This window comes from Ictalurus furcatus, chromosome 25, assembly GCF_023375685.1.
Source record: "Ictalurus furcatus strain D&B chromosome 25, Billie_1.0, whole genome shotgun sequence".
NCBI lineage: Eukaryota > Metazoa > Chordata > Actinopteri > Siluriformes > Ictaluridae > Ictalurus > Ictalurus furcatus.
In genome coordinates, this window is record NC_071279.1 from 1931448 (window position 1) to 2003155 (window position 71708).

Below are 71708 nucleotides of genomic sequence, written 5' to 3' on the forward strand. Positions count from 1 at the left end.
CAGAAGGTCGGGGGTTCACGCCCCAGCACTGCAAGGTTCTAGGTTACTGATCGGAATGTCGGAGGTTCACACCCCAACACTGCAAGGCTCTGGGTTACTGATCAGAAGGTCGGGGGTTCAAGTCCCAGCCTTGCAGTGCTCAAGGCTCTGGTTTACTGATCAGAAGGTTGGAGGTTCAAACCCTGCCAAGCTACCACTCTTGCGCCCTTGAGCCCTTAACCCTCTCTGCTCATGACTCTAACATGCTGTGATTTGCCAAGAAAAAAGAATTTCGCTGTTCTGAAAGGTACATGTGACCAATAAAGACTCATTACGACTGTACGTTGGTATTGAGGACACATCCTTCAAGCCTCTTCTCTATCCGCACTGTTTCCCACGGCACCGCTGACGTCACCGTCGCCATTGGCTGAACAACAACAAGCTCAAAGCCAGGAAGCTAACTCGAACGACCTCACAGCTCCTCCGGTCGCGGTTTCAAACGGCCGAAGATGGAGAGTAGAAAATAAACGAAACAGAAACACATACACACGGACACCAGGGAACGGATTCAACCCCGTGAACATTTCTCTGTTTAAGGTAAGGTTTTTAAAACAATAGCGCTGTCGGATACAGGCGTTTCCTGGCTGTTCCGGTGTTGTTGAGGCGACTTCATTTCACCGACACCGACATCACATCGCATCGCATCGCATCGAAAGCTAAAGGAATCGGGTTTTATCCGACTCGTAACCATTTTTTATCCCCCTTACCATATTGTTTCGCTATTAACGCGGTCGTCCTGAGGAAATGTGTAATCCAAAATGATGATAATAATAAAAAAAACAGAGTAATTTGAAGTAGCAGCCGGTGCAGTCGGTTAGCCAGTTAGCATCTTCCAGATAAATCACAGTGACAAGTCTGAGGAGGACGGGTTTATTTACAGAAGCAGATCATTTTGTGGCCGAACCTCGATAATGTTGACGTGGTGTCATATAACAGAATAATTTCACTATCTGTAATGATCAACTGACTCTATTTGTATACTATACATGTAAGGAAACCGTCCAAATGGCTTCATTAATAATCTCCTGCGTCTAAAACATTTCATATAACTAGGGTTAGTTATAGCTCTGTGACAGATATGTCAGACTTTTATTACATAGTATTTATCCGTAATATAATCATACATTCACTGAAATGCAGCAAAGAAACATGCCTCATTCACTTTTCTGTATAATCCTTAAGGTTAATCCTGGACTCTTTATATGCTGTGTGAAGCTATATCTATACCTAGGTGTTGTACACCATCCCTGGAGAGCTAGGACTGGAGAACAGATCCAACCTTTTAATCACTTAAAAGCAGATTCGTTCACAACCAGGACTCGGAACAATGGCTTCAGTATATCTTGACAGCAGCATCTCTGTCAACTGAGCATGTGCCGGAGAGATTGGCCAAGCCTAGTGGTCGTGAATAACACATGATGCCATTCGCACACACGACACACAGCCCCGGACCGCACGGGTGTTGAGAGAAAAGCGACAGTGTCCTAAATATACGCGAAGGACAGAGGATCGCACTGTGGGTAAGCACGGTGTCAGATTTTGGTCTCGTAAGGTTAAACGTGGTCTCATGTTCTCGGTGATAAGGGGGTATTGTTGCGTCCTTGTCATCATCAGCCGTCATTGTGTCTTTGTTGTTTCTTCCGTGTCTGTTACGTGTGAGTATCTTGTACGTGTGCGGCGCGCGACAAACTAATGATCGGGATAAGCTTAAAGGTGTGAAAAGATCCGTCCGAGTGATCCAAGTTGTTTTCGATTCACGGATGAGGCATTGTCTTGCACTTGCAGAATGCTCCCGTGTTGAACGAGGAAGGGTGGAGAAGGGTGTTTTTCTGTCTTATCTTCGCATCATGTGTGTAGTTTTGCGCTCGCGATTTAATCGCTGTTGATTTATTAGGTGTTATGGACAAATATGAGACTTGTACAACCGCCTTGGTGCGGATGTATTTATCCTGAAATATTCCCCTGTTAACTAGCGGTGTTATTAGGCGAAGCCCGGCTCTGTTCAAGTGGATAACGGGAGTGCTCTTAGGTATACCGTTTGCAATCCGTCGCTGTGAAATATTTGTACGTGTCATAATCTCTCGTTCCATTTCCAGATGAACGATGAATCAAGCGACCGGCTGGCTGTCGTCTGGAAATCGAGGCTGTTATTAAGGCTTGTTTGTCTGGTTTTCCTTGCATTTAATATCAGCTTCCTCGGTCCTACGTAAGGCACTGCGTCGGATGAGCTGTGTGTTTTCGAGTAAGAGACGTTGGGATATAACGTGTTCGAGCAGGAGACTGATGAGATGCAGAGGGAAGCAGACGTGCCGTTATCTTATCCAGGCACTGAGAGAACAGACCTGCTTGTTATAACAGTGTTATATTTATCCGCCGGCTATTAGGCCAGCCTGTATACTCCTGACGTTTCAGATGTAGGTCATGTATCATGCTGGGAAGGATACACGCTTCTGCTCTCATCGGTGGACCGTTCAAGGAGTTAAATCTCCATATTCTCCATATTAGTTAATGCCACATGCTTTGTCACCTTTAAAATTAGCCTGGACATAGTGTTCCTAAGCCGGATATTTCTCTGCCCCAGGGTGCCGCGGTGCTAAGCAGCCATCATGGACACCACTACGTCTATAAAGATGACCACTATAGCCATCCAGAACCTCTTCAGTTATGTGGAGGAGGAGAACCTGGCTGCCATAAAGGCCCACCTGGATAAGTTCAAAGAGGTGGACGGTCGCAGTGACGTAAGTGAACAAGGCCCTGAGTAGATTAAATCTCACTTTGGTGTATTTTTATTTTATTTTATTTATAATCATATTTAATTGTACCACAAGGCAGAATACGTCCTTAAATACGCCTCGGTTTGTGCAGCTCTGATGCGCTACATGCTGAGGTCACCATGCACGTTTGTAAAGTAATAACACAGTAAAGACTGTTTCACTGCTTCGGCCTGAGTGAACAGGATCGGTATAAGCTAATACAGGCTTTTCCTTTAATCCTCATCATTTTTAAATAATCACATTTATATTGTGTTAGAAACAACCCTACGTCTGATCTAACCTTCCACGTTTCTATTCAGAACGACTAAAATGTCATCACTCTCTTTAAAGGGTATCATTAACGGCTGACTCGATAACGAGAAAAACAAAACATAGCCTGGAGTAAACCAGTTTTTAAGGCATGTGTCTGAATGTCTTTCCCAGAATGGGCAGACTCCTTTAATGCTGGCTGCAGAGCAGGGCAGTTTGGAGATTGTCCAAGAGCTCATCAGGAGAGGTGCCAATGTCAACCTGGATGATGTGGTAAGCAAACGTTCACACAGCATCGTGTTAGAAACATTAGTCATGCACCACATGTAGGACTAGGTCACCGTTGTTCAATTTCTCTGTAAAAGGTATGTGGCATGTAAAAAAAAACACACATACACATGTACACACTCACCTTTAGAGCATTCCATGCACTGCCTGCTTTCCCCACTGTTTCCGTGGCAACAGTGGCCAACTTTGCAGTTTCCATGGTGACCGGCTGCTCTCCTTTTCTCCCATAGGACTGCTGGTCTGCCTTGATCTCCGCAGCCAAAGAGGGGCACGTGGATGTGGTGAAAGAGCTTCTGGAGAACAGCGCTTATATCGAGCACAGAGACATGGTGAGACACGCCCGTGAACATAAAGCACGAATATTCCGATTCATTCTCTCCGAAGCATTCCGTATTAGACATAGACACGGAATAAGCTGTTATGCTTCAGTCGATCAAGCTGTCGTGAAGACGGCGTTCGCACACCCGTCACGAGCAGGCGAACGGAGAGGACGAGCTTCCCCCGATTCGTTCAGCTGCAACGATCCGTGCTAAAGCAGACATCTAGTTCCCATTTCAACACGGTTAACTCGGACTTCCCTCTCACATGAAGAGTGGAATTACCTCACGGATCACAAAGACATTAGAAACCGATGTAATAACTGATGTCTCGAAAAACGCAAAAGGAAATACGGTCAGTTCGCCCACGGTGGCACTGGATGGACCACAAAAGGAGTGCGTAGCAAATACCGCCGATATCCGCAAACCGATTTTACAGTTAAATCACCGTGATTTTATCCATGACTTTCATTTGACGCGTTATCAATCAGCTCCGGGTGGTACGGGAGACAGCGCCTGCATCCTTTTGAAATCAGGGTCACAGCGTCGTTATAAATTTGAGGTATAATGTTAGTGTTGGGACTTCAATTTCTTCTTTAATATGATGTTATTACACAGATTAACCGCTGATAAATGCGCGTTATAAATGCCACAGTGTTACAGAGGTAATTATTGAAAGGAAATGAATCATGCTTCTTTGAATTGTTTTGATATCATTATGTGTTGGTATTGTTCAGGGAGGCTGGACTGCTCTGATGTGGGCTGCATATAAAGGTCGTGTGGAGGTTGCAGAGGTTCTCCTGGAGAATGGGGCCAATCCCAACACCACAGGACAGGTAAAGTAGTGAACGCTCTATGCTTTTCAAATATAAGCGGATAATTCTTTTCTAAAAACAAGTCATGAGCCCTGTGAGTCATGTGTTTTTTTTTTTTGTTTTTTTTAAATTGAATACCAACCATTCTGTGCTATTCTTTAGCAGTACAGTGTATATCCCATCATCTGGGCTGCCGGAAGAGGCCACGCTGAAATCGTCAAGATCTTGTTAAAGCAAGGAGCGAAAGTCAACTGTTCTGACAAGGTGAAGTCACCCTGTTTAAGCTAGGAGCACGGGACCTGTTTGGATGTTTTGTACTGTTAGCCTGTGCAGCTGATTTGGGTGTATATTTATTTGCCCTCAGTATGGCACCACTCCATTGATCTGGGCTGCCAGGAAGGGCCACTATGACTGTGTGATGCACCTGCTGGAGAACGGTGCTGATGTTGACCAGGAGGGGGCAGTAAGTGAACCGCTTCACTTCAGGCTTCATTGTCATGCTTGCAGTATTTTTTTTTGTTTGTTTGTTTGATTTGAAGCTTATCTAGCATCGCCTTAACACTGCTCTGTTGTGCTTAGAACTCAATGACGGCTCTGATCGTGGCCGTGAAAGGCGGCTACACTGAGGTCGTGAAGGAGCTGTTGAAGAGGAACCCGAATGTGAACATGACCGATAAAGATGGCAACACAGCCCTGATGATCGCAGCCAAGGAGGGCTACACCGAGATCGTCCAGGACCTGCTGGACGCAGGGACCTACGTCAACATCCCTGACAGGGTGAGTCCAACATCAGCTGTGAGCTCTGTGTACATGTGTTTAGAGCGGGGACATGTGGTGTCCAAAGTTTGCTTCTGTTGTTTTGCTTCGGGGCTTCATAGTTAATGCTGTTACAGTGTAACTGCCAGTTAATATCATGCAGTATTCATAAGTATCACATGCTCATCACATGCTTGCCTCCAGCTGCCTCTAGTTAAAATGCAACTTGTTTTTTTTTCTTCCAAATAATTTCAGAAATATTATCTGACAATAATGTTGTTTTAATTTTGTATTTAATCTAATACAAAATGACAATGATATAATTCTTGTGTTTAAGGGGAAAATTTGCATAAATATAATTTTGGGCTGTACTATTCCTTTAAAAGAAAAGCACTAAATGTAGTGTGACCTTGTCTGTATGTGGTTGTCTTTGTATTAAACATTTAGAGTGGTGACACCGTGCTGATTGGAGCTGTTAGGGGTGGCCATGTAGAAATTGTAAGAGCCCTGTTGCATAAGTATGCTGACATCGACATCAGAGGACAGGTAACACCTTTATTATTATTATTATTAGTAGTAGTAGTAGTAGCAGCAGTAACAGTAGTAGGAGTAGTAGTAGTAGAAGTGGCATTAGTAGTAGTAGTAGGAGTAGTAGTAGAAGTGGCATTAGTAGTAGTAGTAGTAGTAGTAGAAGTGGCATTAGTAGTAGTAGTAGTAGTAGTAGCAGTAGTAGTAGGAGTAGTAGTAGTTGGGGTATTAGTAGTAGGAGTAGTAGGAGTATTAGTAGTAGCAGTAACAGTAGCAGGAGTAGGAGTATTAGTAGTAGTAGTAGGAGTGGTAGTAGCAGTAGTAGTAACAGTAGGAGTAGTAGTAGCAGTAGTAGTAGGAGTAGTAGCAGGAGTAGTAGTAGCAGTAGTAGTAGGAGTATGTGTAGTAGTATTAGTAGGAGTAGTAGTAGTATTAGGAGTAGTAAGAGTAGTGGTAGTAGGAGTAGTAGAATTAGGAGTATTAGGAGGAGGAGGAGTAGTAGTATTAGTAGTAGGAGTAGCAGTATTATTAGTAGTAGGAGTAGTAGTATTAGTAGGAATAGTAGGAGGAGTGGGAGTATTAGTAGGAGGAGTAGTAGTAGCAGTAGTAGTAACAGTAGTAGTAGTAGCAGTAGTAGTAGGAGTATTAGTAACAGTAGCAGTAGTAGCAGAAGTAGTAACAGTAGTAGTAGGAGTATTAGTAACAGTAGCAGTAGTAGCAGAAGTAGGAGTAGGAATAGTAGGAGTATTAGTAGGAGGAGTAGTAGGAGTAGGAGTAGTAATATTAGTAGTAGGAGGAGTAGTAGTAGCAGTAGTAGTAACAGTAGTAGTAGGAGTAGTAACAGTAGTAGCAGAAGTAGTAGTAGGAGTAGTAGTAGGAGTATGTGTAGTAGTAGGAGTAGTAAGTATTAGGAGTAGGAGTAGTAGTATTAGTCGTAGTAGTATTAATAGGAGTAGTGGTAGTAGGAGTAGTAGTATTAGGAGGAGGAGGAGTAGTATTAGTAGTAGGAGTAGTAGTATTATTAGTAGTAGGAGTAGTAGTAGTAGTAGGAGTAGTAGTATTAGTCGTAGTAGTATTAATAGTAGTAGGAGTAGTGGTAGTAGGAGCAGTAGTATTAGGAGTAGGAGTATTAGGAGGAGGAGGAGTAGTATTAGTAGTAGTAGTAGTATTAGGAGTAGGAGCAGTAGTATTAGGAGTAGGAGTATTAGGAGGAGGAGGAGTAGTATTAGTAGTAGGAGTAGTAGTATTATTAGTAGTAGGAGTAGTAGTATTAGTAGGAGTAGGAATATTAGGAGTATTAGTAGGAGGATTAGTAGTAGGAGGAGGAGTAGTATTAGTAGTAGGAGTAGTAGTATTATTAGTAGTAGGAGTAGTATTAGGAGTAGGAGTAGTAGTATTAGTCGTAATAGTAGTAGGAGTAGTAGTATTAGGAGTAGGAGTATTAGGAGCAGGAGGAGGAGTATTAGTAGTAGGAGTAGTAGTATTATTAGTAGTAGGAGTAGTAGTATTATTAGTAGTAGGAGTAGTAGTATTAGTAGGAGTAGGAATAGTAGGAGTATTAGTAGGAGGATTAGTAGTAGGAGGAGGAGTATTGTTAGGAGTAGGAATAGTAGGAGTATTAGTAGGAGGATTAGTAGTAGGAGTAGGAGGAGGAGTAGTCTTAGAAGTAGGAGTAGTAGTAGGAGGAGTAGGAGTAGTAGTATTAGAAGTAGGAGTAGGAATAGTAGGAGTAGGAGTATTAGTATTAGTAGGAGTAGTAGCATTAGTAGTAGGAGTAGTAGTATTAGTAGTAGGAGTGGTAGTATTAGTAGTAGGAGTAGTTTGAGTAGGAGTATTAGTAGTAGGAGTAGTAGTATTATTAGTAGTAGGAGTAGTAGTATTAGTAGGAGTAGGAATAGTAGGAGTAGGAGTATTAGTAGGAGGATTAGTAGTATTAGTAGGAGGATTAGTAGTAGGAGTAGGAGGAGGAGTAGTCTTAGAAGTAGGAGTAGTAGTAGGAGGAGTAGGAGTAGTAGTATTAGTAGTAGGAATAGTAGGAGTAGGAGTATTAGTAGTAGGAGTAGTAGTATTAGAAGTAGGAGTAGGAGTATTAGTAGGAGTAGTAGCATTAGTAGTAGGAGTAGTAGTATTAGTAGTAGGAGTGGTAGTATTAGTAGTAGGAGTAGTTTGAGTAGGAGTATTAGTAGTAGGAGTAGTAGTATTATTAGTAGTAGGAGTAGTAGTATTAGTAGGAGTAGGAATAGTAGGAGTAGGAGTATTAGTAGGAGGATTAGTAGTATTAGTAGGAGGATTAGTAGTAGTAGGAGGAGTAGTCTTAGAAGTAGGAGTAGTAGTAGGAGGAGTAGGAGTAGTAGTATTAGTAGTAGGAGTAGGAATAGTAGGAGTAGGAGTATTAGTAGTAAGAGTAGGAGTAGTAGTATTAGAAGTAGGAGTAGGAGTATTAGTATTAGTAGGAGTAGTAGCATTAGTAGTAGGAGTGGTAGTATTAGTAGTAGGAGTAGTTTGAGTAGGAGTATTAGTAGTAGGAGTAGTAGTATTAGTAGTAGTAGGAGTAGTAGTAGGAGGAGTAGGAGTAGTAGTATTAGTAGTAAGAGTAGGAGGAGTAGGAGTAGTAGTATTAGAAGTAGGAGTAGTAGGAGTAGTTTGAGTAGGAGTATTAGTAGTAGGAGTAGTAGTATTATTAGTAGTAGGAGTAGTAGTATTAGTAGGAGTAGGAATAGTAGGAGTATTAGTAGGAGGATTAGTAGTATTAGTAGTAAGAGTAGGAGGAGTAGGAGTAGTAGCATTAGTAGTAGGAGTAGTAGTATTAGTAGTAGGAGTGGTAGTATTAGTAGTAGGAGTAGTTTGAGTAGGAGTATTAGTAGTAGGAGTAGTAGTATTAGTAGTAGTAGGAGTAGTAGTAGGAGGAGTAGGAGTAGTAGTATTAGTAGTAAGAGTAGGAGGAGTAGGAGTAGTAGTATTAGAAGTAGGAGTAGTAGGAGTAGGAGTATTAGTATTAGTAGGAGTAGTAGTATTAGTAGTAGGAGTGGTAGTATTAGTACTAGGATTAGTATTAGTAGTAGGAGTAGTAGTATTAGTACTAGTAGTAGGAGTAGTAGTAGTATTAGTAGTAGTAGGAGTAGTGATATTAGTACTAGGATTAGTATTAGTAGTAGGAGTAGTTTGAGTAGGAGTATTGGTAGGAGGAGTAGGAGTAGTAGTATTAGTAGTAGGAGTAGGAATAGTAGGAGTAGGAGTATTAGTAAGAGTAGGAGGAGTAGGAGTAGTAGTATTAGAAGTAGGAGGAGTAGTAGTAGGAGTATTAGTAGGAGTAGTAGCACTAGTAGTAGGAGTAGTAGTATTAGTACTAGGATTAGTATTAGTAGTAGGAGTAGTTTGAGTAGGAGTAGTAGGAGTAGTAGTATTAGTACTAGTAGTAGGAGTATTAGTAGTAGTAGGAGTAGTGATATTAGTAGGAGTGGTAGTATTAGTACTAGGATTAGTATTAGTAGTAGGAGTAGTAGTATTAGTACTAGTAGTAGGAGTATTAGTAGTAGTATTAGTAGTAGTAGGAGTAGTAATATTAGTAGTAGTAGGAGTAGTAGTATTAATAGTAGGAGTATTAGTAGTAGGAGTAGAAGTAGGAGGAGTAGTAGTAGGAGTAGAAGTAGGAGGAGTAGTAGTAGGAGGAGTAGGAGTATTAGTAGTAGGAGTAGTAGCATTAGTAGTAGGAGTATTAGTATTAGTAGTAGGAGTAGTAATAGTAGTAGGAGGAGTAGGAGTATTAGTAGTAGGAGTATTAGTACTAGTAGTAGGAGTATTATTAGTAGTAGTAGGAGTAATAGGATTAGGAGTAGGAGTATTAGTAGTAGGAGTAGTAGTATTAGTACTAGTAGTAGGAGTATTAGTAGTAGTAGGAGGAGTAGGAGTAGTAGGAGTAGTAGTAGGAGGAGGAGTAGTAGTATTAGTAGTAGGAGTAGTAGTATTAGTACTAGTAGTAGTAGGAGTATTAGTAGTATTAGTACTAGTAGTAGGAGTAGTAGTATTAGGAGTATTAGTAGTAGGAGTAGTGGTATTAGTACTAGTAGTAGGAGTATTAGTAGTAGGAGTAGGAGTATTAGTAGTAGGAGTAGTACTAGGAGTAGTAGGAGTAGTAGTATTAGTAGTTTGAGTAGGAGTATTAGTAGTAGGAGTAGTAGTATTAGTACTAGTAGTAGGAGTATTGTTATTATTAGTAGGAGTAGTAATATTGGTAGTAATAGTATTAGTAGTATTAGTAGGAGTATTATTAGTAGTAGTAGGAGTAGTAGGAGTATTAGTAGTAGGAGTAGTACTAGGAGTAGTAGGAGGAGTAGTAGTATTAGTAGTATTAGTACTAGTAGTAGGAGTAGTAGTATTAGGAGTATTAGTAGTAGGAGTAGTGGTATTAGTACTAGTAGTAGGAGTATTAGTAGTAGGAGTAGGAGTATTAGTAGTAGGAGTAGTACTAGGAGTAGTAGGAGTAGTAGTATTAGTAGTTTGAGTAGGAGTATTAGTAGTAGGAGTAGTAGTATTAGTACTAGTAGTAGGAGTATTGTTATTATTAGTAGGAGTAGTAATATTGGTAGTAATAGTATTAGTAGTATTAGTAGGAGTATTATTAGTAGTAGTAGGAGTAGTAGGAGTATTAGTAGTAGGAGTAGTACTAGGAGTAGTAGGAGGAGTAGTAGTATTAGTAGTTTGAGTAGGAGTATTAGTATTAGTAGTAGGAGTAGTAGTATTAGTACAAGTAGTAGGAGTATTATTAGGAGTAGTAATATTGGTAGTAATAGTATTAGTAGGAGTAGTAGTATTAGTACTAGTAGTAGGAGTAGTAATATTAGTACTAGGAGTAGTAGTAGTAGGAGGAGTAGTAGTAGTTTGAGTAGGAGTATTAGTATTAGTAGTAGAAGTATTAGTACTAGTAGTAGGAGTATTATTAGTAGTAGTAGGAGTAATAGGATTAGTAGTAGGAGTAGGAGTATTAGTAGTAGGAGTAGTAGTATTAGTACTAGTAGTAGGAGTAGTAGTATTAGTAGTTTTAGTAGGAGTATCAGTAGTAGAAGTAGTAGTAGTAGTACTAGTAGTAGGAGTAGTAATATTGGTAGTAATAGTATTAGTAGGAGTATTAGTAGGAGTAGTAGTATTAGTACTAGTAGTAAGAGTATTAGTAGTAGGAGTAGTAAGAGTATTAGTAGTAGGAGTAGTACTAGGAGTAGTAGTACTAGGAGTAGTAGTAGTAATAGGAGGAGTAGTAGTATTAGTAGTTTGAGTAGGAGTATTAGTATTAGTAGTAGGAGTATTAGTACTAGTAGTAGGAGTATTATTAGTAGTAGGAGTAATAGGATTAGTAGTAGGAGTAGGAGTATTAGTATTAGTAGTAGGAGTAGTAGTATTAGTACTAGTAGTAGGAGTAGTAGTAGGAGTAGTTTGAGTAGGAGTATTAGTAGTAGAAGTAGTAGTATTAGTACTAGTAGTAGGAGTAGTAGTATTAGTAGTAGGAGTAGTAATATTAGTAGTAATAGTATTAGTAGTAGGAGGAGTAGTAGTATTAGTAGTAGTAGTAGGAGGAGGAGTAGTAGGACGAGTATTAGTAGTAGTAGGGGTAGTAGGAGTAGTAGGGGTAGTAGTATTAGTAGGGGTAGTAGTAGGACTAGTAGTAGTATTAGTAGGAGTAGTAGTAGTATTATTAGTAGGAGGAGTATTAGTAGGAGTAGTAGTAGTAGTAGTAGTAGTAGTAGTAGAACACTTGGGGTATAAAACAACAGATATATCATAGATCCTCTATTCTAACTAGTTTTTGTAATAATACTTGTTTTTGTCTTCACCAGGACAATAAGACAGCTTTGTACTGGGCTGTGGAGAAGGGCAATGCCACCATGGTCAGAGACATCCTGCAGTGTAACCCTGACACAGAGACCACTACCAAGGTACAGTGGTATAAAGAGCAGTTGTGCCTTTAATTCATAAGCACTGTTATAAAAAAGAAAAGAAAGATCTGTACTAATGTGCCAGTGTGTTTCAGGATTCTGAGACTCCCTTGATCAAAGCTACCAAGATGAGAAACATTGAAATTGTGGAGCTACTCCTGGACAAAGGAGCAAAAGTGTCTGCCGTGGATAAGGTAAGAGCGAGCCGTACGTTGTCATGTATATAATATATGGAGGGCGTGGTTTTTGGCTTGTCAATCATCCCGAGTGTTCTCCCTTCTGCTAGAAAGGGGACACGCCTCTTCACATCGCCATCCGTGGGAGGAGCCGCAGGCTGGCCGAGCTACTCCTGCGCAACCCAAAAGATGGCCGCCTGCTCTACAAGCCCAATAAGGCAGGAGAGACACCATACAACATCGACTGCACTCACCAGAAAAGCATTCTTACTCAAATCTTCGGAGCCCGTGAGTCCTACTCAATTGTACATAATGCTATGAGACGAGCTTTTTTTTAACCCTCATAATAACCTGCTAAATATAATACAATCCATGTACATCTTTATTAGATTTCCTGAGACCTGAATTCAGTTGTATGCTATTATCATAAGCTGTTGTGATTGTGATTTTGTATTTGGCGTTATGTATTAAGTGTGTATTGTCCCCTCAGGACACCTGTCCCCCACCGAGACAGACGGAGATATGCTGGGCTATGACCTGTACAGCAGTGCTCTGGCTGACATCCTGAGTGAGCCCACCATGCAGCCCCCTATTTGTGTAGGCCTGTATGCTCAGTGGGGCAGCGGCAAGTCCTTCCTGCTCAAGAAACTAGAGGGTGAGTGCTGGGGTGGGCAACAGTTTTGTGTCGATATTTCAGGAGCTGATATTTTATATAATGCTTTGGAATTTCTCCCTCTGACAGACGAGATGAAGACGTTTGCAGGTCAGCAGATTGAGCCGCTGTTCCAGTTCTCTTGGCTGGTGGTGTTCCTGTCACTCTTGCTGTGCGGCTGTGTGGCTCTGCTCCTCGGTTTCACTGTGGACCCCAACCTGGCCATTGCTGTCTCCCTCAGCCTGCTGGCTCTGCTCTATTTGTTCTTTGGTACAAAAAAAACAAAACAAATCAACGAATAAATAAAATCGGATTCATCTTTTATGCTTTTGTTATCATTTCTTGCTTTTGAGAAGGATTTGCACATTTGTTACACAAGAGGGCAGTCTAGGCAGCGTCTGGCTTATGTCTCTTTGTCGTGTTAGTTCTTTTAGCGGTTTACATGGCGATCTAGCATTAATGCTTTCCTTTTCTTTCTGTCTGCCTCCTCCTCAGTGGTTGTGTACTTTGGGAGTAGGCGCGAGGGTGAAAGTTGGAACTGGGCTTGGGTTCTCAGCACTCGGCTCGCTCGCCACATCGGTTACTTGGAGCTACTGCTCAAACTCATGTTTGTTAACCCTCCAGAGCTGCCTGAACAGACCACACGGGCATTGCCTGTCAGGTAATTAAACTTTCATGCCTCTCAACTGATATCTTAATATCTTAGTCTTAACATTTTGTCACAATTTAACAAGTAATCGAACAATTTATCAAGATTTAAAATAGAATGAAAATGTGATAAATGGAAAATAATTACTTACCTGTTTACTAACATAAAGCGTGATTTTTTTCTTTTTGCTGTTTACATAAACGTCTTTAGTATTTGACTAAATGTTCGTTTCCAGGTTCCTGTTTACAGATTATAACAGGCTGTCCAGTGTTGGTGGAGAGACCTCCATGGCGGAAATGATCGCCACGCTCTCTGATGCCTGTGAGAGAGAGTTTGGTTTCATGGCCTCCAGACTCTTCCGCGTCTTTAGGACAGAGGACACTCAAGGTAAGGAAGGCCAGCCTGTTGCCCATCTCTAACATGACAAGTGTCTTCTTCTTTGAATCCCATTTTAAATGTTACCGGACATTCATACGGACTTTTGTGATGAACGCCAGGCAAAAAGAAATGGAAGAAGACATGCTGCATCCCATCCTTTGTGATCTTCATCTTCATCCTGGGTTGCCTCATCACGGGCATGGCCTTGCTGTCTGTCTTCAAGGTAGACAGCCAGAACCAGACCGTGAACGCGGTGCTGGTTGCCATGGCGAGCGTGGTGGGCCTGGCTCTTCTGTTGAACTGCAGGACATGGTGGCAGGTGACTGATTCGGTACTGAACTCGCAGAGGAAGAGGCTGCACAGTGCCGCTAATAAGATGCAAAAACTTAAGAGTGAAGGCTTCATGAAGGTGGGTCCACACAATCACACACACACACACACACACACACACACACATTGTGTATGGTAGTCTCTGTTCAGACTGTGCCTTTTCTAATTTGATCTTGTAACTCACGTACTCGTTGCACAGAATGCACTCCTGAACATGATTGGGAAATCTTTTTAATTTAATTTCCATTACAGATCAAAGCAGACGCTAGCTGTCAAAACAGACTGGCCTGTTATACGAATGTTATACAATAAAGTGAATTACACGTCCCAAATAATACATTCCAGCATCACATAACGCACATAATACCGCTCCTCGCTCGAGCCAATATCACACAAGAAGAGTTTTTTTTAAAAGTATTGGTCAACCTAAAGGGGGGGGGGAGAATGTTTAGTGAATTAAATAGCTTGCCAAAAATGCAGTGTGGCATTGGCCTAACGCTATCAGAACTAACATAGTGGTGAAGCAAACGACTTGATGGTATCTTGTGATCAGTTATTCTAGTGCTAATAAAAAAAAAAAGTCAGTCCAGTTTTGAGTAAGAGACATCAAGAAAAAAACATCAGTGAATGTTGTTCAGTACAGTTTTAGACATCTGACACGAACTGGACTGCAGACCCGACGTGTACTTGTGTTAATTCTGAATACTCGGTTGTATGATGTAAGCTTATACACTCAACTGATTGCTTATAAATCTGACCGTAGCCGAGTATGTCATCATACGGACGAACTGCTTAGTGTAAGAATGTGGTGCATAGTGCATCGGATATACACAGTGCTATGAAAAAGTATTTGCTGATTTCTTCTGTTTTTGTGTATATCTCGTACTAAGTAGTTTTAGCTCTTCAAATGAAATACAACATAAAACTAAGGCAACCTCCCAAAAGGTTTGAGGATCATCAAGGTGTGTCTTTCTGATAGTTGAGTCATGAACAGTGACCGTTATTGATGTAAGAGACGCCTGTAGGTCCTTTGATGTTGTCCTCGGCTCTTTTGTGACTCCCTGGATGACACGTTGCTGTGCTCTTGGAGGAATTTTGGAAGGTCGGACACTACTGGGAAAGTTCACTACCGTGCCGAGTTTTTCCATTTGGAGATCACGGCTCTCGCTGTGGTTCTTTGGAGTTCCAGAGCCTTTGAAATAGCTTTGTAACCCTTCCCAGACTGGTGTCTTTCAATCACCTTCTTCCTCATCATTTCTGGAATTTCTTTCAAGTTTGCCATAGTGTGTTACTGAGTAAGACCTTTTAATCAACTTCATGCTGATGAGAAAGTTCTATTTAAGTGTTGATGTGATTGAACAGGGTTTGCAGTAATCAGGTCTGGTTGTGTCTAGTCCAGCTGATCTCCATTATCAATGCAGACTCATAGATTAGGGGAATTAGTAACTATGGGGGCAAATACATTTTCACACAGGACCAGTTGGTATTGGATAACTTTTTTTCTTCAATAAATAACATTATCATTTAAAAACTGTATTGTGTGTTTACTCAGGTTGCCTTTGTTTTATCTTAGATTTTGGTTTTAATTTCTGAAACACTATAGTACGAGATAAACACAAAAACAGAAGAAATCAAGTACTTTTTCAGAACACTGTAGGTTTTGGTGTGAATTTATGGTTTCTTTATAATACAAGACTTGCTTGTTAAATGCATACTTATTCCACATATCGTTCTCTGACTTTACTTTTTGCAGGTGTTAAAAACCGAGGTGGAACTCATGGCTAAAATGGCGAAGACTATCGACAGCTTCACCCAGAATCAAACGCGTCTAGTTGTCATCATCGATGGTCTGGATTCCTGTGAGCAAGATAAAGTCTTGCAAATGTTGGATACGGTGAGGAACGGTAGCCTAGAACATTTATCAGCCAGCAGAGGTCTCTGCTGTATCACTTTTTTTTCCTCAAAAAGACAAATCTATTAGTATTTCTTTCCAAACTGGATGAAAGATTTATGAAATTGGTGCAAGAGTTCCTGACGCTCCAAAGCATTTGTGCATACTTACAAAGCCTAAATGAAATTTCTTTTATCACACATACTCATACGAAACAGAAACATGCTAAATTGTATGATTAGCTATACATACTGCAGAGAGAGCAACAATTTAGTGCACATGTATACAAACATATGTATACGGTTGCAATCAATATTATTCAACCCCCAGTGCAAATCAGGTTTATTGTCAAAATGTACAGACTTTCAGCTGTGTGCAATGAACAAATCAAACAAAAGCTATTGAAATAGTTCAACACGACGAATACTTCAAGTGGTTTCCCCCAATTCAACTGAAAATGCAACTTATCAACGGCTGCAAGCAGATTTCTGAGAAGGCAGGTTGTGAAAAACCCTCGAGTGACTGCAAAAGACCTGCAGCGAGACTTGGTGGCAGCATGCACTGAGGTTTCAGTGAGCACAGTAAGGCGTGTACTAAACGCAGAAGGTTTCCATGCCAGAACTCCAAGACGTTCACCACTACTGACCCAAAAGCACAAGAAGAGTCGCTCAAAATGATATAAATAATCCACAGAAGTTTTGGGATTCTGTTCTGTGGAGCGATGAAACAAAACTGGAATCAGCGGTATGTCTGGAGGAAGAAGAATAAAAAAGAAGAAAACTCTGTCCGCAGTCGAGCATGGTGGGGGCTCGGTGATGCTCTGGGGCTGCTTTGCATCCTCTGGCACTGGAAACCTGCAGCGTGTGGAAGGCGAGATGGATTCAGTGAAGTATCAGGAAATCATAGGAGAAAATATCATGCTGTCTGTGAGGAAGCTGAAGCTTGGGCGTCACCGGACCTTCCGACAGGACAATGATCCCAAGAATACCTCAAATTTCACCAAGGCTTGGTGCAGAAGAAGTCCTGGAAGATTCTACAGGGCCTTCACAGTCACCTGACTTGAACCCCATAGAAGATCTCAGGTGGGATTTGAAGAAGGCGGTTGCAGCACGCAAACCCAAGAATATTACTGAACTGGAGGACATTGCTCATGAGGAACGGGTTAAGATCCCTCAGGAACGCTGCCAGAAGCTCTGCACCTCATTTGCAGCAGGTCATAACAGCAAAAGCGTGCTCTACAAAGTACTAAACATGCTTACCATGATGGGGTTGAATAATTTTGAAACTGGTGAAGTCATTTTCAGTTGAATTGTGGGAAACCACGTGAAGCATTCGTTGTGTTGAACTATTTCAATTGCTTTTGTTTCTTTTGTTCATTGCAAACAGCTGAAAGTCTGTCCATTGTGACAATAAACCTGGTTCGCACTGGGGGTTGAATCATTTTGATTGAAACTGTATCATCCATCATCCAAGAGAAACGCATTGTGCTTCATTGCATAATGTTTATCACGTTATCTTCTTGTAATTCTTTTGATCTCCAGGTGAGGGTGCTTTTCTCCAAAGGTCCATTCATCTCTATCTTTGCCAGTGACCCTCACATTATCATTAAAGCCATCAACCAGAACCTGAACAGTGTATTGCGTGACTCCAACATCAACGGCCACGATTACATGCGCAACATCGTACACCTGCCCGTCTTCCTCAACAGCCGGGGCCTTAGCAGTGCTAAGAAGATGTGTGCCCCGGCCCCAGCCAACGGAGAAACGGGCAATTCGGAGGGTGAGTCAGATTTAGGGCTGCAACTAATGATTATGTTCATAATCGATTAATTGAGCGAAACTGAGTGTTACAAATACAAAAAAATGAACACAACTCTTTGTCCAATTGACATATTCTGTGAAATCCAAATTTCATTCTGATGGAAGTTTCACAAGAGCATGCTTAACACTTTTTAAACTGTGCACAGCTTGGTACCAAGTGTGAAAAAACAGAGTTATGGTAGGATGGCGTCAGATAGGTGTTTACCATTTAGTGCATAAAATGGAGCCACTTTAGCGTGCGCTGCTGCCGGAGAGCAGGAATCAAATTCATTCCCCCAAACTTGATCACAGAGCACAGCACTCGGCTCACACTTCATTTCCATAGTATCACTGCAAAGAGTTATGGCATATAGCATACTTCAAGTAAATACTTGTTCATGCTCTATTTCACCTCATGGAAAAAGAAACACGAACTGTGTGATGCAGCAGCTGTAACCATGCCGCCCTACAGTGGCCTCCTTGTTACATACAAATATATTTTTTTTTTTCACCATTTTAGGTGTTCTGTTTCTGAACTTCTTGTCTTTATGTGCTTTCCTGTTTGCAGGTTGGCATGAGGAGCTGGACAGGAAGCTATCCCAAAACAGTCTCGGTGAAATGGCTAAGCTGGGCAGCAAGACCACTTTAAATCGCAGGGTGAGTCCACCAGAATTGCCCTCCTGCACCATGTGAACCCCATTGTTGTGTCCTCTTCATGACAAATTAAAACTATAGTCTGTGACAGTACGCTGGCACAGAACCCACGTGGTCAGAGTACCATGACTGAAGCAGGTTTGATTGAATGAATCAAATTGAAAAAAGTAGTGTCAGCATTTAAAATGCTAAACAATAAAATATAGATAATGTTTAACGGGAGCTGGTCGGTTAAGTAATACACCTGGGGACTTTGGTCGGTTAATGAGTTCCTAACACACGTATCTGGACACGCAACATGTGAACGATCAAACGCAACTTGAACAGCCACAATCCCTACAACAAGCACTTATAATGAAGTTCAAAGCTGTTTGCATTAACGATGGTGTGTATGTATTAGGTATGAGCATGAAACTCTTTGTGTAACGACCATGCCTAGATCATGAAGACACTCATAAGTTCTACAGTCTTTGCTTAGAAATATATAGGAATCTTTATATGTTATTAGTAGAGGATAGTACTTTACACTGTGTGACATTTTAAAGCTTTAAAGTTTCTTTGGCATCATGTGCTTTCCTCTTTTAGGACACATACCGGCGGCGTCAGATGCATAGGTCAGTCACACGTCAGACGTCCTTCGACCTGTCCAAGTTGCTGGTGACTGAGGACTGGTTCAGTGACATCAACCCGCAGACCATGAGGAGACTGCTCAACATTGTGTCTGTCACAGGTAAGCTCTACAGGCCAGACTGTTTCTTGTGTGCTTTCTATCATATAAACCCCTACATGTGCCGTAGCTGGTACACCAAACTGTGTATCTTTTACACAGGTCGACTACTGAGGGCCAATCAGATCACGTTTAACTGGGACCGGCTGGCCTCCTGGATCAACCTGACTGAGCAGTGGCCCTACCGTACATCATGGCTTATCCTTTACCTGGAGGAGACTGACGGAATTCCCGAACAGGCCACACTCAAAACCATCTACGAAAGGTTTAACTTTGATTACTGTAGCATAACCTGCCCAACCCAATACTTTCCTAAATATATAAACGTATAATCCGTAAATATCTAGCTGACTGCCGATTAGTATTTAATACTATGTTAACAGACTTCCACTAAAATATACATATTTGGTGTTACTATCGGGTTCAGAAAGTATTCAGACCCCTTTAGTTTTTGCATGTTATTTGAGTTTATTGAGCTTTTTTTCCCCATCAATCTATACGCAATAACCCATAATGACATGGGTTAAAAAAAACATTGTTAGAAACATTTTCAAATCTATCAATTAGATAAGTATTCAGACTATTTATTCAGGGCTTTATAGAAGCACCTTTGTGGCACAAAGTTGTGTAAGTTTCTATACAAGCTCTGCACACCTGAATTTGGCCAGTCTCTCACATTCTTCCTAGCAGATCCTCTCAAACTCAATCAGGTTAGATATGGAGCTTCTGTGACCTGCCATCTTTAAGTCTCTCCACAGATCTGTGGAGCCTGGGCTTTGGCTGGGTCACTCAAGGACATTCAGGGACTTGTCCTGAAGCCACTCTAGCATAGTCTTACGGTGGCTATATGCTTTGGGTTGTTGTCGTGGTGAAGGTGAAACCTTTTGTCCCTCTCTGAGCTTCTTCTTTAAGAACCTCTTTGTATTTGGCTGCATTCATCCTTCCCTCAATTCTGACCCGTCTCCATGTTCCTGCCACTGAGAAACACCCCCATGACATGATGCTGCCACCACAATGCTTCATCGTATTAGTCATTTGATTAGCAGTACCTGGTTTTTGCCGCAAGTGGCGCTTGGCGTTCAGCCCAAAGGGTTCGGTTTTTTCCTCATCAGACCAGATGAAGTTTTCCCTCATGCTTTCAGAGTTCTTTGACTGTCATATGCCTTCTACTCAGGAATGGCTACCGTCTAGCCGCTTTACCATAAAGGCCTGATTGATGGTGTATTTCTGAGATGGTTGTTTTGAAGGCAGGTTCTCACATTTCTGCAGAGACTTGTGAATCTTTGTTAGAGGCCATTGGGTTCTTGGTCATCTCCCTGGCCAAGGCCCTTATAGCCCGTTTTTGACCGGACAGCCAGCTGTAGGAAGAGTCATGGTGGTTCCAAACTTCTTCCATTTCACAACAATGAAGGCCACTGGGCACTTGGGAACATGCAATGCTTTAGAAATGGTTTTATACTCTTGGCCAGATTTATATCTATATTTGATCATTGAGATCTACGGAGAATTGTGGGACCTTATACACACAGGTGTGTGCTTTTCTACAGTTCCAGTCAACATTATTCAACCCCCAGTGCAAATCAGGTTTATTGTGAAAATGTACAGACTTTCAGCTGTTTGCAAGGAGCAAAGAAGACAAAAGCAATTGAAATAGTTCAACACAACAAATGCTTCAAGTGGTTTCCCCAAACTCAACTGAGAATGCAACTTATTATGACTTCTCCAGTTTCAAAATGATTCAACCCCTTCATGGCAAGAATCTTTAGTACTTAGTAGAGCACACTTTTGCTGTTATGACCTGCTGCAAACGAGATGCATAGCCAGACACCAGCTTCTGGTAGCGTTCCTGAGGAATCTGATCCCGTTCCTCATGAGCAATGGCCTCCAGTTCAGTAATATTCTTGGGTTTGCGTGCTGCAACCGCCTTCTTCAAATCCCACCTGAGATCTTCTATGGGGTTCAAGTCAGGTGATTGTGATGACCCTGTAGAATCTTCCAGGACTTCTTCTGCACCAAGCCTTGGTGGAATTTGAGGTATGCTTGGGATCGTCGTCCTGTCGGAAGGTCCGATGACGCCCAAGCTTCAGCTTCCTCACAGACAGCATGATGTTTTCTCCTAGGATTTCCTGATACTTCAATGAATCCATCTCGGCTTCCACACGCTGCAGGTTTCCAGTGCCAGAGGATGCAAAGCAGCTGCAGAGCATCACCGATCCTCCACCATGCTCGACTGTGGACAGAGTGTTCTTTCTTCATTCTTCTTCCTCCAGACATACCGCTGATCCATCGTGCTGAAAAGTTCCAGTTTTGCTTCCTCGCTCCACAGAACAGAGTCCCAAAACTACTGCGCTCACTGAAACCTCAGTGCCTGTTGCCACCAAGTTTCGCTACAGGTCTTTTGCAGTCACTCGAGGGTTTTTCACAACCTGCCTTCTCAGAAATTTGGATGCAGCCGTTGACAAGTTGCATTTTCAGTTGAATTTGGGGGAAACCACTTGAAGCACTGATTTGCAATGGGGGTTGAATAAATTTGATTGTAACTGTAATTCCCCACAGTGAGTGCAAAAGCCAGCTCCTTGAGGGGTTGCACGATAGCCTGCAAAGTTTTACAAGAAGATCTCCATTTCACCAGTTCCATGTGAGCTTAGAATGTACTTGAAGGTTGTATTTCCTGAGATTGTTTAGTTTGTCCATATAGGTGTATATGTCTTTCTATGTAACAGGATTTCCAAGAACATTCCCACCACTAAAGATGTGGAGCCCTTGCTGGAGATAGATGGAGATGTGCGGAGTTTCGAGGTGTTCCTTTCCTCACGCACCCCAGTGCTGTCTGCTCGAGACATCCGCACCTTCCTCCCCTGCACGGTCAACCTGGACCCTAAGCTCCGAGAGATTATAGCAGGTGAGAAACCTGCCAACTGTCCTTCTGATTCATGAGGATTGAATATCGGGACTGAGGTTTAACCTTAACGTTCTGTTTATGTGAAACATAATTGTTTAAATGAACACACACACACACCCCTGCTTTCAGAAGGATTCCCGAGTATGCAAAAGGATTTTTGTGCATCTATTTTCATGAATGTTATTTATATTGCTAATAACTGAGATGAAAATTGAAATAGTTACAGTTTACAGATAAAGTACACAATGATCTATCTCTCGCCAAGTAAGTGAACAGAACGTGAAGGTTAACAAACTGGAGTAGATGTTAGATTTTGTGTTTCTCTATCACTGGACGCCTTGTAGTAGACTGCACCTTCTCTGCTTCCTGCCTCCTCAGATGTTCGTGCTGCCCGGGAGCAGATGAACATGGGTGGGGTTACGTATCCCACACTTCCCCTGCAGGACCCTGTTGTCCGTCCCACATCCATCTACAGCCAGCATTCCTCAGCCTGCTCGCCCACCGCCTCATACAACGGCCCATACAACGCGAGTGGTGTGTCCCCTCAGCCCCACAGTGCCTTCTACAGCGGCATAGCCGGCCCTCAGCACCCCTATTACAACAGGGTAAGTGTCCCTACAAAGGCTTAGCCTTCAGGCAGCGCTGTAGATGAGTTGGACCAGCAGTCTGGGGTCAGGTTGCTTCCTACTGTGATTGATTCAATAAATATTAGCTTATAAACAATCTTATCTGATCTGCTTTGGTTCCTTAGAGTAGTACCACCAAGAACGAATGGTACTTGGGGACAGGGTTAAGGATTAAGGCAACACAGACAAGCCCAGATGAATGGTTTAATGGTGCTGTGTATGTATTGAAAAGCAGTGTCGTGCTGGTTTGTTTCTTGACCTACATAAACGTTTAATCGGTTAAAAACCATACCAGAACAAAAAGTGATTTTTATGTGGATTTTTTTTAAAATCTTGTCGACTGTATTGCATAATTGTATTCTGGTCGCAACCAACCTTCATTGGTGAACCATATGGCCAGGAACAAATTGAATCCATTCATGTTGCCGTCTTCAATCTGACCATTTCGGTCGTCTCTCAAGTTAGTGGGAGAATAGTTTTTTTTTTTTTGAACCAGTTCTTCTTGTTTTGAGATGTGCAGTAGGAAGAATGACCTAACGTTACTAATCACAGTCTGTTCGTTTAATGGATGTGGAAGATCTTGTGGATGAGATCACTCCTTCGATTCCCGCTTCAACTCTGGATATATTTTCTGTTTGAAGAGGTTTTCCATTTCTCCTCTCCCTGCTGATGGGTCATTGTCAGATTTAATTTGATCATTTCAATTGATTTTCTACAAGTTTTTTTTTTTCATTTTAATCTCAACATTTTTATAGAATTGTTTGTATGTATTTGTGTGTGTGTGTGTGTGTGAGTGAGCAGAACCCCTTATTGTTAGAACATTTTGCGTTTGTGTTTCATTTTCATTTGCTAAATTTGTTTCCTTCTCCGAAATTCCCTCTCCCAGCCTTATTTCCCCCACCATTTTTATGTGCTGCCCCGGCAGTACACTGGCAGCTCCCATCCCACTTACATCCCTGCACCTCCACGCCCATTCATTAAAGCGACACATCCCAGGGAGCCTAGCTCTGCAATCGTAAGTACTGGAACTTGCGTACTGGTAGACCGCCTCTGATTTTACTTCATGTCTTCATGTTTACTGTGTTTCATTCGCAGCTCTTTTACTCATAGATGTGCTTTTTATTTAGAGCTAACAGTTATTCTGCATCCAACAGGATGCAGTTCTGCTCATTAGTGCCTTTGTGTTGTATGAGTTTTTTAAAAAATTGATTGTATTTTTGTCTTTTTAATGCCCAACTCTTAACAACTGTAACATTTAAGCATAGTACTTTGCTCTCTCTGTGTGTGTGTGTGTGTGTGTGTGTGTGTGTGTGTGTGTGTGTGTGTGAGAGAGAGAGAGAGTGAGAGAGAGAGGACAGTTAAGTTCCTGCCGTCTGTTCACACACATGCACACAGTGTCCGTGACGTCAACCACCAGCTGTCTAATGCTCACTGGAGCCTGTAGTGGAATAGAAACTCCACCTGCTTTGCGAAACACATACCTGCTCCCTTGATACACTTTTTGTTTTTTGTTTTTTTCCTGTTTCATTGCAAATGGCCTATATGTGGTTCTCTCACATTCTCCACCTCCTCTGTCTCTTCCCTTCTCTCCTTTCGAGCAGTTTAAGGTAGCGTCTTTGAAAAAGAAGCAGGTACTGAATTCCTCTAGACTTGGCTTAAACGCTGCTGCTGTGCTGCCCTGTTCATGCTGCCCTTCCTTACAAACGCCTTTTCACGCTCTCGCTCCTTCTTTTCCACGCGCTTCTTCTGCAACCGAGCGCTCCCAGCATGCCCTTTGGGAACTGAAATAGAGTCTCAACGGGGAAGGAGGAACTAGGGTGTTAAATATAAAGCTAAACTTTTTAAAGTAAAGTTTAAAAGAAGCGAGTTTTACTCAGGAGCATGTCTGATTTCGTTCCATGAATGCCTTACGATTTCAAGCCGGCAGCAGAACTCCTTCCCTTAAAGTATCGTTTTATATAGGTTACCAAAAAAAAAAAGATATCTCCATCCAAGGTATCATTGAATTTCACCTCTTAACACTGGCCTAGAACTTTAAAGTGCCATGAAAGAGCGTCATGGAATTCCTCGCAAATGCAAATTTCACACGAACCGTACTTCTGATATTCAGTATTCTGGTATGAATAATGTCTAGTGCAGAATTAGGACCAGTTCCCTCTGGGGGGGAAAAAAAAAATGTCACATATTGTAGAGCAAAAACAGTATTTTGCTCACAGGGTGTGACTTTAACCGTAGTTATTGAAACAACATCTTTTTTGTTTATCGATTAGAATAAATTCATCGATTCCGTGTAGAATCCCGTTACTAACAGACTGTGTCTTTGCAAAAGCTTCGAATGACATCACAGCGCAGCGATTCGTGAACCATTCTTAGCGTACTAGAATGCCACAGTAACTGCTCCGTACCATTTCTACAGTCCTTCATTTCAGTATAACGCTCCTCTTTGCCAGAGTTTAAATTCAAACTCTTTTCCTATTCTCTGGATAGCTTGGATCGCATACTAACAAATAAGCATGATATTTGAATTTTTGCCCCTATGCGCTTTGGCTACCTCGTCGTGAGGGTCTGAAAAACCTTGTCATAAATGTGCAGGCGGTACTAACGTGCAAGAACTGATTCTTTTCTCTGTGCCTGTTGTCGTGTGCGTCAGGGCACCGCTTCCGTGGTGTCAGGCGCCCCATCCGTGCTGCTCAGCTCCATGAATACAGACATGGTGTGTGAGCGGCTCAGAGTGATGGAGGGCATCGACCAAGGCATGCTGGCCCAATACACTGCCACCATTAAGAAGGTGAGTTCTTTGTGTGTGTGAGCAAGAGAGAGAGAGAGAGAGAGAGAAATGTGGTGTGTACTTTTCCCAAAGAGAGAGTTATGCTGCTCCTAATTAATATTTGTCACAGGCAAATGTGAATGGACGGGTGTTATCCCAGTGTAACCTGGATGAGCTGAAGAAAGAGATGAACATGAACTTCGGAGACTGGCAGCTCTTTAGAGGAATTGTGAGTTTATTTGAAGTGCTCCTTGAACTAGCTATTTATCTGATTCATTGTTTCTAAAGAAAGAAAAAAAAAGGTAAATGTTCAAAGCAATATCAAAACAGCATGTTTGGAACAAGTGAACTGATCCAAACTCTGCCAAATGATGTTTTCGTTAATGATCCCAGAAGGTGAGGCATTGATGCCAAAGCCTTTTGCCAGCTGCAGGTGTAACGGAGGAAAAGCTTTAATCAGTGCCCATCCTTCCTATATGCAAACTATGCAAGTTGTGTAGCGCCCCCATTACCCCTAGCCCACCCATGGCACACCCATGAATTGTGTAGTTCTTTATTATTTAGATAAGCTTATTAGACCCTAATGCTTTTTAAGCAGCACAACAGACTAATTGGAAAAAAAAACAACAACAAACAGACATGCTTTTTTCTAAAGGCCACAGGAATACTCTCACTCTAATGACACCCTGGTGTGTGCAGGTGATGGATTTGCGTCACTTGGAGAGCCAAGTCATGCATGAAGAGGCCCCCAGCGAGCAGGGCAGCAGCATGGTGGGTCACGGAGAGACTAGTAGGAATCGTGGTACTTCTGGCCACGGAGGACCTGCTAACACTGATACCTCACCCATGTACAACTTCAACCTTAGCTTTGAGGAGCTCTCTAATGTGGGCCTGGATGAGCTTCAGAGGAATCCCAATCCTCCATGGATGGTGAGTTTACTTTTTAACCTTTGGAAGATGCTGTTTTCTTTTAGTGCTCGATGAAATCGATTCTCACACTTATTGCATGCTCTGTGCAGAACACTACACATCGCACTCCCAGCATGTCCAGTCTGAACTCTCAGGAGTCCTCCAATGAGATCTGCAAACTTACTGACAAGCAACAGGCCGAGTACCGCAATGCCTACCAGGAGTACATTGCCTCAATGGCGGGGCTTGAGGCAGCCGGTAGTGGGGCGGAGAAGCCTGTGCAGCCCCATCCGGGCCAGTTTATGCACTCCAGCTCTGATGATAAGAATAAAGACGGATGCGATCAAGATGGACGCAAGTCGTACTCTAAGCGCGCCGGTGGAAAGCCAGCGGTAGATGCAACTGACTATGCTTCCACTGAAGCTGCCACTCTAGACCCCATCAGCGAGGAGGACGAGAAGTTTGACCACGGCTCGTCCAAGTCCCTGCTTGGACGCAAGTCCTCTGCAGAGAAGCTGGGCCTCTTCCAGAGTGCTGACCTGAAGCTGAAGGCTGCAGGAGGACTGCGCTACCAGAAACTGACCAGTGATGACGAAGAGTCCGAAGAGTCTGATAACACCCCCCTGATCAAGGATGGCAAGAAAGTAGAACCCAAGCGCAGTGAGAACGACGATTCATCCTTAGCAAAGGGAAAAGAGTACCTCTCTGACAAGAAGGACTCGTCTGATTCAGGTGTTCGCTCTAACGAAAGCTCACCAAATCATTCTCTGCAGGATGAGGAGGCGGACCTGTCTCAATCGGAGAGGTCCAACCTCATAGAGCTAGATGAGGAGAGCCTAGCCCGCAAGAGAGGCCTGCCTAATAGTCTGAGTGGCCTCCAGGATCCGGCAATTGCACGCATGTCGATTTGCTCCGAAGACCAGTGCAGCCTCCTGGCCAGTAGCCCTGAAGAAAGCTGGCCTTCATCTAGAAGCTATAACCTCAACCGCACTCCCAGTAACAACACCCTCAACAACAACACCAACGCCCAGCAGGGGAACCGTCCACGCCAACCAAATGAAAGTTCCAACACCACCGGCAGTGACGTCATCGTAACCCCTGGATCCAGCACCACCACCTCCACCTCCACACCTACCACCCACAACGAGAACGTACGTGTAGTGCACTTGAAGAGAGGCCTGAACCCTGGAGACCCACCTGAGATCTGCACCGTCTCCACTGACACAGTGGTCTTCAGCGAGGAGCGCGAGAGCATCCTGTGAGAACCTGCACCCTGGTCCTGGCAAGGCGCTCTGCGGTGTTTTAAACATGCGGTGCCGCTCTCGAGATTTCGATGTTTTGGTGTAGTGATGCATGCTCTGTGGAATGTGTAAACCTGTTGGTTCAGTGATGTCTCTGTATTTCAGTATTGAATAGTGGTAGTCCATCCACTGTAGTTTACCTACTTAAATGCTGCCTAGATCCTTGTTTTTTTTATTTTTATATTAGTTATTTTTAAGAATCATTTTTACATTTATTTAATAGTCCTTTTTGTGAAGTATACAGGTAACAGTATTACTGCTTTCATCTCTTTTTGAAAACTCTAACTTGGCCAAGGTGAACATGAGCACTCAGGCCATCTACTAGAATCACACCGGTAATCGTGGGCTATAATTAAACACGTCGGCTAACCCTTAGTCACTTCATCAGATAAACTGACCGTCATACTCATCATTTATTCAGTTACACTGCTGTGTTGTGTTGTATTGTGTTGTATTGAGTGTCAGTTGCATGCTTCCTGTCAAAATATGAGAGCTTTTGCTTAAACTTTAACCGCAGGACTAAAACAACAACAACAACAACAACAATGTCCTTCGGCTAGAGTCATCTCTTACGGTTAAAGGTATTAATTGTTCGGGCACGCTACGGATCCCGACGGGAGAGTTTATAAAGTTCAAACAACCCTGAAAAACATTAGGAGTAGTGTCCCGCATGTCTTGCTTGCTGCATTAAATGAAGTGAAACGTAAGCAGTTGCATGCACTAAGCTGTCATCGTGTCTGTTTACTCGTATTAGCTGCCCAAGGCAAAGAAGTGGATGTGAGAAGTGAACTGTCTACTACATGGAGAAAAATAAACGCGTTATAATGACAGCTTTTCTGTTTTATGGATCTTTCATGCATGTTTAGGCAATTCTAGTTGTTAAGGTTGAACAATAACTGGGTTTTGAAATGGCTGTATGCAGCGTGCGTTGCTAGGATATTTGAAATATTTGACTTTTATATTTTTCACAGTGGGTGCAGCAGGTAGCGTTTGATCCTGAACTCGGGTTACTGTCTGCGAGGTTTCACTTGCCCCACCCCCTGTGTGTCACAAAGTCATGCCACGAGGTGGATTGGCTAGGTTAAATGTCCCTTGAGTGGACTGGCGTGCCATCTCGGGCAGCGGTTTTCAAACCCAGGGTCACGAGAATTTAAAAAAAATGGGTCGCGGGTATGATCTAAGGAAAACGTTACTACAATAATTCATTCAGTTTTCCAATAATAACAACTTTGAATAGAAGCACACTGAAAAATCATTCAAATACATGCTAAACAAAACAAACGGGTCACCTGACCCACGTCCATGCATCCAATCAGCTCGTACACTTTTTGCACGCGGTGTTGTTGATGCAGCCGTTTTCTTTTTCCCCCCAGCTGAGATGACGTAAGAGCGTCGGTAGCGTGACATCAGTAGCCCGCCTTTCGTTTATTTTATGCTGAACGTGAGCAAGCCGACGAGAAAGAGGGCCTGAGACCGAGACCCGTTCAAATGAAGCAGCAGAAAACAAACGCAGTCAGCCGCCCATAAAGAGGATTTATTATTTTTTTTTTTTATAAGTTTGGGTTCGTGAACCGTTCAGACACGGGCCATGCTGCAATACTAATGTGCGTAATATGCGGTGAAAAGTTGACAAATGAAAGTTTGGAACCCAGCAAAGTTGGAAAGACATTTAAGTACACGCCATGCCGATCTGGCGGACAAACCGTAGGCTCGAGAAATTCAGTCATCAGCTCAGGTACTCAGCAGAAGCGTAACACACGATCACAAATTGCACTTGGCATCTTATAAAGACGTGTCGTATCGTGTTGCCAAAGAAAAGCGCAGCATACAATTGCAGAGATTAATATTGCCTGTTGCACTAGACGTAGTTGATGAAGTTCTGGATGCAAAAGGCATCTGAAAAGCTAAAACGAATTCGTCTCCGTGACGACACGGTGTCGGGCCGAGTTTGGGATATTGCAGAGCAGCTCATAGCGAGGACTTTGCGATTCAGCTGGATGAAGTGCGATTTACGTTCTGGTTTATGTTCGGTACATTTGTGAAGGTGACTGCGTTGAAGATCTAACACTGCCTTCTAGCGCGTCAGGGGCACGTCTTTTCGAAGACGTGAATGCTTTCGTGACAAAATGCGGTCTGGATTGGGCCAGTTGGAAAGGCATCACCAGCGACGGGGCGGCCAACATCGCTGGCAACTCGAGCAGAGTTGTCAGAGGGATTAAAGATGCAGCAGGACAGAACATTGCTTGGAATCATTGTTTTATTCATCGTGAAGCTTTGGCATCAAAAGGAATCCCACCAGAGCTTGAAGTAACGATGAGAGACGTTGTCAAAGTTGTGAACTACATTAAAGGCAGTGCTCGTCCTAGCAGACTTTGAGGCCCTGTGTACTGAAACGGGAGCCGATCACGAACGTTCACGCTTCCTTACGGACGTGAGATGGCTGTCGAAGGGCAGGGTGTTCAGTTGAGTGTATGAACTGAGGGATGAAACACATGCTTTTCTTACCGAGAAACCGTCGCTTCTCGCAACCTCATTCGGCGATAAGATCTGGCTTTTAACCCGGTGCTCTTATCTCGCTGACATGTTTTCTGTTCTAAATGAACTGAAACTAAAACTGCAAGCGGGACGATAACATTCTCAGACATTGCGAACGAATCCGAAACGAAACGAAGTGGTTTCCCACAATTCAACTCAGAATGCAACTTAGAATGATTTCTCCAGTCTCAAAATGATTCACCCCCCTGAATAGAATCCCTCACGCCACAAATATGCAAAACAGGTGTTGTTATCTCAAGCACACCTGATGTAACTAAACAAGGGCTTCATTAGTTGTAGCAGGTGTGCTTGAGCTGGAAATACATGAAATACCTGAACTGGGTAGGGGCAGGAAATGCATGAAATACCTGGACGGGGCAGAAAAAGGAAGCTATCAATGGCTACAAGCAGATTTCTGAGAAGGCAGGTTATGAAAAACACTCGAGTGACTGCAGAAGACCTGCAGCACGATGGATCAGCGGTATGTCTGGAGGAAGAAGAATGAAGAAAGAACACTCTGTCCGCAGTCGAGCATGGTGGGGGCTCGGTGATGCTCTGCGGCTGCTTTGCATCCTCTGGCACTGGAAACCTGCAGCGTGTGGAAGCCGAGATGGATTCAGTGAAGTATCAGGAAATCCTCGGAGAAAACTTCATGCCGTCTGTGAGGAAGCTGAAGCTTGGGCATCATTGGACCTTCCAACAGGACGACGATCCCAAGCGTACCTCAAATTCCACCAAGGCTTGGTGCAGAAGAAGTCCTGGAAGATTCTACAGGGTCGTCACAATCACCTGACTTGAACCCCATAGAAGATCTCAGGTGGGATTTGAAGACGGCGGTTGCAGCACGCAAACCCAAGAATATTACTGAACTGGAGGACATTGCTCATGAGGAACGCGTTAAGATCCCTCAGGAACGCTACAGAAGCTCTGCACCTCGTTTACAGCAAAAGCGTGCTCGAAGTACTAAAGAAGCTCGCCATGAAGGGGTTGAACAATTCTGAAACTCCAGAAATCATTAAAAGTTTCATGAATAAGGGCTTGATTAGAATCCCATCCCAGGCATTTGCACAGAGACAGGATCATCTAAAACGCATATTCGAATTAAATAGCAGTTTAATTTCTTAAACACCAACCTTGGCAAACCACGTCTTCACGGAACTCACCTCGTGCACAGGAGCGTCGTCATCCTGGAACAGGTTCGGGCCGTTAAGTTCCAGTGAATGGAAATTGTAACGCTAAATTAAACAAAGACATTCTATTCAACTGCGTGCTTCCAACTTTGTGGAAGAATCGCTTACGAGCGCGAAGGACGAGTGTCCACAAACCTTTTCCCATACAGTATACTTCTTGTGTATACTTGTACTTCCGTCTCTATAAAACTCGCCTCTAATGCATTCTTCTTTAAAGTGACGTTTTCCCCCATAGGTATTGGGACTGTACTGAAATGACTCCAGTCATACGAGTTGAGAAAGTCAACATAAAGACAAAAATGGCACATTTCGTATTCTACATCATAATTTATTTCATATAAAAGTGCAATTTACATTATTTATAGAAAATCATTTGGCATTACTAACATCACATTCCAGCAGAATTAAAGGAAAACATCGATGCGCTTTACAGGAACGGCACGCCCTGACCCTTTACCGTTTACCCAGCTTTAACATTCATTCACACGCACACACACAGTTCATCTCATGCCCATTTAGGGGTGGAGCTTCAGTGTTGGCAAGGATTCTGAAAGTTCTAATATTTATTCCTGTTCCAGGTAACACGTTCTTAACACTCGTGATTAGTCGAACCAACCCTTACCTGGAAGGAGGTAAATGGCTAAATATACAATAATGGTAAATGGTACTGAAAGGCTATATTAATAGAATACAATTTTAATGCCATGACAAGAAACACAAAACTTCTCAGCTTGATTCTAAAAATCGTAACATGGTGGTTTATATTATTTTTAAAAAATAAAAGTAGGCCTATGAAGCTAAATGCCGGAATGCAGTAAATCAGCTGCAGCGCCCTCTACTGGCTCAGGAATGGCTTTGGGGAAAAGAAAAATCAATAAAAGTCTAAAGAAAGAAAGGTGCTGCATAAATTCTGTTGAAAGAACATTTTTAAAAACTGAAATGAAGGTAACGCGTCGCGTGTTATGGTAAGTGTAACAGCCAAATATGATCCGTTAGTCCCTCAGCACTGCTGATCATCGGAGCTCTCTGGTCACACCGAGCCTGCAGCTTGACGCCTTCACAAAAAGGCGTCCCCCACCCCCCCACCCCACGTTCATTTTTCCCTTTCTTTATTTTCTAAACAACTGGTTCTCTCAGTCCTGTAATGAGGTCTTCCTTTGGAAGAAAGGTCGTGTATGGCCTGCAGATAAATATAAATCAGACATACAGAATGGTTTATCTCCGTTTGAGGGAAATCCGTGTCAGTCAAGACGATGTCCAGGCAAAAGTACACGGAAGGATAACAACCAAAAAAAAAAAGAAAAGAAAAAAAGAAAAGAAAAGAGGGTCCTGTTTTTGCTCCAGAGAAACACCTGCAAAATATTCAGACAGACAGAGTGTGAGAGAGAAGGAGAGAGAGAGAGAAGGAGAGAGAGAGAGAGGTGTGTTTAGAGAAGGTAGACATCCGGACCTGTTGGTGCAGCCGTGGAAACCCCGAGCAATCCCACACTACCTACACCACGGTCTTAGGACATCCTGACATGTATAAATTTGAAATCTGTCCATGTATAAACCATCATACGTAAACACGATGGGTCCTTCCGAGTCCCAAGTTCCATCTCCATGCAAGTGCACTCTCTACATCACTACAAAGGATCCTAGGCTTACGCAACATGGCTTCTACACCTAAACACTACGTTGAATATTTAATTAGAAACCATGTGAAACTGCACTCACAGATAAAGCACTGCGTGCGAATGTGAGACTTACCACTTCAGATCGTTATCTGGTCATCTGTGTTCATTTCTCTCGCAAAGTGACTTATCTGGGGGGGAAACACACACACACACACACACACACAGAGAGAGAAATAAATCGTCCTTGAAGCAATACTGTCCACACATGCATGTGCTTTCTCTTCAGTTCTAGCGACTTGTGACAAACGGCATACACTCTGCCATGCACACATCCTTTACGCTGTTCCTTAGGCTTCCCTTCTCCTGCAGTCAGATCCACACCTTCATAGGCTCCTTTAAATCTTCTGTATATTGTGCAAATAAATAAACAAACAAACAAACAAATTCCCCAATGTTTTCTGATATAGTCTGAGCCAGAATAAATGTCTATATATATATAAAAAAAAAAAAAAAAAAAAACCAGGCACGTGCAGATACCCAGCTACATCACGATATTCAAATGATGTCGATATCGTGCACGCGTCGATACGCCGTCGCACTCGGTTGTCCAGACGTGCGAGTTTCACACCTCTCTCAAGTGCAAATTTCATTTGTTAACTCCTTTCCGGGTTGTTTAGGCTATTTGTATATCTAATTTGCGTGAAAATCGCTGTATACGTAAACACTTACCAATGCAACATAGTATGACGTGTTAACATCATGAACCCTGATGAACAGCTAGGGGAATTATAGAGGTGTCAAACTTTAATAAACAGTACATAAGCTCAGTAATGTAGTGTGCAGAGTGACAGTGGGGTATATTTACTAACGCACATATATTGTTTATGCACTTAAGGTTTAATATTTGTCCTTTTCTTGTTGCCCAGAATAGATTGTGCATACCAGCATTATTAGTTGTGTAGCTGTATGTGTATGTGTATGCATCTAGCCTGCACGTGCTTATTTATATTTGTATTTATTTGGAAGTACACTTTTTACACTTTGCTCTAGATAAGATAACCCCCCCCCCCCCCCAAAAAAAAATTTTTTTGCCCAAATGCAAAAAGTGCACAGAAGCAACAGCTGGTTAGTGGGAAGCCTGGAAGAGTGTGCAGGAGAGCTGGACACAGCTATACCCCAGTGTTGAGCTCAGACATGCAGACGTTATTTGAAGTTGTAGGAAAGCTCAGGTGTGGATGAGCAGGTGTTTTACCTGAAAGGAGCTGAGGTCGGATTCAGGACTGGAGGAACCGCCTGCTTGACCTGGACGCCTCTGCGCTTGTGGACTCGCGTTAGCCGTGCTGGAGTCCAGCGCGATCTGGAGGTCCAGGATATAATCGATGACATGCTGCAGGATCTCCATCTTACTGACGCTCCGGTCCTGCGGCAGGCTGGGCACGAGCTCCTTCAGGCGGCTGTAGCAGTCGTTCATGTCGCACAGCACACCGAGCGGCTCGTCCCACGCGCTCTTACTTCTCCAGATCCCGAGATCCTGCGCGTGAGAGCTGACGTGAGTCCTCCGCATCGGCAACACTGGGCTGATCGCCTTCATCGTCACCGGGGTTCGGGTTCGCTTGTAAGTCGTGAGCTTCTGTCTCGCAGATCTACTCCAGAGCGGTGCCGTGTTGGGGTTTATATAGCGCACGGGCCGGGTTGATGACGCGCGATGAAGAATGAAACGGATTGGTCCATGAGGCAACGTCAGTCAAGGGGGGGGAGGTCGGCGCAACCTCATTGGCTACACCTCGGACGTTCCTGGAAGCCCGCCCACTACCTCCTGCGTGCTTTCCTCGTGCTGATCAATTGGCTTTAAGCGGCGATAGCACTGGAAGAGCACGAAGTGGAACAAATCTCCCAGTGTAAGTCAACCAGTGAGCTGTTTTACACACACACAGTCTCCAGGCCTATCTAACACATCTCCCTGCTGAGAAAAAAGAAAACCCGATAGAAACCTCATCAGAATTTATAATGGTTTCAATGGAAATCGTATTGGTTTTTAATGGAAACTGTAGGGGCTTAGTGGTTCGCCTCAGACTTCCAGGGTGTTCCGGGGGTTCGATTCCAACCGCCGCCCGGTGTGTGCGGAGCTCGCATGTGCTGCGGGGGTTTCCTCCGGGTACGCCGGTTTCCTCCCCCAGTCCAAAGACATGCATGGTAGGCTGATTGGCGTGTCCAAAGTGTATGAGTGTGTATGTGATCGTGCCCTGCGATGGATTGGCACCCTGTCCAGGGTGTACCCCGGTTCGTGCCCCATGCCCCCTGGGATAGACTCCATGTTCCCCGTGACCCAGTAGGATAAGCGTTATAGATGACCCCTGTGTGTCTCTACTGGTAATCTGTTACCTTCTATTGGTGGCCTGTTATGTCTAGTGTTTACCATTAAGGACCGTTAAGCATTGTAATAGTTAGCTGGTGATTTGTAATGGTATTTGTAGTGGAAACCATTAGAATTTCTATGATGGTTTCTATTGGGGTTTTTTTTTTTTTTTTTTTGTGCCCCCTCCCCAGCAGAGTCTGCAGTAGTGACATTACTGTCAATAATTTCTCCACATTTCCCTTCACTGAGAATCAAACAAAAATAGTACGATTTTAATAATAATAATAATAATAATAAATCATTTATAATCGACGTCTAAAGGCAGTTGTTGGGGGGACGTCAATAAACGTTTAAGCAAAAAACACATTTTTACTTATCTCTGTAGAATGCTTTCATGAATTTTGACGGATTCATCAGTACATTCAAGTCTAAAGCTGTCTAACTCATCCTTTCAGACACTACATATTTCAGTGGGGAAGAATTTGTTGATTATCAGTTACTAGCAGAGTCAGTGTAGCTCAAAGTAAACAGACTTCCTCATGTCTGTCTCTTCCTAAAATCTTTAAGCCTATTATTAAAGTGTAGTTTTGTAGTTCTGACCTTGCATTATATTGCCCTGTTTAAATAGATTGGTGGAATTGAACAGCTGCCCTTCCATTCCATTCCATTCCATTCCATTCCATTCCATGGGTTTTTAAATAAACAGGTTTTCAGTTGTTTTCTCAGTACAGGTAAACATTCTGACATTCTTGTCCGAACTAATCACACATATTCCACCGATGCACTGTATAGGGATTAGTCTGGAACATGTTGGAGTATTCCTTCCTAAAGACAACAGTTTAAGAATCGATTAAAAATCTGTGCTGCAGAATTCCATCGCTGTTACTAATGTTGTGTTTCATTCACCTGTACACAACTCTACTACATAGCATGAATTCCACTGACATTATCGGTGTGTGTTCCTACTGCATATAGGCCTATACGCTTACCCACCTGGGATAATTATTTAATTAGCTAATTAATGCTATGCTTACACTTAACTCTAACCCTTACATTAATATTAGTAAACAAAAGGAAATGTTACGTTTCTTTCTTTCTTTAAAAAAAAAAAAAATTTTCTCATGGGAACCATCCAGAGTTCCCCACAAGGATAGGAATATCAGAATATATTTGGCCTGGTGGGGACATTTGGCTGATTCCCACGAGGAAAATGGCTTTTTCTGAAAGAAAGAACGATATAAAAACACGCTCTCTCGTTCTCTCTCTCTTTCACACACACAGTCTACGGGGCACATTCTACTGATTCTGTGGTCTCTCTGGCGCCAGCCTCATGAGGTCATCCATTCATAGCTCTTCTAGTGTCCCACATGACCGCGGGCTGTGTCCCAAACAGCACACCAGCATACTGCGTAGAATGTCGATGTAGTGCACATAGAGGAACATATCTTTGACCTACTGTTTAGTATGATAGTACGGTCCACTATAGCTGTGACGATGTACAGGGTGACGACGTACCCGGTGCTACTCTACTTCAAGAAGAGATTAGCTCGAAATTTTTTATCTACACCCCAAAATCTTTACCTCAGTTGGTATTTCTTTCCTGAACAGACATCGGCTGGAAACTGTGATGCTCCATGATACCATGCTTTACACCAGCAGAACGCATTTGTAGATTATGCTATACAAATGAAAGTTTTCCTCTGTTACACAACGTGTTATTGAGTGCTTTCTGACCTTTTTCTTCCTGAAATGTTTCAAAACAAAAGGACAGTGTGTAACCTAACACGAATCAATAGCATCCCTTGAATCATCATATGAAACTCGAGTCTCTCAGGTGTTTCCTCTGTGTTCCACATTGAAAGGAACGTGGGCCAAAGGGTGTAGGGTTTCAGGATAATAGACTTTTTTTCTCAGCTGTTTCTGAAAGGTGTGATAAGGAGAACGCTTTTCTCTGCAGACAGGGTTCACAAAGCGTACGCTCTGCTACTCAGGACAGGATGCCAGATCCTCTGTCCAACTCCACACAGGGATAGCTCGTAGAATCCACACTGAGATAGACATGTGGGCACTAGAACACATTTCCCATGTGGAACTTTATTTATTTATGTATTTTTTAAAAAAAATCTATAAGTCTATCAGTGGTGGATTGTCCATAGAGGCAGGCGGACAGAGGTCCACCGTGTATATCAGCCATTCAACACATGTTCTTTTTCATAACGTCGTCATTCACAACACATTTTAAATCGTGTTGAAATACTAATGAACAGTTTTGAGTGACCAGTGATTAAAAAAAAGAACTATTTCACAATGTTCTGTTGATTTGCTCGCCTTTCTAGATGCTATTATTGCACCTTGTGGTTAAAAATAAGAACTGCAACAGCGCTAATAGACACCCATTGGGACATGACTCACACTGCCCCATGCTTGGGGGGAGGAGCTGTGAACTGTTAATGATAGGGTTGCCAGATTGGGCTTATTTAAATCACTACATGTTGCCAAAATCTTGTTTTGTAGCAAATAATCGAAATGATATCTCCACAGAAGGCAAAGTGTAAGTTCAGACAGTGTGTCTGCCCGACCGGTCCCTATGGACGAGCCACCACTGTTTTATTTTCATGCATTTTGAAATATCTTTACCACGATATAGTTTTTATAGTTCAATATAGTAGAGAATTCTTGAATTGAGCAGAAGGTGTTGATTCATTTTCTATATCAGCAGCTCTGACTGTGCATTCATTGTAATCTGTTATTGTTTCTATACTAACAATGTACACATGGACTTGTATGGCAAATTTAACTTTTTTTGGAAAGAGTCTCCAGTGTTAGGGCTTTGTAACAGTCAGAGACTGCGTTATTGGAAAATAATTCTTCTCCAATACTTCGGGTTGGTTATCAGCATCACGTGACCCTGCTTTATTATTATTTATTATTATTATCCTATAACAGTACGACCTGTTGTGTTTTATTCCTTGCTTAATATCAAGTATTTTATCATTATTCAATGTATACCATCAAGATTTTTCTATAAACATTTAAATCAGGTCATTTGGATTAGGTAAACTCTCTTTGTATTAAATATTCTGTGAAAAATTGTAGTTGCATACAACATACCTGATTATCTACAGCGCCCTCCGCTAATATTGACAAACTTGGTAAATATGAGCAAAGAAAGCTGTGAAAATTGTCTTTATTGTTTAAAAAAATACGCTACAATCATGACTTCCTGTTTCACAGGGGTATAAATATGAGGTAACACACAGGCCAAATTCCCTTCGTCATTCACAACGATGGGTAAGAGCGAGGAATATAGCTGTGATGTGCGGGAAAAGGTTGTTGAGCTTCACACAATGGGAAGAGTCTATAAGGAAATAGCACAAGCATTGAAAATGTCCATTTCCACCATCAGGGCAATAATTAAGAAGTTCCAGTCGACTGGAAATGTTATGAATCGACCTGGAATTGGACGTGTGTCTGTATCGTCTCAACGCACTGTGAAGACGGTTCGAGTGGATAAAACATCTCCAAGGATCACAGCTGGAGAACTGCAGATGTTAGTTGCGTCTTGGGGTCAGAAAGTCTCCAAAACTACAATCTGAAGTCACCTACATCACCACAAGTTGTTTGGAAGAGTTTCAAGAAAAAAGCCTCTACTCTCATCCAAAAACAAACTCGAGCGTCTTCAGTGTGCCGACACTACTGGAACTTCAAATGGGATCGGGTTCTATGGTCAGATGAAACCAAAATAGAGCTTTTTGGTAATAAACACCAGAGGTGGTTTTGGAGCACACAGAGAGGTAGACATATGGAAAAGTACCTCATGCCCACGGTTAAATATGGAGGTGGATCTTTAATGTTTTGGGCTGTTTTTCTGCCAGAGGACCTGGACATTTTGTTAGGATACATGGCATCATGGACTCTATCAAATATGAACAGATATTAAATGAAAACCTGACTGCCTCTGACAGAAAGCTTCAAATGGGCCGTGGTTGGATCTTCCAGCAGGACGATGATCCAAAACATCATCAAAATCAACACAGAAATGGTTTACTGACCACAAAATCAAGGTCCTGCCCTGACCATCCCAGTCCCCTGACCTGAACCCCATAGAAAACCTGTGGGGTGAACTGAAGAGGAGAGTCCACCAGCGTGGACCTGGAAATGTGAAGGATCTGGAGAGATTCTGTCTGGAGGAACGGTCTCAGATCCCTCGCCATGTATTCTCCAACCGCATCAGGCGTTATAGGAGAAGACTCAGAGCTGTTATCTTGGCGAAGGGAGCTAGCACAAAAGTATTGAAAATGATGCTGCCGTCACCACGCTTCACAGTTGGGATGATATGAGGTGCACATAGTTTTTCTGACAAAGATATCTGAATAATATTACTCAATAAATACATGTAAAAACTATAATGTATTTGCATCGATGTTTTTATTAGGTTCTCTTTATCTAGTTTTAGGACGTAGACGAAGATCTGATCAGGTCAAATTTGTGCAGAAATACAGAAAATTGTAAAAGGTTCACAAACTTCCTAGCACCACTGTAGATGAGGGAAATATGACATTATTTAGTTTAAATACTCAGTGTGCTGATCTACACTGACTTAACATTACCAGGCAGCCATACTGAGACCCGGTGTTTCATTTACACTGTAAATGAGTTTAAAATATATAATCATACAGTTTCATTACAGTTTCTCTAGTTTCGTGGTAAATTTTGTCTGTATGCTTGTGCATGCTTTCAGAAAGTCATATTGACTCAAGTAGGGCAGCTGGCAGGCGTGTCAGGCAGTTACACATCTGTAACACCAACATATTGAATCCCACCGACATTTGCTGGCCTGCGGCTCGCGTACTCGCTCGCTTGCAGTGTGAGAGATGCCTGAGGCATGACTTCACAGGACAGGTGCTGTTAGCTGCACGGCCTCATAGCAGTGCTGAAACATCAAAGGCTGGAAGCAGTGAGAATTGGACAGTGCGTCTGATCTGGCTTCAGTCCTCCTTCTGGCTCCTAGGTGTTTAAAACACACCGAGGACGTGTGAGGAGGACAGAAACTCAGTTTGCTCGGAGAACTTTGTGTGGAAATAGAAGTGCTCGCACCAGTTTGTTAGTAAAGAATGGAGGCCCTGCAGATTTGTGTTGCAGTAGCATGAGCGCTTACACACTTACTCACACACGCACACGCACACGCACACACACACGCACAGGTGCCTTCTGGAACACAATGCTAGTTTCACCTGGAGCTCTCTGGGCTTCCCCACCCATGTCAGCACCAACCACAAAACAAATTGTGGCCGCCTTGCATTTCTAACTTCTCTAGCCCACTTGCAGAGAGACACTCCAAATTACCCCTCTCACACTGCTCTTGTGATGAGGTCAATTCCTTTTAGAAATGAAGGGTAGTACCTTCTGTCCTTCATGCTCTCCTGTCATATACAGTGCCTGTTATACGGAGCTGTGATTAGCTAAGGGCTGCAGTGTGAGTAGCCAGGTGGGGAGAGCGTATGTGTGTGTCGGGGGAGTGTGCATGGCTGGGGGTGTTGGATGCGGGAGTGTGGTGCCCACAGGGAGAACACCTGCTCACCCTTGCCCAACTCCCCTTCCACCTGCCTCGGCTGCAGGCTGCCAGGCATCTGCCCACCTCTGGGTAATGGAGCTGTCACGGCTTCAGGCCGCTCACTGCACAGCTCTGACCTCATTTATGCGGCCTGTCTCTAACACCGCGGTCTGTCCATTATCAGCCGGGCTTTCACGTGCCTTACATGTTCTCATGTGGTTTAAAAAATTTCACTACAAGGGCCTGCAATGGCATTTTGACAAATTGGAATATTACACAGTATCTCTAAATTATATCGAGACGTAAAGTATGCTTCATCTACATAAACAAGGCCGCATAGCTCTTTGTATGTAATTGATTTTGCCCCAGCGCTTGAAAGGAAAAGCAGGTGCACAAGCACACCACTACTCATCACGTTCACTTAAAGGAATACTCCACCGGGTCTCAACCCAGTCTTAATCTGACACGTCTGTAGCGTCTGTGAGATTACAACGGGCAATAACTTGGACAGTTTTGACACTTATGTCATGTATTGACATAAAGAAAATTCGCACCACTCAACGTTTATGCAAAACATGTATACCTGTAGAAGGCTTTTATGAATTCTTCAGTTAAAGGTGGGTTTTTTTGTTTTTTTTTCTAGAGAAAAGAATGTGTGTTGTAGCTCACGGTGAACACGGAAGAGCCTCAGCTTCCATCTGATACCACAAAACCACAGGGAAAGCTGAATTGAACAAATGCCTTTAAATATCCATTATAAGTGTGTATCAAGTAAACCACTTCTCAGTAGTGTTGAAATTTTTGTTTCTAGTTGCCACATTTAGTGCTGCAGATGTGATGGATAGAGATTAGATTGAACAATATGCAGTGTTAGTTCTAGTCAGTGTCTGTCATACACGTATATATGAAATATAAAGCAATGATATTTATCATTTGCATGACAATTTTTCGGTAATATTAAAACGTAAAAAAAAAACGACTCATGCACGCCAGGTGTATTTCAGAGCAGGTACTTTAAACTGGTTAGATATTTCTGTATTTCCACGATACAAAATAATATTTTGGACTCGCTTGTTTTAATACTTTTACATACACTCACCAGACCCTTTATCAGGAACACCGTACTAATACTCGGTAGGGCCTCACTTTGCTCTCCAAACAGACTCAATTCTTCATGGCATGGATTCCACAAGATGTTGGAAACATTGATTTGAGATTCTGGTCCATGTTGAGATCACGCAATCCCTGCAGATTTTTTAGACGCACTTTCCTGCTGCAAATCTCCCTTTCTAGCACATCCCAAAGGTGTCCTAGTTGATCCAAGATCCGGCGACTGGGAGGACCACCGAACTCATCGTCGTGTTCGTGAAACCAGATGAGACGAATTTTACTTTGTGACATGCTGGATTATCACGCCAGAAGTACCCATTTAGAAGATGGGTGAATGCCAAATCCTGACCCTACCGTCTGTGTGCCTCAGCAGAAATTGAGATTCACCGGACCAGGCTATATTTTTCCAGCCATCAACTGTTTAGTTTTGGTGATCCTTGTGCTCACTGCAGCCTCAGCCTTCTGTTCTTGGTTGACAGGAGTGGAACCGGATGTGGTCTCCCGCTGTTGTAGTCCATCCGCCTCATGTTGCGCATTCTGAGATGCTTTTCTGCTCACCGCACTTGTACAGAGTGCTTATCTGAGTTCCTGTAGCCTTTCTGTCTTCTCCAACCACTCTGCCCATTCTCCCTTGTCCTCTCTCATCAACAAGGCGTTTCCGTCCACAGAACTCCCGCTCACTGGAAGTTTGTTCTTTATCGCGCCGTTCTGAGTACACTCTAGAGACCGTGTGTGTGAAAATCCCAGGAGATCAGCAGTTATACAAACGCTCAAACCAGCCCGTCTGGCACCGACAATCCTACCACGGTCAAACATCCCTGAGATCACTTTTTTTTTTTTGTTGATGTGAACATCACTGAAGCTGCCGGCCCGTATCTGCACGATATTATGCATTGCACTGCTGCCGCACGATTGGCTGATTCGATTGATTGAATGATAATTGCATGAATGAGTAGAGTACAGTACAGGCGTATTTATTTTCGCCCATCCGTGCCTCCGGGGATCGTAGGCCCCGAGTTGACCCGGGGGTTCGTCTGTAGTACTGGTACTGTAGGTCACTCCTCGTACCTAATCTTAAAAAGCTCTTTTTGTAACGTAGCCATATTTGTTGCAGGGGAGTGAGTGAATACTAACTTTCTTTAGTATTCACTCACCTGCAGGAAATATAGCAAAGACGTGTTGATGTTTTGATTGCCAGAAGAAAGTGTGTGTGTGTGTGTGTTGTGTGTGTGTGTGTGAGAGAGAGAGAGAGAGAGCGAGCAGGAGCATCATCTGATCCCTCCAAATGGTAGATACAATAGTGGCTTTGATGGAAGCAGCGTTTGCTGCAGTGTAGTGCTGGCAGATAGGGGGTCACCTCAGTCTGGCCACCGTCCACACGCTGGGGAATAATGCAGCCTCACAGGGTCAGCGGAAGGCTAAAGATGTGTAATTAAAGACCAGCCTACTGAGGCAAGACAGTGTGAGCCCGTCTAATGTTTGTTTACATAGTACTTTTTTCTTGTTTCTTTTTTCTTCTTTCACTCAAGGAGTGTAATTTACTTTCGAACATTAATCAGGAATAGCAGCATCTGCACACACACACACACACACACACACACACACACACACACGAGCACGCACACACACACAACGGCTTTGTTCACCTTCAGCACTTGCAGCAGAGGTCACTGAACAGATGGGCATCCACCTTGAATTGTTGAACCCGCGTATTTGAAGTGGAAGCTTTGCAGCGAGCCGGTCTCTTAAGCATTCAGCAATGCCCTGCCACACACACCTCAGTTCACCGCTGCCATTTACACCCCGGTGCCACTCATCACCTCCGAAAAGGCTTCAGATGAACCCACAGCAAAAAGATGTTCACAAAAAAAAAAAAAAAAGGGGCTGAAATTTGCAGCTGGGAGGGAACAAAGCAGCAGAGTGTATTTTGAGCAGCTGCACCACATCTCTTTGAACAGGATTTCAGGAACGATCTGTGGAAAACCCGAATTTACACAAATGTCCTACTTACCTCGAATGAAGTCAATCATTTGCTACTTGTTCGCTGTCCAAATCTTGCTTCTAGATCTTTGTCTGGTTGTTATGAGACAAAAGTAGCTAACAAGCAATGGAAGTTATAATTCCGTGGGTCAAATTAACGCACTCGCTGAGTCGAATCGATAAACTCCATATTTCCCCAAACCAGTCGTTTGGTAACCAGGTAGGAGAGACGGACTGGCAGAATAGTGGTGTGTTGCAGTCTGCAGCTCCATATTCATAAACAGAAATGATTCCAGAGACGCCATTAATGTCAAACTCTGGGGGATATGTGGCATCTCTCTGACATTCACTCATCATTCCAGCAGCTGGAAACAATAAAACTGATATTACAAAGGGCTCAGCCTCAGACTCGGCCCCGTGAGTGTGTTTTGGTAAAGGCAATAACCCATTAAACCACCCCCAGCTTGTAAGTCACTGTTCTGCTGGTAAAACAAAAAAAACCCAAAACGAACAAAACAAAGCTCTAAGGAGCTTGACAATGGTATAATTTTTTGTAGGAAATCCATTCAGTGGATGTGCTATGGCACACCAGGAAGCCCTGTAGCACTGGATTGGGTTTTTTGAGCTCTGAAACACCTGCAGCTAGTCATGATATACACACACACACACACACACACACACACACACACACACACACTGATGCTTCTCATGACATTTCCTCTGCCACTCTTGGCCACAACGCTGCATCTCTTCCAGCCTACAGAACAGTTTCAGACAACCATTATCAACAATATAGATGATCCTCCGGAATATACTAATAATGTTTAGTAAATAATAACATTATTATTATTATTATTATTATTTGTTCACAACCAATTAGTTCTGTTTAATATAGAACCGGGGGTTACGGTGGATTAGTGGTTAGGACGTTTGCCTCGCACCTCCAGGGTTGGGGGTTTGAGTCCTGCCTCTGCCCCGTGTGCACAGAGCTTGCACGTCCGGCAGGTTTCCTCCCACAGTCCAAAGACGTGTGTTGTAGGCTGATCGGCTCATTTTGTGTGAATGGGTGTGTGAGTGTGCCCTGCGATGGGTTGGCACACCGGCCATGGCGTCCCCTGCCTTGTGCCCCGAGTCACCTGGGATATGCTCCAGGCTCCGTGCGACCCTGTGTAGGATAAACGGTAGTAGTATAGTAATAGTATAGAACCGGTGCAAACTGCAACCCCCCCCACACCTTCCCCCAAATTTCTAATGATATAATTAAACAGCGTTTCAAGTTCTTAACCAAATCGTACTCATGGTCCGACTTGCTTGCACCCGTTTGCTTGTTTAAAAAAACAAAACCAAACGAATCTCAGAGCTTTATCCTGGTGAGGGTCTGTTACGCTTTTTGTCCAGTCCAATCATCTGTTAATGCTCGTGGAGATGATGATGATGATGATGATGATGGAGCGGTGGCCTCTTGCGCTGAGTTAAAAGAGCCATCATGAGCCATCTGTCCTCTCATAGCCAAGCAGCAGACCTCCATTTCCAGCTCTCACAAATCAAGGCCATGCTTTAATACCTCTCTCACATGCATCATCCACTTCCTAAAAGCAAAATGCAACAGCCAGCGATGCCGCGCAGTAGCATTTTTTAAAAAATGCGAAAATGTCACGAAAAAACACGAATCATGCTGTGCGGCACGAAATTCTGCTTGCTATATTTCTCATGGACAATTAGCACCTACGCATGAAGTGCTGTCATTATTAAAGAAATAACCATTTTAATCAAACATGTCTGAGATACTGTCCTATGATGCATAATGCATCTGGTTATCCTTTCCTGGATCCACCACAGAGCCGTCTGATATCTCTCAGTGCTCTTCATCAGTGACTTCAACAAAGTGCCATAAGCCGTATTAGATAAAAGTCAGCATCCCTGGCGTGGTGTTATTAATCACGAAAGACTTTTATTTCACCAAGCGTTTGGCATCTCATGCTGAAGAAACAGGTCTGTCTCCAGCGTTATCATGCAGACGATAGTGTCGTTCAGTTCATGCCACGCTGTTATCGGTTTAGAGTCTGCTATAAATAGCAGATAAAACAGACGTCTTTTTGTTCCAGAAGGACAAAAGATGAAATGCCGAATAAGCATAAAAATCAGAATATCTCATCGTGAGGGATTAGATAAAATGGGAGACAGCATTTAGGGTTGAACTTTATGATAAGACGGGGGTGATTTATTTATTTATTTATTTTTCTCCTGAGAGCAAACAATAGCTGCGATTCAGCCATGGACCCTTACTAACACAGCTGGAGAATGCAGTAATCAACAACCTCTGAGGTGGAGGTGGTCATTTCTCCGTGCTCCGGGGCGCTCAAGAGCCACTCGAACCTTGATGAAAATCACCAGTAATCACTGATTACACAGTCCAAAGATAGGCGAAGCATAATTTGAAATGCAGCCTTTGTGCTGCCCACAGCTACTTGTCATAAAAAGGTGTGGTGATGTCATTCAGATAATGCTGATTACGCTCACTCAGGTTCTGATTTCATACATGTTGAAAATGACATTTAAAAATCAATCAATCAATCTCCCAAGATTGAGCAATTCTAATGACTTCAAGTCAGCTTCGGTTCACGCTGAAGATGCCCAGAACACTCAAATTTATTTTTATTTCCAAGACAATTGGACCTCCACCCTGGAATGGTGCGTTCATTTCCCTGGGCAAGGACATCCGCATGTGTGTGCAGCAGACCCAGATACTGATAATCTAATCTGTGAAGGAGGGGAGGTCTCCATCCCAGGGTGTTTCTTTACAGTCTGACATGCCTTTCATGTCTGCCAGTGCTCGCTCTGTTTATGCCGCGCCACAGCGAACTCTATTTTCTCTGTCAGTCTGTGGTATAGTCACTGCAATTACAACTGAAGTGGAAATAGAAAGTGAAAACAGATAATCCCTTTCTCTCGGTAAACATAGCCTCTGCAAAGCAAACTCTGGCTCCTTCCTCTCCCAGGCTGTCTAATCTCGGCTCTTCCGCTGGTCAGCACCAGCACGTTCCCACTTTCACGCCTCTGTGCGTTGGTGGGATTTGCAGGGACCGCATATCTCATCAGCTTCCCATCAGACAGCCGTATGCATCTCTTTACTTAGCCTGAGGGGAAATGGACGACAAGAGGAGGTGACCAGACACGATAAAGTAATCTGTCTGGCGCGCATGTGTTTTTGAGGCAATCGTGGTAGGAGCTGCTTTTCGTCCCTGTTGTGAGATTGGGGTTTGAACTTGTTCGCCCTCTCTCCTCTGTCGAAGTTCCTTCTAGAGAGACGAGACGGGTAGAATTCAAGAAACTCATCCGGACATGGTTTGTACAAGATGCTTGATAAACCGTAGCCTTGGAGGCGTGAACTTGATTAGCAACGTTGTTCAAACGCAATTTATAGATGTACAGAGCCATAACATGTGCCGGAAAACATTCCACAAGCCATACGACTGCCCACCACTGGCTTTCACTGATCAAACGTGGAGGTTTCCATGTCGCGCATGTTTCTCGGGACGAATTCTGACCCTTCCATGTGAAACATGCGTGCGCATATTCCGTGAGAATACAGGATCTCCAGTCAACAGCAGTGTCATTTAATGTAAACCCTTAAGACCTGATACACTCAGCCAACTGGGAGCCAACAAAAATATGTTAAAAGTCGACACGGACATTATTTTTTTATCCATTGCAGCCCTCGATATTAACGAATTCATGAATTATACCGGTCTGGATGCATTTACTCTTCCCACTTTCACACGGTGTATCAGGACCGTGCTGCGCAGGCACGGATATGGTTTGTGAGAAAGGTTAATCAGCACATGTATGAATGTCTCAGGTGAGCGGAGGGTTAGCACGCATAGGGAGGAAAACCACTCTCATGACCAGGTCCTAAATAACATGAAATGAGGTGATATTTGCACCGCATTGCTTTGGGAAAAGGTCAGGAGGATATAGTCCTGGGAAATAACTCCTGACATGATTGGGATGGAGGAAGAAATGTACCTAGGACCAATATGTTCACCTCAGAACTGAACTGATTATTTGATAATGGGTTTTTAACGGATTTAGCATAGTTAATGGTTATAAAATAATACTATTTAAGCTGCAGAATCTTTTGCTGAAAACGTGCCGTATAAAGCGTTGAATAGTTTGAACGGGCGGCTTTACATAACGGATCAAATATGTACGGCGCAATTATGTAATTGTGTGTGTTTATATATAGTATTATATCTTGGCTTTCAAGCTGTTGAATGTCAGCTTCATGCGCACTCGAAACTGATGTCCCGACCGTCCGTGCTAATGCTAACTCTAGTTCAGTGGTGACCAACCTTCTTCCTTGAGATCTCCCTTCCTGCAGCTTTAATCTCCAAGCAAAATCTAACACACCTGTTTTAGTTGATCAAGAACTTCTTAAAGCAATGATTAGATGGTCAGGTTGGAGTTAAAGTCTTCAGGAATGCAGATCTCCAGGAACAGGGTAGGTGACCCCCGGCTCTAGTTGAACCACTGTAAGGTCTTGGGATGGTGCTTTGTGAACATGGGTGGAAATGAGAGCATGCTCAAGAAGTCAAAATAAATAAATAAATAAATAAATAAATAAAAATCATTCAAATCTAAAATCTCAACTCCACCTATTTATCCATTAGAGATCTAATCTTGCAAAATGTGAATAATAAGTTCGCATGTTCTCCCCGTGCTGCGGGGGTTTCCTCCGGGTACTCCGGTTTCCTCCTCCAAACCAAAGACATGCATGGTAGGCTGATTGGCATGTCCAGAGTGTCCGTAGTGTATGAATGTGTGTGTGAGTGTGTATGTGATTGTGTCCTGTGATGGATTGGCACCCTGTCCAGGGTGTACCCCGCCTTGTTCCCCATGCTCCCTGGGATAGTCTCCAGGTTTCCCCGTGACCCTGAAAAGGATAAAGCGGTATAGAAGATGGATGGATGGATGGATGGATGGACTATTAACCACTAAATTCACCTCAGCATCCTGCCTTACCTCCTGCATAAAGTCCATCATTACATATTGTCTGAGCTTCTCCTGTAGAAAGCCATTCCTTGATCTCTTGCTTTGAGGTGTCTGTGATTTTTGTGAACGCTCTAAATTCAGTTCAGCTCGCTGGATCAGCAGACTGATCCACATGGAACTGCTGTAACGATGTTTTTATTTTTAATTTTTCTGGAAAATGTTTTCAGTAACAGATTGATTAGATGCAATGGGTGGATTTTTGTTTGTAATCAGACATTCTGGTGGACAGACATATCCAGGCATGGTGTTAATAATGATGCTGCACATATTGCTCCCTATGAGAATTGTTGGTACATTTCCTGGAGAAAGTTCTCTATACTCCAATGTTTTTGGAAAAGAATAACGCTTTTCTCTTCTTCTTCTTCTTCTTCTTCTTTTTTTTTTTTTTTTTTACTATTTACTCATAATTTAGTGTCTTTCAAGATGTATAAACAAAGCATCAAATGTTTGTACCTCAATTTCGGTCTTGTTTGTGAAACTGTTTGAAGTCGACGTGGTTTGGTCTGTTTGTATTCCAGTACTTGTGACCACAGCTGGCATCGGAGCTTTCCATCATGCAAAAGCAGTCGCTACAACCCAAATAGGATCACCTGAATGTTTTCGTGTGTTCTAAAAGGCCTCTTTACTGTATGAATGCTAAAATCACCACTCCACTGAACTTGTTTGTGCTTTTATCCTTGCTTTGGCAAAACGGATCTAGCTCCAGCAAATGGGAGATAATGTTTCAAGCTCACTTATGCAATTATGTTTAATTACAGAATGCACTCCCACAGCAAGCATGCCAGAAACAATTAATGGCAAAAAAAACACAAAAGCAATTGGGCTCGGTGCCTTGCTAAATGGCAACACATTGTCTTTGGGGAGGTTTGTGCGGGGAAAGTGTTCCACTGTCCTCCAGAGACATTAGATATCATCTGTTTCTGGTTAATTATAGCTGCTGTAGTGGGCCGCTGGAAACATCCTCTCCTTGCCATCAGCAGCAAACAGAGACAAGATAAGCCAGGACTGAAGAAAGATCAATGTTTGTTTGCCCGTAAAGGTCCCAACGCACTGCACCATTTGCAGCCAGTTGGTGTTGATTTTCAGACAAACATTGCTGGTGTTTTAAGCCCAAAATAGGGAACGTTTTTCCTACATTAGACGCGGGACGTTTGCGTTTCTGATCTGGATGTACGGTCTTAACCCAGAGCAAACGTTTGATTTCGGTTTCGGGAAGACATACGCATGGGTGTACCTTTTTTTTTTGTTTATTTTTGAAAAACATTGAAGTAGGTATTATGTTCGAAACGTGTCATTTTTATGTGTGTTGTTTAATGTGAATTCTTCTCACATCCTGTGGCTTTTAGAAGCTGACTCGAGGATAGAAAGAAGAATGCGTCCGTTATTAAATATGCCAAAAAAACAAACAAAACTAAACTGCAGAAAGCAAAAAAAAAAAAAAAAAAAACCCAATCGAGTTATATGGTTATGGAGCAGTATGTGCTTTGGTGTGCTGAGCTTTTTACACGGCAGGGCTCGATTCCATACGCCAAAACCACTACCAAAGCTTATTTTGTTCAGAAGGTGTAATGAATGCTGGCTCTCAGGAGTAACTGCAGTTCCTCTAGAGTAAACAATCTGTTCTTCCTTTTTTTTTTTTTTTGGTTTTTTTTTTTTTTTTTTTTGTGTGTGGAATATTCCTGTAAGTAATCAGAAACAGATCCACAGGGAAGAAAACAGCTTGTTTTACTGTGGCATTCAAATAAGAAATTCAAAATAACATTCAAATGAGAACCAATACACTCTTTGCAATATTACATCAGTGTCACATCAACCTCATAGTTATATATATATATTATTATTATTTTTTTAATAATATATATTTTTTTAACACAGGTTAACGTTAGATTCCTAACAACATCTCGATTTCATTTGTTAGGTTTAATTCATACTCGTACAGGCTTATAAACAGATCTGTAATATTCTTTTGGTCTTGTGGGGAAGCAGACCAGTAAATAAATAAGATCGGAATTAAGTTTAGAGGTAGACACTTAACTGACATTTATTTTAAAAGATGTAAAGCCTTATATACTCTTTCCAGCCACTTTAATAGGAACACCCATGCCCCTGCTCATTCACGCACTTATCCAATCAGCCAATCATATCGCAGCAGTGCAACGTATTTATACAGGTACAGGTCAAGCGTTTCAGTTCACGTTCACGTCATGATCTCGACTCCTTTAACCGTGGCATGGTTGTGCCAGATAAGTCGGTTTAAGTATTTCAGAAACTGCTGATCGTCTGATTTTCTCTAGAGTCGACACAGAATGGTGCGGAGGGTAAAATCCAGTGAAGCGACAGTTCTGTGGGTGGAAAAACCTTTTTGATATGAGAGATCAGAGGAGAATGGCCAGGCTGATTCAAGCTGACAGGAAAGCTACAGTATTATGCAAATGACTGCTCTTTACATCCACGGTGAGGAGAAAAGCTCGGGGTGAATGGGCTACGACAGCAGACGAGGACCTCGGGTTCCACTCCTGTCAGCAAAGAACAGGAATCTGAGGACACGGGTTCACTGTAACTGAACAGCTGAAGATTGAAAAAACATCACCTGGTCAATTTCCTGGTTACGTTACACCTGTGTCCATAAAGGTTTGCTGTTTGATAGTGTTTTACTGGCTGGAGTTTCATAATTTGCATAACCTACAACAAAACTGGAGTTGAACTGTTGCTGAACTTGAGCTTCTCCTGTTAAATATACACAGCAATAGCGTTTTTTTTTTTTTTATGGCTCCTAACTGTATTACGTTGTACTGCTTACCATACAGATTATCTCTGCATTTGAATGTTCCCCTGCCATTGTGTGTGTGTGTTTTTATTTTTGGGAACACCCCGAACGAGAGCTGCAGCTGAGTTCTGCCGACAGTAAGCAATGTTTTGCATGTGTGCGTGCCAGTAGGCCATAGAGCAGTTTCAGTGTGTAGCTGGAAGGGCAGATACATGGGATAACATGCAAACCGGGCCGCTCATGAGCGAAGCCTCATTGTCTGACAGGTGCAACTCGCTCATTAGGTAAATGTTTGAGCTCCTTTGCCTAGAACGGTAGAAACAGGTGTTCACCGCTTTTCATTCATGTGTCCGATAAACGGAGAACAAGCGGCTGGGAACTAGGATCGGATCCAAGTGTGCGGGTCATTAACACACTCGTGCTGCTGTAGAATTCAAAAAGTAGGAAAGTGATGCAAAAAATGTTGAGGTCATGATGGTGTGCTTAGCTAGATTTGTGAATCGTATCGCGAAGAACACCCAGCCAGATGAAAAGAAAACGTCACAAAGCTTTTCACACCAATTCTGATCAAGGACATGTCTTCTCTGAAACATATTAAAGGGGTAGAAGTTGAAATATTTGGGACATATTTAGCGTTTCGTGTTTTCATTATTCCTGTGAGACGTTTGTAATGTTCAAAAACACCTTACCCAAGACCGAGTCAAGACCAAGAGTATAGCCAGAGAAGTCTGAGTCAAGACCAAATATGAGAAGGGGGCAAGACCAAGACGAGACCAACACCACACGTGGACAAGTTCATGTCAACACCGAGACCAGACTCTCAGATGTGTTAATTTGCTGGTTGTACTATCTTTTTAACCTGACACGATTTTTTTTTTTTAATCGAATTAAGTAAAATAACCCATCTACTATGGTATTATCATTTTGTATATAGGACACTGCTCATTGTACTAGCAAGCACTGTAGTGTAATCCGATTTTGGGTCATTCCATCTCAAGTAGAATGTCCAATGCATGTTGCTCGACTGTTTTTAATTTTCCAAAATTTTTTTTGAGTGATTGCCTCTATGTATTGGCATTGCAAAATCACCATTTTAAAAAATGCTATTTTACTGGTTTAACTACAATGGTAATCTTTGTGTCATGGTTCACGACAAATTTTGCTTATACAGCCGTTTACTGAAACGTCAATATCTCGGCTCAGGATGGTCCTAGCTGCTTGGAACAAAAAACTTATCTCTAGAGGACGTTACAAGGTACGTGTACGTACAGTATATAAACATTTTGCACATTCTTGCTCCTTAGACAGTGTTATAAACTGAGCTGTGGTCTTGTTTCTCCTGTGATAAAAGCCGTGTGACTTCGGAGTTGTACTCACTTACTGCTTTTATCACAGGAGAAACAACACCACAGCTCTGTTTATGAGACTGTTCATTTGTAAAACACCCAAACTGAACGCTGTAATTCCATATTTGGATCAAATCTATTCACACATACCCTCTGTACATCTATACCAACATGATACATCAGGCTGGTTCTTTAAATCTGGCCCTCAAGCTCTACTGTCCTGCAGAGTTTACCTCCAGTCTCAAACTCAAAATTTTTACAGCAGAATGCTGCTATAGAGGACTTATTTCTGTGAAAATTTCAGGTTTGTGTCTGGTCCCTCAGCGGAGATATTCAACCCAAAAGGGAGGGAAATTAATAATAATAATAATAATAAAAAAACAAACACTTTCTCACCCCCACAAAAAAATAAGAGAAGTCTCAATCCTGAAATGTTCTGCATGCACACTATACTTACCTAGCTATCCAATATAAAAAAAATTAAGACAAATTTGATTTATATATATATATATATATATATATATATATATATATATATATATATATATATATATATATATATGAGATGCTGTGGCAGGATCTTAAAGATGTGCATAAATGAATGCCCTCAAACAAGAAGAGTGGACGAGAATTTCTTAAACGTGACATGAAAGACTGATGAACGCCTACAGAAAACGTTTCCTTTTCAAACGTTAAAGTTACTGTTGCTAATGGTCATCCTACATGTTACTGAATTATTGCGTGTACTTATTTTTTCCACCTGGTTTCTGAATGTTAGTTTACTTTTTTTTTTTGGTCACCTGAGGTTATTTGTCTGTTTTTATAGAAGTTGGTGAAGACCACACAATTGTTATTTAGGCCCTGATAATAAAAACATAGAATTGAAGGAGGATGTACTTTCTTTTTCCCATGACTGTAACTCCACATGCAGAGATAGACAATTACCCTTTTGTACCGTAAGGGGAACGTTACAGAGTACTTGTTCATGGAAATTGTGTTATGGTCTCGGGTTGTGTTAAAAATATATTGGGAGTCTTCAGAGACCTAGACAAGACCGAGTAAAATTTCACCCGGGTTTATGACAAGACCGAGACCATTGATTTGTGGTCTCGAGACCAGTCTCAAGTACCACAACACTGGAAGGTAGCAGTTTTGTGTCACAGTGGGAAATTGCTTGGAAATCTACAATGGTGCCTAATAGGACAAACAACTTCAACTACCTCAAACGTCAGGGATAACTGAGCTACTTTTCTCGCGCCTCACCATTTCCCAGCAGTTTCCAAGACGGCGTTGATGATATTAACATGAACGTTAACGCTTTGGAACAAGCAGAGTGTAGAGATGAGGTGAGAGAACTGGACAGACTGAAGGACTAAAGCGCTGCGACATCGGTTTCTTTAGGTGAAGACTGTAGGTAACGTAGCAAACCGCCATGTTGATAAAAGAGAATTTTTTCAAAAGTTCAACTCAGAATTTCATTATTAAAATAAATCGAGCATGTTAATGATAAAAAAATAAATAAAAAATCAGCACGCAAGTCGTTCAGGATGGATTTTTTCCCTTGGAGTACATTATTCAGCCTTTTCCCTGGCTCGGGTTTCTCACTTTCTGACAGCACATGAAATATTAACCCGATCAATAAATCTTCACGGGTTATTCCATCTACGGTTTATCATGTTAAAAATGAATACTAATCAAAACTTTTACGAGAGTCTTGAAGGAAAAAGGGAACACAGCCCTAATCTGGTGTCCTCCTCCTCAATCTGCTTCCATTAGTGGAAGTAGAGCATAAATATGTCCCCGTGGCTCATAAAAGGGCCTGGCTGAGTGCCTGCTCTTCACAGGCCGTGGATTCGGCTGACATCGCCACACTATTCTATTCTGCTACTTCTTGCCAAGTTCGCTTTATTCTTTGACGTGCGACACGTGGAAATCTGTTCTTCGCCATGCTGCAACATCAATTTTACAGCCCTGTAAATGCCTTATAGTGACTGTTAGGACAGAATTCCATTCAGAAGATGAATAAACTGCAGGGTTAATGAGGATGCAATCATAGCTCAAAGGAGAACAGAGACACATAAACACCTCCATTAAGAACGGGCTATTGGCTCGCTCCACAAAGTCACAGAGAGAAGGCACTGATCTTGGCTGATGTAATCAAAGTGCTTGCATGGGTTGTAAATATCTTTGCCTATGAGAGACATGTAGAGTAATATGCCTGCAGCATCCTGAAGTGCGAGTAGACCAGTAGCTGAATGTTCTTTCGCTTGTAATAGCTTTGTATTGGCAGCTTCTGTGAAAAACACTGTCCAGAACTCTGGAAATGTGGAGTTTGTGAATACTAGGAAGTGTTGTTTGGATACAGCGCCGCATAGAGTCATGTGAAGAAAATGAATAAAATACACCCCATGCAAATCGCTGGCTTTTTTTTGACATATTTGTACAAGCAAACGTTTGATCATCTCTGAAACTGCGCCTATTAATTAAGTTGATATACATGAACAAAACCACAAGGAAAATGAGCCTTTTCAATCATTTATTCAACAGATATTCTTCTGTGGAAAAAGTAAGAACACCCTTGGTCTCAGAAGCTAGTATTACCCACTTTAGCAGAAATAACTTCCTGGAGACGTTTTGTATACTTGACCACCAGTCTCGGACATCGGCTTGCTGGAATTTTTGGCCAGTCTTCATGCGATATTCTTCCAGTTGTAAGATGTTTGAGGGTTTTCTTGCATGTACGGCCTGTTTCAAATCCCCCAACAACATTTCAATGGGATTCAAATCCAGGCTTTTGATTAGGCCGTTCCATAACCCTCCGTTTCTTCTTTCTGAGCCGTTCCTTGGTGGATTTGCTCGTGTGCTTAGGCTCATTATCCTGTTGAAAGATCCACTTTTGGTTCAACTTTTAGACAGATGGCCTCACGTTATCTTCAAGCACGCTTTGATATGATGCAGAATTCATAATTTAATCAATGAACGCAAGCTGTCCAGTCCCTGAGGCAGCAAAGCAACGGCAAACCATAACATTTCCGCCACCGTGCTTCACAGTTGGTATGAGGTGCTTCTCCTGAAAAGCTGTCTTTGGTCTGCGCAAACGTGTCTGCTGTTACGGTGACCAAACAACTCTATCTTTGATTCGTCTGTCCAGAGCACATTATTCCAAAAGGCCTGGTCTTTGCCTGTATGCTCATTGACAAACTGTAATCCTGCAAAGGATTTTTCCTGGCACGCCTCCCATGCACGTCAAATTTGTCCAATCTCTTTCTGATTGTAGAAGCATGCACTTTGACACCAACAGTTGCCAGACTTCCTCCTGTGATGAAACTTTGGGGTTCTTGGAGACTTCTTTTTGCATCATACGGACCGCCCTTGGGCTGAATTTTCCGGGACGGCCAGTCCTGGACAAACTGCCAGTCGTTTGAAATCTGTGCTGTTTGTAGATGATTTTCCCTACAGTGGAATGATGTGTTTCAAATAATTTGGAGATCTTTTTAAAACCCTTACGAGACTCACAGGCATCCACAACCTTTATTTTCTGAAGGCCTTACAGAACTCTTTAGATGTTGGCATGATGACACCACACACCTCGATAACAAAGGGCGCACCAGATGAATTCTTATAAATAAGACAGGTTTCACCTGCACTCCCACTGGCACCCACTCTTGAACACATGATTCTAATTTTATTGATTCGAATGTGTGATTAAATGTAGGGGTGTACTTACTTGTTCCATGTGACTGATCTGGTTTTTTTTGTTGTTGTTGTTGTTGTTCATTTAAACTGTGAAAATGACTACAAAATGTCAATTTTATGTGTCACTTGATAGAGTATCACCTTTATTAATAGGAACTGTTTCAAAGAGGATCCGATGTTTGCTTGTCCAAACATGTACAAAAATGTTTTTTTTTCTCATGACTGTGTATGAGCGATGAGAACGTGGCAGCTTCACACGTCCTTATTTTTGGTAATAAGGTTACTTTCTATTTTGCAAATATCCTCCACAGTCAGGACAGGGTGATTAAGCAAGGACACACTCACTGAAGCTGTAGTAGTGTCTGTATTACAGATATAAATATTTATATCTATGTTTGAATTTAAACCAGAAACCGGAAGTATCTCTCTTTTTTTTTTTTTAAATATAAAATAAACCCTACAGGAGTTTGCATGTTCTCCCCGTGCTGCGGGGGTTTCCTCCGGGTACTCCGGTTTCCTCCTCCAGTCCAAACACATGCATGGTAGGCTGATCGGCGTGTCCGAAGTGTCCGTAGTGTATGAATGGGTGTGTGAGTGTGTATGTGATTGTGCACCCTGTCCAGGGTGTACCCCGCCTCGTTCCCCATGCTCCCTGGGATAGACTCCAGGTTCCTCCGCGACCCTGAAAAGGATAAAGCGGTATAGAAGATGGATGGATGGATGGATAAACTCTACAATTATTCACCCTGAAGACTGGAAAACAGTGGAAAAAACCCCCCAGAGATAGAAATACCAGTGCTGTCAGTGTGTGAATTCTGGCTGTTACAGTTCTTCAACAGTCTCGACGGTCGTATGTGCCGTTGTTATTTCTGTTTGTATCCCCCTGCACTGCACATTTGTTTTCTAACAAATTTATTTGGCTCTATTTTCTAAAATATGAACAAAATAATAGTCTAATTCCAACCACCATGATCCTGACCAGCCAGTTATTGCCACATGCTGATGATAATGACTGCAGTCTATATGTGAGTTTCCTCTCTGACAGCCCGCTCACACATGCATGTAAAGAAACCCCCCCCCCCCCCCCCCGCCTTGCACAATCATTTTGTTGTTTTTTTGTTGTCCATGTTATCCCAGTCCTGACGCACACCTCGAGTCTCAAACCCAGCCAAAAAACAAAAAAACCAAATCATTGATTCATTCATTTGTATCCGCTAAGATCACATGATCTGTTCAATCGGAAAAAACGTATCCATATTCGGTTACGTCCCAAGTGCACCGTTTGTGTTTTCATTCGTATGTCAGACATGTAAAAACAAATCCTGTCAAAGCAGTGTAGAACAATGCATCTGCATGAATCATCAGATCAAGTCAATCGGATTTGGTTAAACATGATCCTGTACTAATCTAATCTAAGCTTTATATGTCATCTTGTATCAAATAAGAGACCATCTGAACCAGGGCAGTTGTTTTCAGGCACACTGAAGAATGTCTGTTAAAGAGACGTATTCTATTGCAGTGGCAAATTAAATTATACTGAAATTATTCTCTCAGATATTTGTAACATGCAGTCATGAGATTCAGCATCATGTTGTCGCATGTCCTAAGCATTATTAGACATTGAAGCTGCCCTCCATTGGTTAAACCTAATCTCCTTGTTGACTCAGTAAGCGCTTATGTGTGTGTGTGTGTTTTGTTTTGTTTTTTTTTTTTGTATGAAGTTCAAAAGTAAAAAGTATATATATAAATTTTTATTCAGAGATGGGAATACTTTTTCAGAGAGAAGGATTTACCACAGAACTTTTGGCAAACCGTAATGATCTAAATGACTTTTTTTTTTTTTCCTGTACTGCTTCAGTTTTCAATTGAAACATTCATCGAATACATGACTATAACAAGCCCGTAGACTAACATCATAAAAAGTTTGACTAAACAGGGTTTCCTTTCATTTCTCAGGATAGAAAAAATGTCTCGAAATTCTCGTCTATTGTAATCATACACGTGTAGATTAAAAAAATAAAATAATAATAAAAAAAAAGACTGGAGTATAACTTTATGCATTCATGGAAATCAACCTAAACGATATTGTTCTTATCCATCGACCCACTGATTCAATCACTGTCCCCGGCTCACCATTTTCAATCAATATCCGTCCATATCCATACAGAGAGGGCATCCTGATGCTCTATTGATGCTCATGACTTGACTTGGATTCACTCGATTTGGACTGTGGAATTTTTAAACATGTATTCTGACTTCACGACTTAACATGAGTGGCAGTTTAGGGACTTTCGATTGGACTTACAGGTCTGATACTGCAGCTGGACACCCTGGTGTCAATCTCTGGGCTACAAGAACCATAGTGGTGTGTGTGTGTGTGTGTGTGGTTCTGGATAACTCTGCACATGTATAGAGCTGTACATGAACTCTTTTACACCGCTACAGTTTCTTCAGGTTTTGGTTTTAAGAACATATTTCCCAATCCACAGTAATACTGCAATAAACTATGATTACGTGTATGATTTCTTTAATCCTTTTATTGATTTATATTGAGCGTGTAGCTTCTTGACTATAGGTACATTTGTTATTGTTGGCATTAAGTGCAGAGATTCAGACTAGTGCTTGAAATATATCATTTTTGCAAATTCCTTCAATAATTGAATAATAATAATAATAATAATAATAATTAAAAAAAATACAGAGAGTTTGGATGGTTGGGTGCAGCCCAAACAGTGGTCAAACAGGAGAAAAAAAACATTGAGTGAGTCACATGACATTCGCAACTTAGGTCATTGGATCAAATTTTGTTATTCAGGATCATGTTATCTTACAGGCAACGCATCAGTGTGTTCATGAAAAGGAAAAGGGGTTAATTCCAGGTCTATAAAAACGTATTTAATGTACAGTATATAGAAAATGTCTCCACAAACCTTTTTTAAATGGCAGGTTTATGTGATATAAAAAATTAAGTTAAAGAAAGAGACTAAGCTAAAGCATGTCAGAATCTTTTTCAAATGTTTCCGGGGTGAAAGAAAGATAAACGCTTACATAACTGTGCACACCCTTTTATAATTGGGAACGTGGCCGTGTTCGGAATCAACCAATCCCATTCAAACTCATGTTAAGTACTAATTAGTGTACACCTGCCATCAATTAAAGTGACTGATTACCCCCAAATAAAGTCCAGCTGTTCCTATAGGATTTTCCTGACGTCTTCTGGCTAACATCCACCTGGGAAAGCCGTGGGCCGCAAAGAGCTTACAACGTAGGTACAGGTTCTCATTGTTGAGAATTATCAATCAGGAGAGGGTATTGACTGTACCATGGAACACTGTAAACACAATTTAAAAAAAAAGAATCATTTATTTATTATTGTAGAATAATCAACAAGTGGAAGAAATATGGCATGAGAGTGACACTACTGAGAACCGGACGTCCCTCTAAAATCGATGAGAAGATCAGGAGGAAACTGGTCAGGGGGGCTGTGAGGAGGCCTGCAGGAACATTTAAAGAAATGTAAAACATGTAGAATAATGTGTTATGGTCTGAGGAGACCAAAGTTGGCCATAATAACAAAAGATATGATTGGCACACACACACACACACAAAAAAAACACCAAACCACAATACCTAAAAGAACACCATCCCCGATGGGGAAGCACGGTGGTGGCAGCGTCGTACTATGGGGCTGTTTTTCTTCAGCTGGAACTGGGGCTTTAATCAGGGTGGATGAGATAACGAATAGCTCTAAATACCAGTCAATTTTGGTGCAAAACCTTAAGCCTTCTGCTAAAACACTCGCCTTAAGATGAAGAGGAATTTCACATTTCAGCATGACAACGACCCAAAGCAAACCTCCAGATTAACAAAAGAATGGTTTCACCAAAACAAGTGCAAGGTGTTGGAGTCTAGACCTAATTCTCATCAGAAATCTTTGTGGTGACCTGAAGAACGCTGTGCACATGAGATGTCCAGCCAGTCTGACAGAGTAAGAATGCTTTTGCAAGGAAAATTGGCAAAATATTAAGTCAAGACGTGCCAAACTGATCGACTCTTACCTCAAAAAAGATTGAATCTAAAGGCGCGTCAACTAAATATTAGTTTCGGGGTGTGCACACTTGTGCAACCAGGTTATTGTACGTGCCTCCCCACTTAAAATGATTCTCTTTGGTTTTTCAGTTTAATTAATAGGTTAAAATTCCACAAGGCCATGAATGAGTGTGTGAATGTGTGTGTGTGTGTGTGTGTGTGTGTGTGTACATGGCGCCCTGTGATCCAGGGTGAATTCTCCTGCCTGCCTTGAGGGAGTGTTACCAAGCTTGGCTCTGTGACCCTGAGCAGGATCGAGTGGTTAGTGGTGCTGTCATGGAAACAAAACACTACCGTGATGATGCCAAGGCCCTGACCTTCCTGGCTTTCGGTTCTAGACTAGCATGATTTTGGTGCTGGAACCAAACCCATTTTGCCAACTAAGAATTGTCTCTTGCAGTGGAAGGTGTGAAATGGTTTGAGATTAGGCAGGAGCACTAGCATCTTGTTGGTTGAAAATGGTTGTTTGTCTCTGGTTCTGAGGCTGCAGATATCTGAGCCATAACGCCTGGGGAGCGGAGGGGGGGATGAAAGGCAGGAACACAGATGTTGCTCCTGCTGGGGTGTGCTGGCCCAGCCAGAAAATGTCATGTTCGGCAGCTGGTGTGAAGCCTCCGCTTTTTTTGTCCCCTTACTCCTCTCTCCACTTGTGCGCGTGTACACACACACACACCCACACACACACACACTTAACATATTACAGAAATGTACACACGTGCATCCACACACACACACACACGCGCTGAGCGTGTCACACTAAACGCATATAAATCGTGTAGACAGTTGAGTGTGTCTCCATACACATGTCAGGTGTGGATGCGCTGGCTTTGTGTACGTGCTGTACAGCTGTCTGAATAAAGTTTTGAGATGGTAGTGGAGGTCACAGAAGAGAGCTAGCAAGTGCGCACTCCTGTGCTGCCTGATGGTGAGGGTGGCAGCTGCACCGACGACACTGCACCATCTCACCCACAGGGAGAGAGACAGTGAGAACGAGAGAGAAACAGCATCTGTCTGACTTTCCCCATGGACACATGCCTCCTACTGCACCAGCCTGACCAGCCTCGAGTGGTACAGTAACAAGGTCACCTCTCTTCTTCTGATAGCCGCCGTGGTCCTGATTGCACCATGCATACACACACACGTGCACACACACACACACACACACACACACACACACACACATTCACACCTAGGGGTAATTTAGAGCAGCCAATACACCTACCGGTTTTTGGGCGGTGGGAGGAAAGCGGACAACCTGGAGGAAATCCATGCAGACACGGGGGGAGAACATGCACAGAAACGCCACACAGATGATAACCTGAAAACAACCGTTAACCGGTAACGTTACCTTTTAGTATTACTCAACTCAAATCCGTTTTATATGTGTAGCACCTTTAACGATGCACAGTGTCACAATGCAGCTTTACGGAAATCCAGATGTAGATTTATTCAGATCTTTAATGAGCAAGCCAGAGGCAACAGCGGCAAGAAACGACACGAGGAAGAAACAGTGAAAGGAACCGGATTACGAAGTCAAAGCCAATATACAGCACAACAAAAAGAAATCACAAATATCATGTGCAAGGTAACGCTTATTATGTAACCCTCAACGGCTATGTTTACACGCACATCAAATTCCCTTTAAGGTCTAGACAGTATATTCGGGTTACAGACGTATTTCCAATACGACGTTTATATGCGTGCGGGCTTCGGGATATTCCTGTATAGAGTTCCGTCCATTAATATTGGCACCCTTGGTAAATATGAGCAAAGAAGGCTGTGAAAAATCTGTCTTTATTGTTGAACCTTTTGATCTTTTGTTTAAAAAAAAAAAAATAAAATCACAAAATTACTCTGCTCTCATGGATATCAAACAATTGAAAACACAACACGGGTTTATATAAAAAGATCTTCGTTAAATATCGGTGTGCAACAATTATTGGCACCCTTTTAGTCAATATTCGTGCTAGCTCCCTTCGCCATGATAACAGCTTTGAGTCTTCTCCTATAACGCCTGATGGGGTTGGAGAATACATGGCGAGGGATCTGAGAGCGTTCCTCCATACAGAACCTCTCCAGATCCTTCACATTTCCAGGTCCACGCTGGTGGACTCTCCTCTTCAGTTCACCCCACAGGTTTTCTATGGGGTTCAGGTCAGGGGACTGGGATGGTCATGGCAGGATCTTGATTTTGTGGTCAGTAAACCATTTTTGTGTTGATTTTGATGATGTTTTGGATCATCGTCCTGCTGGAAGATCCAACCACGGCCCATTTGAAGCTTTCTGTCAGAGGCAGTCAGGTTTTCATTTAATATCTGTTGATATTTGATGGAGTCCATGATGCCATGTGTCCTAACAAAATGTCCAGGTCCTCTGTCAGAAAAACAGCCGCAAAACATTAAAGATCCACCTCCATATTTAACCGTGGGCATGAGGTACTTTTCCATATGGCTACCTCTCTGTGTGCTCCAAAACCACCTGGAAATGGGCATTTTCAATGCTTGTGCTATTTCCTTATAGACTCTTCCCATTGTGTGAAGCGCAACAACCTTTTCCCGCACATCACAGCTATATTCCGCACTCTTACCCATCGTTATGAATGACGAAGGGAATTTGGCCTGTGTGTTACCTCATATTTATACCCCTGTGAAACAGGAAGTCATGGTTGAACAAATTTCCTGTTCCTAGTCATCCAGGTGGACTAAAAGAAATGTAAAATATCAATTCAACAACTGTAACATTAACCCGTTCTTATCAAGTAAACAGTTAGTGTATTGATTTCTCAGTGCAGGGAAATAAAAATATTTGTCTGTGGTAATCACATGTTGTGGTTAGAGATTAGGTTGAGCAATATTGGAGTTGAAATAGTGTTGAATAGTGGTTATAGTGGTGTTAGGAGAGTGTTTCTATGTAGATGTGGAGGAAACATTGGCTGATATGTGAGGCTCTTTTTTCCTTCAGTCTCCCTGGAGTTCCCATCTGTCACTGCAACACCGTTTCTGATTCAGAAGATGCCTGGGCCCAGGAACAAACCCAGTTTGAACACACACCATCAAACAGGCATGCACGCACACATACACACACACACACACACACACACACACACACACTCTAATGTACTCATCTTGGAGAACAAAATGTTAGGTGGATTTTTCATCGTGGCCGACCGCAACAGTGGGGAACTTTGGAAACCTGTTGAAGAGTACAGCTCACATCTGCAGGGTGCCCGTAAAACATCTGCATCAGCAACCATACGTGAGAGCGATGCCTTGAAATAAGATTATTTTTTATATTTTATACATGCTGTTTTATGAACAGACGAGCTAACATCACTGCAATATGCCACTTAATGAACAGGTGTGTGTGAAGAATATGGCAAGGATATGGCGTATAAAGAGATTCACTGAAATAAATACAAAATAAATAAATAAATAAACAATAACAATGCATACATATATACACAGTGGTGCTTGGAAGTTTGTGAACCTTTAGAATTTTCCATATATCTGCATGAATGACCTAAAATTTTCCCACACTAAGTCCTAAAAGTAGACAAAGAGAAGGCAATTGAACAAATGAGACAAAAATATTATGCTTGGTCGTTTATTTATTGATTAAAAGGATCCAGTGTTACATATCTGTGAGAGGCAAAAGTATGTGAACCTCTAGGATTGGCAGTTAATTTGAAGGTGAAAGTAGAGTCGGGTGGTTGTCGTTTCATTGATTGAAATCGGGTGCGAGTGAGCGAGTGAGCGATCTGTTTTATTTAAAGAACAGGGATCTATCAGAGTCTCTCTGGAAACCATGTCTAATGAGTTTGGACTCCACCGATCTACAGACAGACGTATTCAAGATCATCGTTTTCCTCCACAGGAGTGAAGACCATCAAAGATCACTCCAAGAGCAAGACGTGTTCCAGTTTGCGAGGTCACAAAGGAACCCAGGGTAACTTCTAAGCAACTAAAGGCCTCTCTCTAATTGGTTAATGTTCATGTTCATGAGTCCACCATCGGGAGAACTGGAAGTTCATGTCCCATCAGCAGAAGGTTGATGTCACCATTGCGGTGCAGTTTATCCTGTGTAACTCTTTATACTCGTGTAACTTTTTCAATGTTTTTTTTTTTTTTTTCTACAGTCAATCTAAGAAAACTTTCATTTAACCATTCAAAAATGTTTTAACCCATCTCAACCCTTTACTCCAACTTACGTATCATAGAAATTCATTTAAAACGGTTGACAAAAAAACGATTCTTTTCTTCGAGCTCTAAATCTGTATAATTCATCCTGTCGGAGCGAGGACTTGTTTTCCAGGAGGAAGGATGTGTAGTCATGCCTCTCAGTTGGGAGGGAATTGTTCGACGTCTTTCACAAATACAGGAATTACTTCTGAACGTGCTGCTCCAGTGCGGGAAATTCCTATAAAACGACATGAGAACAGCTTTGGTAAGACGTTTATGTCTGTTTCTACTATTACTGGAATATAAAGGTTGAAATGTGTTGCCTGTTGAGATTCTTTGACACATAATTACACCACAGATGCAGTGGACAGAAATGAGGTTGAAATTTTCTGAGTATTCCTTTAAAAGGGAACGAATTTGTTTTTTGTTTTTTTTTTTTCTCTGAAGGCAGGAGGTTGGTGGTGTTTTAAATTCCCACGGATCTGTGAGCGGATACACGTATCTATGGGCCGAGTGAGGGGATGTGCGAAAGACGTGAGAGAACAGATTTTTTTTCCTTTCTTTCTTGATTTGACAAATGCACACTTTGACAGAGCACCATGTAGGAGTGGTGAGAAAATGATTCCAACACGTTTACATAATAGCGATTTAACTGACACACGCTGACACGTGTAAGAGTGTGTAGTCTACTTAGAGAGCTGGTTAATTCTTTTGTTACTAGCTGGTTAGATGTGAGGAGCTTGTCGTAGTGTGGGCTGGAATGTGGAGGTGGCTGAAGGCCGTGGAGGATGCAGGGACTGGTGCGCCTGCTTGTCTCCATCTGCAGCTGGAGTTGGTAATTATAGTTGGGAGAGATGCCCGCAGCGTGATGCCAGCTGCCAGTGGGACTGCCCAGGCAGGCAGAGGCAGACTGCACCGAGAGCCGAGAGCCAGCACAGCTCCCTTGGCCTCGGCCAACAGCGCCATCAACACCTGCCAGTGAGCCGCTGGGCCACAGCCGGCCCACACTGCCTGAAAGAGAGAGAGAGAGAGGGGGAGAGATGGAGCGAGTGCATGCAAGCTCTCTCATACTGTTACAGTATGAACAGGTGACCCGATGCAGTTTGGACACACATACTTTAGCTTTCACAAGCATGAACTTCCCTTCTTAAGTCTGTCTTCACATGCTCGTCAAATCTTTAGAAAGAGTCCTCGTGTGATTTTCGAGTCCGACATGTGCACAGAATCGTGCAGCAGTTGTTCCCTCTAGTGTCTGCGTCATGTTAATGCAAGTAAACCTTACTCACAATCCTACTGTATACATCCGGAGATACTGCTGAGATTACAGCCAGGAACTTGATCCCGAGGACTTGAACCTTGTGAGTAAATGACATCGAACCAGTCAGGTTCCTCTTCCTTACATTTAAAGCGTTTGTCAGAGTGATTTGCACAAATAAATTCAGAGTGAATTTCCATTATTCCAAGTGCTTTGTAGTAGAGGGCTGCAGGGGATGGGTTTTTTTTCTTTTTCTTTTTTTTTTAAATTTATTATAATTTTTTTTATACATCCTATTCCTGCCTGCTACAGAAAGAATGATGAGCAATTCATTTGGTGAAAAGTTTACTTACTCTTTGTTAGTGCAGTGCTGTGAAAAAGTATTTGCCCTCATCCTGATGTCTTCTGTTTTTGTGTATATCTCATACGAAATAATTTTAGATCTTCAAACGATGTACAACATAAAACAAAGACAACCTGAGCAAACACACAATAGTTTTTTATTTATTTATTTTATTGAAACAACAAAAGTTATCCAACACCTATCACCCATGTGAAAAAGTAATTATCCCCCTTAAACGTAAAATCCGGTTGTGCCACCTTTAGCGGCAATGACTGCAACCAAACGCTTCTGATAACTGGAGATCAGTCTTCCACGTTCTTCTAGGACTAGGATTTACTCCTACGCTTTGGATCGTTGTCTTGCTGCATAATCCAGTTGCGCTTGAGTTTCAACTTACGGACTGAAGACCGGACATTCTCCTGTAGGATTTTCTGGTAGAGAGCAGAATTCACGTTTCGCCTCAATTACTGCAAGTTGCCCAGAACCTGAAGCAGCAAAGCATCCCCACACCATCACACTGCCTCCACCATGCTTGACCGCAGGTGTGATGTTCTTTTTGAAGAATTCTGTGTTGGTTTACTCCCCTGTCTTCCAAACAGTTCCACTTTCGACTCATCAGTCCACAGAACATTCTCCCAAAAGGTTTGAGGATCATCAAGGTGTGTTTTGGCAAAATTCAGTCGAGTCTTAATGTTCTTCTGGGTTAGCAGTTGGTTTTCACCTCGCCACTCTTCCATGGAGCCGTTTTCCCCCCAGTGTCTTTCTGATAGTGGAGTCATGAACAGTGACCTTTATTGATGTAAGAGAGGCCTGTAGGTCCTTTGATGTTGTCCTCGGCTCTGTTCTGACTTCCTGGATGAGTCGTCGCTGTGCTCTTGGAGGAATTTTGGAAGGTCGGACACTTCTGGGAAGGTTCCCTACTGTGCCGAGTTTTTCCATTTGGAGATCACGGCTCTCGCTGTGGTTCTTTGGAGTCCCAGAGCCTCTGAAATAGCTTTGTAACCCTTCCCAGACTGGTGTATTTCAATCACCTTCTTCCTCATCATTTCTGGAATTTCTTTCAACTCCGCCATAGTGTGTTACTGAGTAAGACCTTTTAACCAACTTCATGCTGTTGAGAAAGTTCTATTTAAGTGTAGATGTGATTGAACAGGGTTTGCAGTAATCAGGTCTGGTTGTGTCTAGTCCAGCTGACCCCCATTATCAATGCAGACTCATAGATTTGGGGAATTACCAAGTATGGGGACAAATACATTTTCACACAGGCCCAGTTGGTATTGAAAAACTTTTTTTTGCTTCAATAAATAACATCATCAAATGTTATTAGGGGCAAACAATTTTTCACAGCACTGTATTTGGCATTGCCTTAACTTGAATCAAATGCTTGGGCTAGCCTTCTACAAGCTTCTCACAATACTTTGCTGTAAAATCTGCATATTCTTCCTGAGACAACTGGTGTAATTCAGTCAGGTTTGTGGACCTCCATGCTTTACACATGCTCTTGCACTTCACTCTACAGATTGTCTATGGGATTCAGGTCAAGGATTTATGACGGCAACTCCTTGCACTATGGAGCAAAGTTTCCTGTTGTGCCACCATTTAATATTTAGCGCAAGTGTCTACAGTCTCTCTGCAGTGAAAAAGAGTGAAAGGGTCTTGTGTTAGGTTGGGCCTGATCGGTATTTTAAATCAGGAGGAAGCCACACGAAACCAGCAATGAGAAGACTTTTATTTGTCACATTTACATTACCGTATAGCCACATTCATTTCTTTGCATGTCCCAGCTTCTTAGGGTCAGCCATGATACAGTGCCCTTGGAGCAGATGTGGTTAAGGGCCTTGCTCAAGGCCCAAACAGTGGTAACTTGGCAGTGCTGAGGCTTGAACCCTTAAACTTCTGACCAGTAACCCAGAGCCTTAACCACTAAACAATCCAGCCATCCTTCCATCCAAGCCATCTTGCCCTTCTGCTTGAAAACACTGTTAAGCAGCTGAAAAGATAATTGGTGTCAATACTGATCAAAAACATGCTGAGATTTGCAAACAATATGGCCACCACATGCCAATCAAACCATTGCAGGGTGAATTTTCACTTGCTCAAGTCACTCAGGATTGCATGGATTTGCATGGCGTGCTCATTCATGGGGGGATGGGGTTAAGTTCAATAACTGTTTCCGATGAGCAGCTGAAACTTGGTGTACTACACTGTAAGTGGGTTTCTAATACAGTAATAAATAAAGACTCATCATCATTATTATTAATGATGACTGGGCAGTAGGTGAATACGATGGCCATGTAATATGATCTCTTTAGTGTTCTATGTAACTTGGCAAGAACTTGGCAATTGCCGATTCATCTGTTCTTGAAGTTGACATTCATCTGTTCTTTTTTTTTTTTCCCCCACATAGCTTCAGGGTCATTAACCTTTCCTCCATCACTGTGGTTAACCCCATCTCCTACACTTCCTCCTCCTGACCTAGTTGGTTAACACTGAAAGATGTATTGCCAGAGATTCACTTTTAGTCTGGAGTGAATAAGCTCAGCGTGTCAGTGTTACCTGACCTGAGAGGCCCCGGCCTCTCCTGTGAGTGACCGCTGGGGTTTGCTGAGCTTCTGGTGAGTGCAGACGCAGATGGTGCGGGTGGAGCAGCGCATGAATTTCTGATGCTGGAGGGTGAAGTGGTGCGGGTCGAGGCAGATGCCCACTGGCCCCATGAGAGGCCGTTTGCGCGGGCAGCCACGGGCCCTCACGGTACAGCCAGCTGCTGCTGTAGCACATCTCAGCCACATGCTCCCCACGATGCAGCTCCCAAACCTCCAATTTTAGGTCTGAAGAGCTGCCAGAACTAGGAAAAAAAATCACTTTTTGTTCAGCTTTTAGGATTTTATCTACACACTTCTGTCTAACTAAATTAACTGAGCATTTTAGGATTCTAAACAAATACAGTTTTGCTATCTGGATTAATTCAGACAAGCAGTGAAATGTCTTTATTTTTTTTTTTTCTTTCCCCCATCTATTTGGCATGTTTGTCTGGTAAGAGTAGGTGAAGGTAAGTTCACTCATCCAATGGGCTTCTTCAGAATGGATAAAAATCCCCTCTGAAGTCTCACGAGTCTTCAAGATTAAAACACCACTCCAGTCAAATTAGACTCACTACTATGAGACACGTGAACAGGTGTTTAAACCTTCTACCTGTAAGTACAACCTCTATAATATTCACATTTTAGCAAGTCATCATGCATGAACGTGTAAATAAATAGACCAAAAAAAAAAAAGAAGCACAAACTGATATTTAAATGCAGCCCAGATGCCTAAAAATGTAGAAAATTGTATACGACGATGTTGTTTCACCTGAATGAAAGCGCAAAATGAGGAAAAGAAAAGGCCTATTTAACTGTAAAAATGTAGATAACTACACCAATAGGTAAAGGAACTCAAACTGACTAAACTACTGAGCCGTACAAAACTGTTATTCTTGCGAAATCCAGTGCTGAAGATCTACTGACTGGATGCCTCAGATGTGCCCAGTTGGTTGGCGGTGAGCTACTACTACAAATCACCATGAGTCTCAGATTTGGGAGTTTTCTGTATAAGACATGATCATGAAGCAGGAAATCGTATGGGGAAAGCTATACTGAATGATTATCACACAAAGAGACTGACAAAATATTTGGTCGGTGTTTACGCGACTTTAACTATAACTACTGAAGTATTCGTGGCAAAAAATTGGATTTATGATTGGCAGGAATAATAAAATAATAGGACATAGAACATCCAAACACAGAGGGTCACAGAGCTACCGGGGAGTGGAAGGTAGAAGGCATGAGCACTCTCTAGAAGGTTCCCTGACTCCATCTAATCCTGTTGTTTTTTTTTTTTTTGCTAATGCCAGGTTAGACTAGCAATAATATCAATAGCTAACATAAATGTGTAGACAACAAGCCAAATTCTAGCTAATGGTAAATATCGCGAATGGTGTAGTTGCTTAAAAACAAAAATAATGTCCGAACTGTTTTAGATAAGTAATAATACTTGCGTTTTACATAAACACATTAGCGTAATCTCATCAGTTAAAACACTGACTTTTTAATGACTCGGGTAAGTTTATAAGTATCAACTGATTTACTTTCACTTGAGTGCATTTTTGGCTGGGTATGTCCACTTTAACCGAGTAAGATTTGGACACTTTATCTATTCTATAATAGTATAATTTCTCAGCGTTTTGTCCGTGCCTACAGGCTACTGGCATCGGAGTAAGAAAATGCTGGATATGGAACAGAATCCAACAGCTCTTAGCTACATCTTGGTCTCCAAACTGAGACTATAATGCACCGTGAAAAACTGTACAAGTATAGGAAAATGAACGTCGTGCTACTCGTGTGAAAAGAGGACATAAGGACCAAATGAAAACACATTTTCAGGTCACTTGGCTTGCTACCGTACGTGCTGTTCTTACAGCTTTTTTTAATATAAGTTTAATAACCTCAAGCGATAAAACGAGATGCAGGTCAACCGGAGCTCTAGCTCTCGTAGAATTCGCGGCCTTTTGGAAGGGATTCACCCTCACATTCCCATTCTGCCTGCTGACAGCAAATGTCTCCGGAATCCTTTTTAAGAGCATGTCCTCATGTTCCTGATGAGAGCATGTGCAGGGAGAGCAGACGTGGAAGAAGAGCAGGACTAGGAGGGTAAGGGGTCGTCGTCTTCATGACCACATCTGCATTTGTCGCAGAGGACAAGAGGTGTAGCCAGGAGCAGGAATGGGGAGGTCACTAGCAGGAGCAGGCCAAAACCAGCAAAGATCCCTACTACCCGGACCAAAAGATAGACAAGAACACAGTTATATACAGTACGTGTGCAAATCAGTTCTAGGGCTGGTTCCATCCACCTGAGTCTATGCAAATTTGTGCATACAGTTGCTCATAAATGTACATACCAAGGGACTCGTGAACAACGATCACAAAACATAAAAACAGTCAGAAAAGTTGGTGTTTGTGTAAAAAGGATTCAGGATTCAAAAGGTTTCAGACACAGCCCATGACTATACTTGGCTAGTTAACCTTTGATTGCCATATTATTACACCATTTAGAATATTCTATTACAGTGGGTTAGGTTCAACTTTTTCATTGTCAGAGTACAAGCACAGGGACAGTGACGACGTTTCCACGGACAGCAGTAATCTAATT

At 42.4% G+C, this 71708-nt stretch overlaps 3 protein-coding genes across 5 annotated transcripts in view; 1 reads left to right on the forward strand and 2 right to left on the reverse strand.

Annotated features, from left to right (window-relative positions):
* The first annotated feature begins 437 nt into the window (after nucleotides 1-437).
* kidins220b (kinase D-interacting substrate 220b) lies at nucleotides 438-28284 on the forward strand. 2 transcript variants are annotated; one of them, XM_053613925.1, is made up of 29 exons: nucleotides 438-576; nucleotides 2621-2777; nucleotides 3237-3335; nucleotides 3581-3679; nucleotides 4405-4503; nucleotides 4645-4746; nucleotides 4847-4945; nucleotides 5062-5259; nucleotides 5686-5784; nucleotides 11595-11693; nucleotides 11789-11887; nucleotides 11980-12157; nucleotides 12360-12524; nucleotides 12612-12791; nucleotides 13017-13182; nucleotides 13406-13557; nucleotides 13668-13957; nucleotides 15632-15772; nucleotides 17311-17548; nucleotides 18137-18225; nucleotides 18808-18952; nucleotides 19052-19214; nucleotides 21673-21851; nucleotides 22230-22456; nucleotides 23364-23492; nucleotides 25128-25265; nucleotides 25375-25473; nucleotides 25944-26174; nucleotides 26264-28284. In XM_053613925.1, the coding sequence occupies exons 2-29, from the start codon at nucleotides 2646-2648 to the stop codon at nucleotides 27413-27415; spliced, it is 5187 nt and encodes a 1728-aa protein (XP_053469900.1). In that variant the 5' UTR covers nucleotides 438-576; nucleotides 2621-2645; the 3' UTR covers nucleotides 27416-28284. The 2 variants fall into 2 exon arrangements, with proteins under 2 accessions (XP_053469900.1, XP_053469901.1); XM_053613926.1 differs by having other exon boundaries at nucleotides 4648-4746.
* Nucleotides 28285-32275: 3991 nt separating this feature from the next.
* Nucleotides 32276-34504, reverse strand: id2b (inhibitor of DNA binding 2b). 2 transcript variants are annotated; one of them, XM_053613928.1, is made up of 3 exons: nucleotides 34048-34504; nucleotides 32929-32983; nucleotides 32276-32851 (listed from the first exon to the last, which is right to left on the reverse strand). In XM_053613928.1, exons 1-2 carry the CDS (start codon nucleotides 34384-34386, stop codon nucleotides 32933-32935), a joined length of 390 nt encoding a protein of 129 aa, XP_053469903.1. In that variant the 5' UTR covers nucleotides 34387-34504; the 3' UTR covers nucleotides 32276-32851; nucleotides 32929-32932. The 2 variants fall into 2 exon arrangements, with proteins under 2 accessions (XP_053469903.1, XP_053469902.1); XM_053613927.1 differs by having other exon boundaries at nucleotides 32276-32531; nucleotides 34048-34501.
* A 36243-nt stretch (nucleotides 34505-70747) lies between these two features.
* The window catches only part of rnf144ab (ring finger protein 144ab), an 8932-nt gene continuing 7971 nt past the window's right edge, over nucleotides 70748-71708 (reverse strand). The window contains 1 exon segment of the mRNA XM_053614862.1: nucleotides 70748-71329. Within this exon segment, the coding sequence (XP_053470837.1) occupies nucleotides 71202-71329 (128 nt within the window). The 3' untranslated portion in view covers nucleotides 70748-71201.

Excerpts from the sequence above, each read along its gene's own strand:
- id2b (XM_053613928.1), bottom strand. The coding sequence starts at position 34,386 with ATGAAGGCGATCAGCCCAGTGTTGCCGATGCGGAGGACTCACGTCAGC. Across the intron at positions 32,984-34,047 it reads CCGACCTCAGCTCCTTTCAG|ATAAGTCACTTTGCGAGAGA; the intron begins GTAAAACACCTG and ends TTTCCCCCCCAG.
- kidins220b (XM_053613925.1), top strand. The coding sequence starts at position 2,646 with ATGGACACCACTACGTCTATAAAGATGACCACTATAGCCATCCAGAAC. Across the intron at positions 12,792-13,016 it reads TCTGCTCTATTTGTTCTTTG|TGGTTGTGTACTTTGGGAGT; the intron begins GTACAAAAAAAA and ends CCTCCTCCTCAG. Across the intron at positions 22,457-23,363 it reads AGCACCCCTATTACAACAGG|CCTTATTTCCCCCACCATTT; the intron begins GTAAGTGTCCCT and ends TCCCTCTCCCAG.